The sequence below is a fragment of the Tasmannia lanceolata genome, unplaced genomic scaffold (genome assembly GCF_043159265.1).
Source record: "Tasmannia lanceolata isolate RefF3 unplaced genomic scaffold, GAP_Taslan_0.1 ptg000008l, whole genome shotgun sequence".
NCBI lineage: Eukaryota > Viridiplantae > Streptophyta > Magnoliopsida > Canellales > Winteraceae > Tasmannia > Tasmannia lanceolata.
In genome coordinates, this window is record NW_027518685.1 from 19,092,974 (window position 1) to 19,148,919 (window position 55,946).

A 55,946-nucleotide genomic window follows, 5' to 3' on the forward strand; every position below is an offset into this window, starting at 1 on the left:
GAATATTGTGAAAGTTTGAATTTTTTGACCTGATATTTAAGACACATTGAAATATCTTTTTTGATGTGCTGTTAGAATTTTGTGGATGCTAGAATATATTTTTGGATGCGTTGTTAGAATTTTGTGGATGTTAGAATTTTGGACTTGTTTCAGCAAAGATAGATCGATAAAAACAGCGAAGAGTGTTTTGTTGTTTCAGCAAATGGAACTTAAATGAATGACCCCTGATGGATAAAAGGGCTCAGAGTAGAACCAACAACAATGGGCCCTACTTATGGCTTACCAAAATTGAACTGAATATATATACAAGTGGCAAAATAGGGCCAAGGGTGATTCTTAGGGGGAAATATCCTAACTATGATTGTTAGGACATCATTTTTCTTGTTTTAATATTTCAGCAACCTTCTTTCTCTATGTTCTAATAACAAATGCCATTCAAATAAAAAATGTGCTCCTAACACATATTCAAAAAGAAAAGGATAGCCCATCAAAAAAACAAGAGAGAGAGAAAAGGATAAGAGGTCCCAAACAATTCAATGTCTACCATTTACTAACAAGAGTATCACTACCATCCCTTATTTATAATACAATGTTTTGGTAGGCTTTATTTCCAATGCATGAAAATAAAAATAAAAAAATTCTAAAATTTTAGACATATATATATGGAGAACGAAAGGAAAGTGCAGTTAAGCAGATGTTGGTGTTACAGTTTTTTTGACCTCTAGGGTCTTCTCATACTCCTCAATGGATTTGAATAGCTCTGAGAAATTGCCCTTCCCGAACCCTCCACACCCACCCTTCTGGTATGCCTTCCCTTCCTCGTCCTTTACCAGACACCCAATTCTCTGTATTATCTCTATAAATATGGTTGGCCTGCCAAAAACAATTCCAACACCTTGGTTATATTTGGTTTCTATTTATTGAAAATGAAATGCATGAATAGAAATTTTCAAGAAAAAAAAATGAATGTGTACAATGTATAAAAATTAACATTTGGTGTATTTGCAGTCATGACAGTGCTACTATGTATTTCATAGGGGTCCAACTTGGGTCGGGGTCAACTCAAATCTGACAAATTATAAAGCAGCTCTAGAGGAAGAGCGTAGAGAGAGGCGGCTGAAATGGGAAGCATTGATGGCTCTGGAGAACTTAGATGCGGTCCCTCCTGGTCCGATGCGATGAGGGTTCTAAGACCTCTAGAAACTCTCTAAACATAGAAGTTAGCCAGCTGGTTCGGTCGAGTCTGGCTCGGGAGGAAGAATCAAAAGGTAAGGAAGTGGAGTAGATTCTGAGGAAGTCAAAGCTGGAAAAATGCAGGAAGAGGTTGAATCCGATGAGTTCGACGAGCTGCTGTCAGTAACTGATGTCTTTGGGATCGGTTACGACGATAATCAGTTTTTTCCTGAAAATGTTTCTGGGAATGGAGGAAAGGGATACATGGGAAAAGATAGAAAAAGAGAAAGGAAAAGGAAAAAAGGTTGAGGAAGGGGGGGCCAAGGGTCGAGAACCCTGAAGAAATTGTTGTCCGGCCCCCCTCTTTTGTAAATAGTTAGTTGTTAGGTTGTTTGTGTTTTTGTTAGGGCTTTATCATTTTGTTTTCTTCAGAATAGGTGGTTTTTAGCATGACTGGATATGAATAGTAGCGTAGTGGCTAAGGCCGTGGTGTTAAGACTTTACTACTATTGGTGATTATTGGTTGGATCTCAAATCATGTGGGGTTGAAGTTGTGGCAGTGCTATTTTTGTATGAAGGTTGGACTCAATAGGTGGTGGTATCTTCTGGGTGTCTTTGTAAGGAGGACATGAGGTTTCTGGTTGGTCAGAGGGTGGTTGCTAAATTTACGGGGTGTTTCATTTCTTAAGACTCTGGATTTCATTACTCCGGAGGAAGTATGTGAGCAAACGAGACGATGAAGATTTTCACCATGCTTCAATATCTTAGGCCTTCTTCAGGCACTAATCTTACCTTGGAAGCTGTAGAGCATTCGCTTTGAAGTTTATTCCCTGTAGCTTGATAGACTTTTTGGTCATTTGCTTTGGGTGATATCCTTCCTCATAGCCTATACTTATCCTCAGGATGTTGTGAGTGAAAAAATTATTGGTGGATTCGGAAGTTGGCTGGGTTTGTAGACCCGTGTGTTCAAAGTTGTGTTAGATCTGGCTGGATGAATTAGTTCTCATTATCATGATGTGATTAAGAATAGTTTCTATTTTGCTCCACCTCTAGGATCATGAGTATGCTCTTGACCAATTATGCTATGTAAATGCAAGTTGGGATCTCTGGTCCCCAATGTAATTCTCATAGCATGCATAAATATATTTTGTCAATTTAAAAAAAAAAAAAAAGATCTCACAGGTTGAACTCGATTTTAGCTCGATTTGGGTAAGCACATCCTCGGATTGGGAAATCGACCCGGCGCAATCCAATTCCACTATTTTTATCATGAGTTCCAAAATCTTAAGATTATCGATATCTTTGTATGTTTTTTTCAGTGTATTTTTTTTTTCCCCGAAGCCAATCGGACAAAACACTATCCGATTTGATAAAAAAGGGCTAAATGAGTTGGATCAGGGTTGAGAAATTTAGACGTAGGTTGGGTTACCATTGGTCCTACTGAAATGATGCTCAGTTGGGTCAGGTAGGGTCCGACCAAATCCGGCCTGAGTTGCACCCTTAGTATCTTTTTCTCTGTGAGAAGTTATATTAGCTTTCACATTGGTTTTCCTTTGCTGTCTTCATTCGACCCAAAATCATTTTGGATCCAAAATGCGTCCATACATCCTGCTGAAATTTCTAATGTGTGTAGATCCTCTATGGATCTACTGTGTGTAGATCCTCTATGGATCTACTATGGATAGTCAATAGTCATACATTAGAAACCCATAGATCCTCTATGGGTCTAATGAGTGTAGACCCTCTATGGATAGTCAATTGGGCCAGTGCGTCTAGGTCCATTGACACTCTTAAGGGGTAGAAGTGGAAGTTACCAAACAAATATGACGACTGATATTCGCACTACCACTTTTTGATAATTGTGCACACTCACCTTGTCTCATCTCTTTCTATTGGTATTTGAGAGGTTTTCTAAGAATTGTAAGAATCGTTAAAAGCTTTTTAAATAATCAACATAAAAAGATAGGGGTGGCACCAATTGAGGAGAAGTTGAGAGAGCACTGCTTAAGATGGTTTGGGCATATCCAACGTAAGCCTTTGGATGGTCCAGTGACTCGTGCCAAGTGGATGGTGTAAAAAGAGTAAAAAGAGGTAGGGGAGACCGAAAACAACTTGGGTAGAAACGGTGAGGAAAGACTTAATGGCTATGAACATAATAGAGAACGTGACCTTGGAGAGAATGGAAGAAAATGATTCATGTAGACGAACCCAACTAGTATCAGGATTAGACTCAGTCAATTTGACCAGCCAGGTAGATTCTTTCACCTTCTTCATGAAAATTTTATAAAGGATTCATTAGCCGAACCCAACTAGTTTGGGACAAAGGCTTAGTTGAGTTGAGTTGAGCTTTCTAAATAATAAACGACAAGATGAATTAGTGCAATTATCAAAACATGGTAGCCAAAAAATGACTGTTTGGTGAAAATCTGGTACCGTACGGCCCACACCATAGGATGATCCTAGCCCTCCAATCTAGACCAACTGCATAGTATGAATAACTATATAGATCAGAGGGTTGGGATCAACCTATAGAAACAATTTTTTTTAGGCACAACCTATTTTCGTTGCGACCCATCAAAAGAACAGTTTAGATCATCTTAAGGGGTGGGCCATACAGTACATTTAGAATCAACATTTTAGAAATTTTACAAACCAAAAATAATCAGATACCCCTTACCTATCTCCCACAGGTTTGGTAAAAATCTGAAGCAGAACTCCCTGTTCATCTCTATCCACCAAAATCCCCAAATCCTCACATTCCTTCATCTGCTCCTCCGTCAACACATCTCCCACCCTCTTCTTCAAATTCCGGTAATACGTCGGTGGCGGTGAAGGCATAAACTCAAACCCCCCAACCCCACTCCTCCTCCTCATCTCCCTCAAAGTCCAAAAAATATCTTCACTCGTAAGTGCCAAATGCTGAACCCCAGCCCCCTCATTATGCTCCAAATAAGTCTGAATCTGACTCTTCCTCTTAGTCCCAAACACAGGCTCATTCATAGGCAACAAAACCATCTCATCATTACTCGCCAAAACCATCGAGTTCAACCCCGACTCAGTTGTCCCCACATCCTCAGCAGTAAACTCAGCAAACTCATGAAACCCAGTAAAACCCTTCACATACGCCACCGCCTCGGCCAGATCCGCCACGTTCCCGACGGCATGATCCAGCCGTCGGATCCCGTAATCCAACGGCTGGTATGATTCCATAGCTTCAAACCCTGGTAAAAATTGGAAATTAGGGTTAGGGTTTTTGAAGCTGATGTAGCGTAAGACGACGTCGCCGTAGAGATGGACCTCGGCGAGGGTGGCTTCGCCGGAGAGATCGACGGGTGGGGTCGAGGGTTTCGCGCCGTGGGCCACGCTGACGTGGAATGCAGACGTGGCGTCATGGACTTGGATGGCGATGGCGCGGACGGCGAGGCCGTGGGAGGCGGAGAAGCGGTGGGCGGTGGTGGCGGAGAAGGAAGGGAGAGTGGCAGTGTCGTAATTAGGAGGTGATTGGAGGGTACAGATGGAAGGGGAATAAGGGGCGGTGAAGAGGAAACGGAGGTTGGAGGATTGGATTAAGTAAGAGGCGTGGGTTTGGTTACCGGTGGAGAGGTCGGAACGCGCGGATAAAGGCATGCCTAGGGCCCACGAGAAGCGTGAAGCAGCGTTTATAGCGTCGGTGCACCAGAACTCGATGTGGTGGAACCGGTGAACCGGGAACCGGTCCGATTTGGGGTTGGTTCGGACGAAACGGGAGTAACCTACGAGTTTGAACCCCGGCGCATGGCTGCTATCCTGCGCTGGTTCCTGATCTCTCTTCTCTACTTCAATCTCGTCTCTCTGATTTCCCATGAGTCTGATTTTGTGGTATGTGAAATGTGAGGAGTGCGTTTGAAGGGAAGATGAGAATATATAGGATAACGTAAACCACGAGTTTTTTCGAGGATTTGGCCCATTTGACCATTAGGGTATGTCTATCTTTTTGGGGGTTTCTGGATAGGGTTCCACGTATGATGCTTGTTGGAGATAAATCCCTAGAAAATCCAGGCATGTATAGGGCCCACTCTTTTGAAATTGGAGTCATATTTATTTTGCGGGTACCACCACCCCTTGATATTTGATCCAACAGCAGCTCACATTGGATGATGGGTACGTGTTCCTACGCATCAGTATGATTTCTCGCTACAGCATCAGCGGGTCGTACTTTTGCACTTCGGATTGGACTAGTAGGTCATACATGCACATTGCATAATTAAAATTCTAAGAGGCATGGAAAATGTGTAAAGTTGTCTAGGGAGAATAGGGGAAAGGCGGTTGTAGTATTTGGTTGTGAGTAGAATACATGTGGGAAATGTAGGGGTGCCATTATCGAAATAGAGAGTGGAATTGAGAGAGAAAAAGTGTTAGAATATGTGAGACGTTGGATTGGGTTGAGGTTCATCATTGGATCGGCTTGGTGGTTGATTAGGCAAGTGGATTAAGAGAGGTAACCTAGCCAGATTAAGTAATTAGATTAAATTAGAAATTAGGCTAGATTAGAATGTTCCATCATCATCTCTTTCTATAATTATCATGATTTCCCTTCTATGTTTATCATGCATGTGCTCTATATAAGCACACCTTGAGATCCATTGTAATTCATCCAAGAATTAGCGAATTCCCTAAATTTATCAAAAAGGAAGAGAGATAAGGAGAGAAAGAGAAAAAACAAGACCATTCTACTTTTCTTCCACCCAAAAATCTATTTTTTGAAAAAATTGCTTGGGAGATGACAGGAGAGAATAATTGAAAACGTAGGGTGCCACATAGGAAAAAAGCTCATGATTATGCCCCCTTGATGTCTAGAAGTCAAATAGAGTTTCCATTAAAATTTGGCAACCAAACAGCGTTCGGCGTTCCATATTCCACAAATTTCCCAACCGTCTTCCACAGTTTTGGCAACTAAACAGGGCCAGATGAGCGCCAGCGTGAGGGAACTGCCAGGACGTACGGTCAATGGATAAACAATGAAGAGAAGAGGGTGACTCGACTTGAGGGATGATTGACAAAATAATGGAAATAAGAATAGTTGGCAAAAATACACATGGCTTATAATTACTAAAATATCCCTAAATTAATAATTAATTTTATAAAAAAATTGGACGATATTTGTTTAAATAGTTTAATAAAATCGGATTTAGGACTAACCCACGGTCTTTTGCTATTTTGTTATTTGTCAGGATACGACAGGAAATAATTTTGGATCCTATGATATGGTACCAAAATTTTGCTAGGCACCCGATCCATGGGACTGCCTAGGTCCATTGGCACCCCTACTTTTGGTAGGCTTAAATTTTTGAAAAGGATATATTCCTACCCTTTTGTTCCTAGGGCCACCATCTTGTAGTGTAAAAAGAGTAGTCATTGATATACTAGAGGTAGGGGTGCAATTTGGGTTGGGTTCAACTCGAACCTCACAGGTTAAACACAATTTCAGGTCGGTTTAGGTTGGAATTTTCTTCGGATTGGGCTAGGGTCGGGAAAATCCAACCCGATTTAATTGTGGATTGGGTTAGGGTTGAGACCTTGAACAACCCAACCTCCATCCTCTAATTTAAATGTGATTTTCACAATTTACACGTGTTTTTCTTTTGTATTCTTTTTTATTTTTGCTCTAGTCTAACACGAACCTAACCCAACTCAACCCGACTCCATTTGGCAAAAAGTGTTACTGGGTCAGGTTAGTTTTGAGAGATTGAGAGGTAGGTTGGGTTAAGTTTGACCATCCTCGACTTCAGGTTGGGTAGGGCTGAAGGAATTCTATCTTGGGTTGGACTCGGGCTGAGAACCCATCCCGGCCCGAGTTGCACCCCTAACAAGAGGGGGTGGCCTAGGGAAGAAAAGGGGGCGAATATGACTCTTTCCTAAATTTTCAATTGTGATATGTAGATCTTAAGCTTGTGAGAGAGACGGATGTCGGATGGAAGCTCTTCATAATACAGCTCCGATTGAGAAAATTTATCTTTAGGTGGTCTTTCGACCACTGGGAACATTTGTCGCACTAGGTTGTGTTCAAGCCAGCTTTCCTACCTGAAAAAGACTATTATAATTTGAATTCTATTCTATGACTCAATTGTAAATCTTTCTTGTATCATGTATTGTAAACGAAATAAGGTTGGGGGCATAGTATGCACCTTAAGTAGGTGAAAAGATTTACCCAATCAGAAACCGCTGGTACTTCCTGAGACTTCTGATTGTATACATTCTACGGTTAAAACAATTGATTGGGGTGCTGAATTACAACTGTACCAATTGGTTATAGCTGAGAATTAGGCCCTAATCCCTTGGCAGAATCAGCAAACCTCCCTGTGAATTAATATCTGGAATCTTGGCATTTCAGGTTTAGTGGCTAAGATGGTGCTACAAGTTCTTTTACAGGATCATTAAACGTTGATTATCTGTCGTAAGTACTTGATTGCTTTTCAATTTTTATGACAAAGCCACTTATAAATCATTTTTACTTTAGCGCAGTAACTGTACTCATCCTGTTTATAATAATTGGAGGGGGTACATCCGTCATTGAGTCTTTCTATTTATCTATGTATAGAAGGCTTCAATGTTTCAGTCATGATAATCTGTTGTTGATGAATAATCGACATCTTAGTTTGGAATACACATTTCTGTCATGCTATTGTTGTGGTATTTTTCTTCGTATTCTTCTCTTTTTTTTCCCAACTGTATGGCATCTGTTTGCAAATAGCATTTTTGTCATTCCATGTGTTGGGAAAGTTGCCTTATTTCCCACCCACTGTGGTTGCTTGGGTGGGAAGGCAAAGGTAAAAATAGAGATTTCTATTTTTAGCTATTGGGAAAAACTAAACTATAACAAGAGAAGTGTTGTTTTCTTGGGTTGCGGCGAAGCAAGACGTCTTTGGTGTGTCGGTTGCCAAAGGAGAGAGAAGAAAAAGAGAGAGAAATGGAGAAGAGGTTTTTTATCTCGGGGTTTTTTCTTAGGTTCTTTTTCGGGTTTATCTCTCGTGTTATCTCTTGTGTACGTTCTTGGGTTTGAGAAGCAAGGAAAGAGTTGCGGGTCTGTCTGTTTGAGATTAATCCATTGTAATCCTTGTATATTGTTTTCTCATAGTGAAATATCGTGTTTCTCGCCCGTGGAGTAGGCTTGGCTGAACCACGTAAAATCTTGGTGTTCATCTTGTCTTGTTTATTACTTATCTTTTCGTTTAATTTGTGCACAATCAAATTGGATTGCCCGGCGGATTTTCTCAACAAGTGGTATCAAAGCTTAGGTGGAGCGATCGTCAAGGCCGGGTGGAGTGATCGTGGGTGTTGTGGTTGGATCGCGGTTAGAGCGATTTTTTGGAATAGAAAGATTGTCCAGGAAAGATTCTCGTGCGAGGTGGAGCGCTACACCGTGAAGTCTGAAGTAATCTGAGATGACGGTAAAATGAAGTTCTACTCAGTTCAACATCGACAGATTTAACGGAAATGACAGTTTCATCCTATGGCAGATGAGGGTGAAGGACATACATGTTCAACAGGGCCTGGCTAAGGCATTGAAGGAAAATGATGGCAAGCGTAAGAGGATGAAGGTACCTACGTTGGGGAGGATGGATCGAGATCCCTCTCCAAGGTTGACTAGGTGAGTCAACGGGTTGGCAGCTACACATGTGCATTGGCCGTATTGATCGAATCAGGAGGAGTCAGAACCAAGGTGATTCGAGGGTGTGTAGCTGAGAAATAAGCCAAGGTGGAAATTGTTGGGAAAGTTGCCTTATTTCCCACCCACGGTAGTTGCTTGGGTGGGAAGGCAAAGGCAAAAATAGATATTTCTATTTTTAGCTTTTGGGAAAAACTAAACTATAAAAAGAGAAGTGTTGTTCTCTTGGGTTGCGGCGAAGCAAGACGTCTTTGGTGTGTCGGCTGCCAAAGGAGAGAGAAAGGGAGAAGTGGTTTTTCATCTCGGGATTTTCTCTTAGGTTCTTTTTCGGGTTTTTCTCTCGCGTTATCTCTTGTGTACGGTCTTGGGTTTGAGAAGTAAGAAAAGGGTTGCGGGTTTGCGGGTTTGTAGGTTTGAGATTAATCCATTGTAATCCTTGTATATTGTTTTCTCATAGTGGAGGATCGCGTTTCTCGCCCGTGGAGTAGGCTTGGCCGAACCACGTAAAATCCGAGCGCTTCTTCCCTCCTATGGAGGACAGTTTTGTCATATATGCTCCACCGATCCCTCTTCATGTACCCGTTCTTCCATACCCTGTTGCACCTCCTAGCCCTCCTCCCACCGATCCTCTTCATCCACCTGTCCCTACCACTAGGTCTACCATCGTCAAGCAAACCCGAAGGCATCTGATGTAGTGCCATTTGATGCAGTGCCAAGGCAGGTTACCCGCCGGATTCAAAGGTGTTTGGTTGGTGGCTTGTTCGCACATGGTTGGTGGTTTGTGCATCCTATCGGTTGTTGCTTTGTTTGTTGGTCGGTTGTTTGGTTGATTGTTGGTTTGTGATCATCATTGGTTGGGTTGGTCATGGTTGTGATCCTCGTTGTTGTGGTGGGCTAGTTTTTATCTCACCCTGTTGGTTGGTTGTAGTTGGTTGTTAGCCACTTGTATGTGAAATGTGAGGAGTGTGTTTGAGGGGAAGATGAGAATATACAGGATAACGTAAACCACGAGTTTTTTCGAGGATTTGGCCCATTTGGCCATTTGGGTATGTCTATCTTTTTGGGGGTTTCTGGATAGGGTTCCACGTATGATGCTTGTTGAAGCTGTTGGAGATAAATTCCTAGAAAACCAGGCATGTATGGAAGCTGTTGGAGATAAATTCCTACCCATCAATATGATTTCTCACTATAGCATAAGCGGGTCGTACTTTTGCACTTGAGGCGTCAAGGAATCCGACTGGGTTAGCAACGATCCATTCCAAAAAAAAATTTATGTCGGATTCAGAGTGTTTTTTGGATCTACTTCCCGTGTCTCAGTCACGATCCAGTAAATCGATCCAGGGAGAATAGGGGAAGAGCGGTTGTAGTATTTGGTAGTGCGTAGAATACATGTGGAAAATGTAGGGGTGCCATTATCAAGATAGAGAGTGGAAGAGAGAGAGAGAAAAGTGTTAGAATATGCGAGACGTTGGATTGGGTTGAGGTTCATCATGGGATCAGCTTGGTAGTTGATTAGGCAAGTGGGTTAAGAGAGGTAACCTAGCTAGATTGAGTAATTAGATTAAATTAGAAATTAGGCTAGATTAGAATGTTCCATTATCATCTCTTTCTATAATTATCATGATTTCCCTTCTATGTTTATCATGCATGTGCTCTATATAAGCACACCTTGAGATCCATTGTAATTCATCCAAGAATTAGTGAATTCCCTAAATTTATCAAAAAGGAAGAGAGATAAGGAGAGAAAGAGAAAAGACAAGACCACTCTACTTTTCTTCCACCCAAAAATCTACTTTTTGAAAAAATTGCTTGGGAGATGAAATGAGAGAATAATTGAAAACGTAGGGTGCCACATAAGGAAAAAAGCTCATGATTATGCCCCCTTCATGTCTAGAAGTCAAATGGAGTTTCCATTAAAATTTGGTAACCAAACAGGGCCAGATGAGCGCCAGGGTGAGGGAACTGCCAGGACGTACAGTCAATGGATAAACAATGAAGAGAAGAGGGTGACTCGACTTGAGGGATGAATGACAAAATAATGGAAATAAGAATAGTTGGCAAAAATACACATGGCTTATAATTACTAAAATATCCCTAAATTAATACTTAATTTTATAAAAAAATTGGAGGATATTTGTTTAAATAGTTTAATAAAATCAGATTTAGGACTAACCCACTGTCTTTTGCTATTTTGTTATTTGTCAGGATACGACAGGAAATAATTTTGGATCCTATGATAGGGTACCAAAATTTTGCTAGGCACCCAATCCATGGGACTGCCTAGGTCCATTGGCACCCCTACTTTTGGTAGGCTTAAATTTTGGGAAATGATATATTCCTACCCTTTTGTTCCTAGGGCCACCCTCTTGTAGTGTAAAAAGAGTAGTCATTGATATTCTAGAGGTAGGGGTGCAATTTGGGTTGGGTTCAACTCGAACCTGACAGGTTAAACACAATTTCAGGTCGGTTTAGGTTGGAATTTTCTTCGGATTGGGCTAGGGTCGGGAAAATCCAACCCGATTTAATTGTGAATTGGGTTAGGGTTGAGACCTTGAACAACCCAACCTAACCCAAACCCAACCTCCATCCTCTAATTTAAATGTGATTTTCACAATTTACACGGGTTTTCCTTTTGTTCTTTTATATTTTTGCTCTAGTCTAACACGAACCTAACCCAATTCAACCCGACTCCATTTGGCAAAAAGTGTTACTGGGGCAGGTTAGTTTTGAGAGATTTAGATGTGGGTTGGGTTAGGTTTGACCATCCTCGACTTCAGGTTGGGTAGGGCTCAAGGAATGCTATCTTGGGTTGGACTCGGGCTGAGAACCCATCCCGGCTCGAGTTGTACCCCTAACAAGAGGGGGTGGCCTAGGGTAGAAAACGGGGCGAATATGTCTCTTTCCTAAATTTTCAATTGTGATATGCAGATCTTAAGCATGTGAGAGAGACGGATGTAGGATGGAATTCCATGACTCAATTGTAAATCTTTCTTGTATCATGTATTGTAAACGAAATAAGGTTTGGGGGCAAAGTATGCACCTTGAGTAGGTGAAAAGATTTAGCCAATCAGAAACCGCTGGGCAATTGATTGGGGTGCTAAATTACAACTGTACCAATTGGTTATAGCTGAGAATTAGGCCCCCAATCCCTAGGCAGAATCATAATATCTGGAATCTTGGCATTTCATGTTTAGCGGCTAAGAGGGTGCTCCAAGTTCTTTTACAGGATCGTTAAACTTTAACTATCTGTCGTAAGTACTTGATTGGTTTTCAATTTTTATAATCATTTTTACTTATAATTCATTTTTACTTTAGAGCAGTAATTGAACTCGTCCTGTTTATAATAATTGGAGAGGGTAAATCCGTCTTTGAGTCTTTCTATTTATCTATGTATTGAAGGCTTTCATGTTTCAGTCATGATAATCTGTTGCTGATGAATAATCGACATCTTAGTTTGGAATACACATTTCTGTCATTCTATTGTTTTGGTATTTTTCTTCATATTCTTCTCTTTTCCCCCAACTGGATGGTATCTGTATTCTACTCACCTAAATTATAATCATCGCATTACAGGATTTTCTCCCCACTTCCTAAAAGACTGTCTCACTGGCTTTAATAAGAGACTCCAAGTACAGAAAACCAGCGGACAAAATCGACTAACTCTGCCATATGCAGCCACGAAATACAAAAAATTAGTGAACGCCACAGCTAGGTAGAAAACCCACGGATAAACATACAATCAATCCTTGTAAAATAAAGGGATTCAAAGGTGTTTGGTTGGTGGCTTGTTCGCACATAGTTGGTGGTTTGTGCGTCCTATCGGTTGTTGCTTTGTTTGTTGGTCGGTTGTTTGGTTGATTTTTGGTTTGTGATCATCATTGGTTGGGTTGGTCATGGTTGTGATCCTCGTTGTTGTGGTTGGTTGTTGTGGTGGGCTGGTTTTTATCTCACCCTGTTGGTTGGTTGTTGGTTGATTGGAGTTGGTTGTTAGCCACTTGTAGCTCCATAAAAAAAGATCTTCTAATTCCCAACTTGTTATTCAAATCAATGAAGTTGAATGCCCTTTGAATTGCTAGAGAATGCTTTAACCAACTCCACAATCTGCTAAAAAATTAAATCGGTGGACAGTTACACGCATTCAAAGGGAGACAAAGTTTACTGTAGATTTCCTTTCAAAACAAAGCGTGTTAGGATGAGTTTTAAACTAGTTACTTTGTGAATTTTTACCTACCTTCACTAAAATAATTGAGGATGGAGCCGGTGTTAGAATGTTCCTATTTGTGGCCTTTGACGAGGCTGTAAATGTCAAGAACGACGTTCAGATTAAGAGGAAAAGACCCGTCAAAACGAAAAATGGAAATGGCAACTGGTAAGTCTATTGTATTTGCCTTGCATCTAATTTTCTTCGATTTTAATGGCTAGAGATGAGTTTGTTCATCCTTAAGGAGATTAGATGTTCGCAAGTGGGCCTCGATATGCAACAATGACATATCTCCATCTTATTATCACTATCTCTTAAATGAATTGGTAATGGTGTTTTCAAGCTACAAAGGCGCAAAATATACTAGTAAAACACATTAATCTACTGATAGGAAATAAGGGGTTAATCAGAAAAAGGAATTACTTGTCAAAAGAAATTCTCAGTAATTCCCCACTGGAAAATCATAGAAAATAAATCATGCTAAAGTATACTAATTAAAATATACTAACAATTCATCTATCAGGGATGTTTCAATCATATGCATGCATTTGAATTTCACAAGACACGCATTGCATTGAAGAAAGAACAATGTCGTCAAGTAAAGCATACCTGATTACACGAGCTGTTGAGTGTAAGAACTTTGGCATGGCAAACATTCTCAAGACATGTCTTCAAACAATGACCCGAGTCGAGACTATCCTCAACAAAATCATATTGAAGATTGAGGGCGAGGCATGGTACAAACCAGATAAGTTCTCAAGATAAAACCTAGTGCCTGCCACATCCTCGTATATATCTAACAGTATAAGATTTGGGGCATCAATTTCTATTATGTCTAAATAACGACACGGCAGCTTCAAGCGTTTCAGTTGCAGATTCGAAGAAGAAATCCTAAGATGATAGAGGTTTAGTTTCAACACTTTTAACCATCGAGCTTAAATTGAGCACGATAAAAAGCAGAAGCAACTCCAAAGAAATCCAGGTCGAGTAATTCAACTTGCGAGATGAATCCAAAGCGAAAGAGCCAAGTAGAGATTGCGGATGTAGTTTCTAGAAGAAAACAAAGAGACAAGATTTGATTGGTTTTAAATTAATTATATTTTCCTGCCTTACAAAATCAAAGCCGGCCATTGACGAATTTTGATCTATCTATTGTTGTTTCTGGCATTCTTTAATTCTATCAATTTTGGTTCTTAATCGTTATCAACTCATTTAGGTACTCCTACTTCTTACTCTATTGCTTTATTAAATGGGAATTTTTTACATATTCCCAGCCTTTTACTTCATTGGAACCACCCCATCTAGCACATGAGGGTGTTCCAATGATATCTCCACATATTTTTATTTTTTGTTGTTGTTGCGGTAAGGCCTCCCAACTGATGCACATATTATTTTTTTGTAGTTGCGAGGAGGCCTTCGAACAAGGTGGGGCCCACCAATAATATCACATAAAATAGGAGATGCTATATAGTCATTTGTTTGACCTCAATGTATTCCCAAAAATCATCTCTATTGGATGATCCTAGCCCTCCAATTTGTTGCCGGACTATGCCATATTTAATTCTCTACCTATCTAAAGGGTTAGGATCTATGGAGATGAGTTTTTGGGCAAGGGCTATTTTCATTGGGGCCCAACAAATGAACGGTTTGGATCTTCAAAGATCCAAAGAAGGAAAATGATATATTCGCCCCCTTTTCTTTCATGGGCCACCCTTTTTTAGTGTTAAACGAGTAGTGATAAACACAATAGAAGGGATGGCACGAGGAAGAAAAGGAGTCGAATATATCACTTCCCCTAAATCATTCTGCTGGCCACACAAGTGTTCAGCATTTTAGTAAAGCGAGGGCTATTTGGCAAATATGAAATTCTAAAGGACTATATAGCAATAATCTTGCAAAGTAGGTAGCAATTGGCAAAAATCCCTTATTAAATTCATTATTGTTTTTTTAATATAATTCAGGTACCTTATCAAATCAATGATATCGGCAGCCATCAAGCACGTATACAGTGATCATACAATCACAATCACATTGGATGACCAATTCATAATTTTTCTACAATTGGCCTTGTTCGTCTAAGATTATAACAACCAATTGTGAGTGCCAAAATGATTACTGGACTCAAGAATTTTGTTTAAATTTGAGTCCAATAATCAGTTCAGTAATCACAATTGGTTGACATAATCTTAAACGAACAGGGTTTTAATCAATTTTGAGTCCAATAGTCAGTTTAGAATTCAAAATCACTTCTCAAAATCCAAAACAAATAGGACATAATTTCAAGAGGAAATGATTTTTTAACACCAATTAGTAGGGCTGCAACTCGAGCCGGGTTTTACCCGACCCGCATCGACCCGACCCGAAAATAGCCTGGGTTGGGTTCAGGTTTCATGGGTTTCGGATTGAGCATTCAAAAGCCCGTATGAATCTCGGGTCGAGCCGGGTTTGAAGAGGCCCGACCCGAGTTACATAAGTTATAGTATGTACATTTTTTTCTATTGTTAGTTAAAAGTTAAAAGTGAAAACCCACGCACCCACTATTATTGTATGTGAGTGTAATTTCTGCTTCTATGAGTTGAGTTGATTCAAGTGTTTGATTGTAATTACAACATTGTTTGATTCAAGTGTAATGTGAGTGTAATTTCTGCTTCTATGAGTTGAGTTTCCCTGCCAAACAAGAATTTTCCTTAAAAAATTGCATCAACGTGAAAAAACCTGACCCGACCCGAGATTTATCATGGGTAGGGCCGGGTTTGGGAATCGTGGGTTTTCCGAAAAAAACCCGACCCGAGATATTTCTCGGGTAGGGTTGGGTTCTCCAAAACCCGACCCGCCCGACCCGAGTTGCAGCCCTACCAATTAGGAGTTCATATTTTGGCTAATTTATTTGTATATACCACTATAGTTTCATAAATTTACATTCATTTTAGAGAATACATAAGACCATATTTATCAGATCAAACCCATCGAACTTCAATGATATTTATAAGTTTTAGTTACAGAATCAGAAAGTATAACCAAAGACCATGTTGGATTAAAAGTGTATACCCATTTCCGATCAGTTGCATGACAACATATTTTTATGAATTTTTTTAGGGAAATCAAGTAATATTAGCACAACCATGTCTTAATAATTGCACTAACTCTTCTCGTATTATATTATTTGAAGAGTTGTCAAAGGTTATCACAATTTCCAAAAAGCTCTGACATGCCAATTAAAAGGAAAAGACAAGGTGAGTATGTGCAATTATAAAACATGGTTGCGCTGATATCATTTCCCATTTTTTATTATTTTCCCTTTTTATTTTTTATTTTTGGGAGCCATCACAAGTGATAATATAAGCTTTTATGATAAATTTTCTTTTCACTAACTTTTACAATACTTTAACGCTACCAATAATTTAGGAAAATGATTTCAGCACAACTATGGTCTGATACACGCACTCATGTATCTTGTCTTTTAGCATTTAATTGTCACTTAACTGCTTTTTGGGGACAGTAAAAACCATTTTACAGCTCTTTAAATTTAAAAGATAAGAAACATGAGCGTACTGGCTAGAGGACGGGTTACTCTACGCCAAGGGCGGGCTCCTATTCTTTCCCAATTAATGATCTAGAATTGATGTACCTACAAGAGAAGAAAAAAGTATTTCATACACTTGGTTCTTTTTCCCGAATTTTACTTTTTCCAATTCGTGTGTTGGAAGCAATATGTTGTGAACCAGGTGAAGTAGCTAAGGCCTCTGATTATGATCGCAAGACATGTTTGTGTTGAAATCATTTCCCCTAATTTAGGCCATATATGTGGGTTTTGGATTTTTAGAATCGATTGAGTCCAAAACCGATTATTAGAATCAAATTTAAACATAAATCTGATTCCAATAATCGGTTTTGGACTTACAATCAGTTTGGATAAGATAAATATTTCCATAAAAAAATTAGTTTTCCAACTTTTGGACAGGCCATTTTTTTTTCTAGAATAAAATTTTTCCCTGTTTTAATGGACAAAGACAAATTGGGTGTCAGGACCACGACCAAACTAGACCTCATTTAGAATATAACTACCAATTTCAAGAGCCATAACTCAAATTTACACATTTAGTCCCCGAAATAAAATTGAAGGTGTGATGGACAACCCAATCTTATCTTGCCTTCTCTCTAAGTATACTTACAATAACTGCTAAATAAAGATTAAGACAGGAGGAAAGTGTTTCTGCGCTAGTGCGCAGGGAGATCCCTGCACACAAGTGGCTTAAAAAGCCACTGATTGGCTCGTATGGTGGGTCAGAAACACTTTTCTCTTAAGACAATGATAACTTGTTGGTTATTGAGCATTATCAAACGACTATGAGGTTGATTAGTGACTTACTATGCCGATGATGATTAGTTTGACCCATAATCAGCATAAAGCTGAAGCCTATCCTCTAGCATCATAACCGTAGAGGAAAAAAATGTGCTATCTTTGTCGCCATCTTGGAACATCTCACTGTTGCACCCACCAATTGAAAAGGGCCTAATTTGGAAAAAAGTTTCCCGCGTATGGATGATTCTAAATTTGATAAGTGGGTTTCAAATAGGGAGGGAGGAATTCTAGACTGAAGGGAGCCCTTGCAAAATAGAGGTGAAAGGGCTCTCCTATTGGCTACACATCACCATCATGTGCATGGGCTCTTTCACCTCTATTTTGCATGGCCTCTTTTACCATGATGTATAGCTAATAGAAGAGCCCTTTCACCTCTATTTTGCAAGGGCTCCCTTCAGTTTAGACTTCCTCTCAAATAGGTGGTTAACATTAAAAGTAATAAATAATCACCAGACAATAGGTTTTCATGCCCCTGCGTGAAAGTCTTCTTTACCTATCCGAGTAAAAAATTGAATGAAAAAGGTTTACCCTCCATGCCTCTCCTACGACAAGGTATTCCCTTATTAGGGGGTGGGTGAGTTGGTAACTTGGTATGGCTAGATAGACGTTTGAATGTTTTGAGTTTAAAGAAAGGAAAAGGCCCATGTGCTCATGTTGACTCTTTAGCATCCAAATAATAAAATTGATTTGAGGGTTGTTTTTATGGAACAGCTTTTGGTTGCATTGCATGGTCAATGCAATAAAGAAAGACGTGAGTGTTTGTTTCACGTGTCACGCATAATACATTACCTCCTCTGTCTCTAAATAGAAAGACGTGTAACAAAGGCCTTGGTAGAAAGGGGTATGTATATACTTGGCTCAAGGGAGAATGGTGTGACGTCTTTTTGCTAGAAAAGGGTGTATAATGGGAAAATTGGAGTTCCTTAACAGAGGATCGTCCCTTTTAATAAAAGTGTGTATTCTTTTCTGTGAGGAATCAATGGGAATTTCAGGGTAGCTTTTACAAATTGAGCTTCTTTTTTAGGGCATGGACCTTAACAGCACTCCCATGTTTTTAGGGTGTAGTAAAAGAGAGAAAAAGAGCATATAACCGCATTCCCACGTTGGGCACAACATGAGGGTTAGGGTTTGGATAAAAGAAAAGTAGAGGAGACGATAACCGCATTCCCATGTTTTGATAATTGAACTCTCTTTTTAGTTTTGGGGTCCACTGTCTACCGACCAAGGGAATTGATATATTCACCCATTTTTCTACCCTGGGCCACCCCTTTCTAGTGTTAATAGAGTGGTCATAAATACAATAAATGGGGTGGCCCAGGCAAGAAATGGGGGCAATATTTCACTTCTCTGCTCATTAAGGGTGGGGGCCACCTGATTGACGGTCGAGATGAAGGAATAGTTGTGCTATGTCAAATGTACAAACAGGAGTGATGAGGGGCACACAGTCTGGTGTTTTTCCCGTGACAATGTTGGGAACAAAACAACTGAATGCAATAAATGACAATGACGTTAAGATATGAACCCATACCAAAATAATAGAGCATCCTAAGTCAAATAATAATAATAATAATAGGGCATCCAAGACATAATCGCCGTCCTAAGTCACCATCGGACGGTGATGGTTCATTTGTGGGCCCATCATAATAAAAGCATTCGTTCTCAGTCTCTCTCGTCGGATCAAACGTAGGATAACGGATAACCTCACTCCTTGGTGTTAGTCAAAATATATCAAATCAAGGGACTGTGGTTATAGTCTCCATGTAACAAAATGCTAAAGAAAAGAGAGAAGGGGGTATTTAATTGTTACAGAGTTCATATGGTGTTAACAAAAATGTACTGTAGAGATCACTCCATTGGATGATCCAAACCGTCCATTTGTTGGCCCCAACGCAAATAGGCTCTGCCCTAAAGTCATTTCCATAGGATGATCCTAGCCATCCGATCTATAAAGGAGCAATATCTAGATTTGAGGGTTGGAAACATCCTGTGGAAATGATCTTTTGGCAACAACCTATTTAAGTTGTGGCCCATCAAATGGACGGTTTGGATCATCCTATGTACATTTTGGAAAAATAATGGACTAGGGCTTACACTAAAAAATCTTGTTCGTAAAAGACACATATTAGGCCCCACATCTGCCCATTTGGTAACCCCATTCGGATCCAAATGGAAAACAAAGTCAGATCTAATGCATTACGAACGCTTCGAGAGGATTATCTAGTAAAAAATAAAATGGAACTGTTTATTTTGGTTCCTTATAATGATCTACAAGATCAACGGCCTCCATTTCACTTAAATGCGGGGTCTAAAAGTGGTCTATCTTTATTCAGATCGTGTAATCCTACGTGGAGTGCAATAACTCCGTGAGACGAAAATGACGGCAAAAGAAACGGAAGGCGTTGAAACATGCTCGGTCGTTAACTGCCCACATCTTTAGAAACCTACCCCTTTTTCGCCCGTTTCCAATGCTCTCTCTCACACGCAAAAAACGACAAAAAATAAATTTAAAATAAAAATATAAATAAAATGATAACAGAGTATATAGAAACAAAAACCGAGCTTCTTCCTCTCTCTTCTTTCCTATCTTCCCTTCCTACCCTCTCTATTCGTTATTCTCTTCCCAAAAATAGAGAAAAACCATGGCAGAATCAAACCCTAACTTTTCCATTCTACAAGCTACATATCTCAAACCCTAAATCCTCTACCTCTCGTGTGATTTTTTTATTTTTTTTTTACAGTGAAATGGCGAATACGTTGAAAAAGCTGAAGAAATCCATATCCCTTCGGCTTTCTTCATCTCATTCCATGGCATTAAACTCTCCTAACTCCTCTGATTTCACTTCAGATTTTTCCGAGCTGGATCTCCGGCCGAGAACGCCGACTGCTTCTTCGTCGGAGACTATGTTTTCCAGGAGCAGTAGCAGATCATCCAAGGTTAGGTTTTCTTCATCCTGATTTCCGTTTAGATCCCACCGGATCCGAGCTAGGGTTTGATAAATCTCTTTTGAGGTGTTTTTTTTATTAGATTCTTATCAGAAATGCCGAATAGGGTTTTAATTTTTTTTTTTTTTTTCTATTTTCTTTTGAGATTTGTTCTGATCGATCTTATCAGATCTGTTTTCTCATGTTTTTTTTGTTGCGTAATCGTTAAACGCCTCCAATGTTATGTTGAAGTGATGTTTTTTTTTTTTTCCGTATTGACCAAAATGCTCATGTGAATGATGAGCCGTTCGCATTTTGTTCGTCATTCACAAAGGGCGTTTTGGTCATTCAAATTTTTACTTGGTTCATTTACATGTAGGGATTTTTCAGTCATTTCTCATATGATTGGATTCATTGGCCAGCAACCAATGTTGGCATTGCCTATCTTGGTACCGAAACAGTGATCTCGCAAACATTTGATTCGATCTTAGTTACAAAAAATCATGAAAGAATCCCGTACTTTTGGCATCCTGTTTTAATTTCTCTGAAAAAAAAAACACGACTTATTCTTTAATTAGCGTAGCACGCTTCTTAGATTGTTCCAACCATACTTATAAAACTCTACCCAGTCACCTCTGATAGTCAACTTCCTTTTACTTTGGCCCAATTCTCGTCCGAATCCATTTTGCCCTACAAAGTCCATCAAAATTCCTTTCACTCTCATAAGTATGACCTCGCCCCCTTGAGTTGTCGTCATACCCTGTACTAGATCGCTCAAGTCAACTAGGATTTGCTTTGGCCGTGTTCTGACCTGTTCTGACCTGGCATTTTGAATCACTGTTTCCAACCCTTCTCACTCTTTTTCTCTTGAATTCCCTCCAATAAGGGGTACTCGCATAGTTTTAAAACTCCCCCAAGTCGATTCCCTTTTTCCTTGGGCCCGTTCCGTATTTTGCCCGCTCAACCGAGTACTCGACCGCATTGTGCCGAGTCAGCTAGGATTTTCTTCTCTGCTTCATTCCCCGCAACTTGCATCTTTCTCCCTATGAACTCACCAACTGTTGCCCTTTCTCCCTTTATGTCGTGTACCTTGGCTTCGAGCTTGCTCAGACCAACTACTTTCCATGATTGTAAATTACGAGCCACAATCCTTTTCTCCAAAGCAGTAAATATGTAATAAAAAATATTATTGGAAGAGATTCTAATTTGGACAAAAAATCACCAAAATAGTCTTTTATGTCGCTCAAGCAGATTGGAGAAGAGAACACCAACCTTCAAAGTTTCTATTTTTTTTTCATAAATAGAAGCAGTCGTCTCCCTTTTGTAGTTACTGTCCATAATCTTGAAATTAATGACTAACCTTTTATTTTATTTTTTCTAAATTTCGCTCTCCAAAGAGAAATAAAGACCATATTATTAAAACACTTAAATGATAGGGCACATACCTTTGTAACTAAAGCCATTTCTGTTATAAAGTGTAAAAATAGTCCCTATCTTTTTTAATTTAAGTGAGGTTGATAGTCTCCACCACTTGAAACATCTTGCCAAGCAAAATCCTATGAACGGAATTAAAATTGAAATATTTCGATGACTAAAACAAAATAAAAGAAAGCTCTTTTAGCTCTTCTTTTTCGTGAGGTAAGGCATTCCTCTGCATCAATTCTCCCTGGGTTAAAAAGATCTCGATTTCAATTAGAAGGTGTGATGATATCATCCATAAGTAACAGTGTCCAGCCGCTTTAGTTCATCTTCATTTGTTCGAGAACTCTCACTTGGTGGTTTATCTAACCACTTGATGAGGAAGCGTTGGTACTGATTCTCACGCCTAGAACAGGTCTGTTTCATGTACAATATATCTTCTAATATGAAAGTTTATACTCTAAAGCTCCGTTGTCAACTATTGTGCACTGTCTTTCTCATCTTTAAGGGAGCATTAGTCTTCCCTCATTCCCTTTCTTTCATTGTCTTTTACTTTCTCTTACTAGAAAAGTAATCAGAAAACTCTGAATTCACATCATCGCCTTAGAAAGATGCTCACCTTACTTACTCATGTCCTCTATCTCACCATCATCATCCAACTAATAGAAGTCATAAGTTAACTACATTGAAAATTGACTGATCTAAAGATGATTCGGCAAGTCAATCACGCATGCATTAGAACTGATCTTCTTAACAACAGCAACAACCCAATCTTTCTCGTTTTTTGCTTGTGATACGTTCCATGTGGAAATCTCTCTTTCTGAATTGAAATATGTCATGATCTTCCTCTTTAGGCTCCTTCAAGTAATGTTGAGCATTGGCATCTTCCTTGCATAGTTCATTGTGCTTGGTAATAGTGGCTCATATCTCTTCATTGGCTTCCCTAATATGGTCAGCATAGGCTTCTCTGTCATCACTAACTCAAGTATCACGAGGTAGTGAAACCAAATCAGCTACATGTTGCGGTTTTTGCCCATATGTAGCTTTGAAAAGTTTTTTTTTGATAGAACTGTTGACAGTCTTAAGCAAATTTTGCCTTTGCTAAAAGTGAATCGATATCTTCATGTGATCACTTACAATGCAACAAAGTTGACTTCCCAAGCTTCTATTAACGACCATCCGTTTGGGGATGCACAGTGCGTGAATATTTTGACCGTGTTTCCTGCTTCTTACAACGTGTGCCAAAAATGACTGACAAATTTCACATCTGATATGAAACAATAATAATTGGCATCCCATGTAAAGTGTAAACACTCAATCTTCTTGAAAAACAATTTCCCAACATGTGATGCTCCAATAATTCAGGAATCGATCGACTACCATAAAGGTAAAGTCATACTCCTAGGCTGTCTGCGGCAACCCGAACGCCAAATCGTTACTAAGATGAACCAATGGAATGTAGGGACAGGTGAGGGCTTATATAGTCTAGTCTTTTGTAGTTGTCCCTTAGCATATTAAGAAACTCTTCATCGTCGGACCAGTATTTCTACATCCCCTCTCATGGTGGGGGCGTGGGGCCAACAGTATTCCCGGGCTATATTCTCCAAAGTCTTATCACGACTCCATTACCCACCAATCCAACCTGTGTGTAGATCTCTTATGTTCCAAAGATTCCTTCTTATATGCCTTCCAATAAAATATGGTACCTCTAATTGCCTCTGAAATTTAGGTCTCATGCCTTACCTAACCGTTCTTCAAGGCCTCCACACTTGGTATAGATATGATACCTGTCTCATGAATTAGATTTTTCCTAAATTCATGATTATCTTCTCTATTGGTTGCCTTCCTGATGACCGATGGGACCTACATCATTGTGATCGCCTTTCAGTATCTTCATTCAAGCTTTCGCTCTGTCCCTACTCCACAAATTCTGGAACTCACATGAAAAATCTGTTACAGTTCCTTGCAACTCTCGTATTTCTTCGTCGTAGGCTTGATTTCCATGATGAACACGTCCTCTTTTGTGTGCTGCTATAGATCGACCTGGTTCTGATGCTAATTTGATGCAATAAAGAAACACAGATCTAGACAGGTCTGATAAAAAATAATATTACAAGACGTTTTGTGAAGAAAGAAGGAAACAAATTGGGCCAAAAATCACCAAACGCAATTTGGGGAAGGAAACCTGAGGTGTTTCACTTACTTCACGACTAAGTGCATCGTTCGAAATTAGCCCATTCACTTTATGGTGAATGACTGAGATTAGTCTAACTGAAAAACAAGTTTTTAAATCTCAATCCTTCACCAAATAGTGAAGGGGCTGATTTCGGGCGATGCACTCAGTCGCAACGGAGATGAAACAATCTCAGGAAACCCGCAGAAATTTTCAATTTCTAATCTGTTTTTAACAATTACAAGCCATCCTCTTAACCCTAAAATTGATCTCAGCTTGTTCTTCTTTTTTCTAATTTCGGCCATTAAAATAAAATAATGATTACATTATTAAAAGCACTTAAGTATTAAGCTCCACACCTTTATAACTTAAGTTATAAAGTATAATAATGGTCCACACTTTTATAAATTAAGTGACTTAAATTATAAGATGGGTTGATGGTCTCCACCACTTAATCAACAACTATCCAAACAAATTCTACAAACAGAATTACAACCTAAAACATTTCATAATTGAAATAAGATAAAGAAATCTCTTCCATGTCTTCTTCTTAATGTGAAGACCTGCTTGTGCATCATTGTCCCTCCATGATTTTCTTCCTAGTTGTTCCTGTAATTTTACAAGTCAATCCAATTGGGACACCATCAACATGTTTGACGAAATACCATAGTTACTGGAAACTTCCTAGTTGGATGGGAAGCTCGCTTCCCTGAAAACTTGTTTTGGAAGCTAAGCTCTTCTTGCTTCCCAAATTTAGAGGAAGCATGCTTTCATGCTGGGAGAGCATTCTTCCCAGGTGCTTCATACGTGTTTCCTCTTAATACGATTCCTATTCAGGTGATTATTTCTTCCTAAAAGAATATTTTCTCCTCTTGATAATGTTGAGCGAGCATTTTTTTTTAAAAAAGAGTAAAATTAAAACTTGAAAACGTATCTTAAGTTTCAAGTGAAAATTATGTGGATCTTTTTTCAAAAACATAAAATTAATATACCTGCGTAAAACATGTGAAACTCTAAATTCCAAAAATTTGTAATTATAATTAGTTACGAAGTCTCAATCCTTATCCGTGTTAACCCTTTCTCCCTAATCTAGTACAATACTTTTCTTTCTATGTACTTCTTGTTTGCCTCACACGAGGCTTCTTACATGATTCATGTTGACTTTCAATGATGCTTCCCACACATTTTATCTTTGCTTTAGAGTTTTTCGCTTCCCACATTTCTCTTATCTAAACCCCGCGCTTCCTATTTTCGCTTTCAGCATAGCTTCTCGTACCCGTTTCCCACTCTGGCAACCATGTGAAATACCTTACAGATGGATGCTCACTAAGGGATGATGTTGTTGCAAACCATGCTTCTTCCCTTTTTGTTGGCCGCAGGGGGTTGGCGAAATGCTCTCTATGATACCGTTAAAAAAGCCACTAATTATGGTTCATAAATCTTGGAGAAATTGCATGTGAAAGTATGATTCCGACATGGTTGGACGCCAGGAATACTCGATATCTTATTTTTCTTAATTTATATCTTATTTTATTATTTTCATGGTCATGAATTTTTTGAAGTTTTGCCTCGCTGAAGGGGTATTCTTGTTATTATATTAATTGAATATTTGTGCATAGCTTGTGGCTTTTGTATTGGGTCTAATCAAATGCCAATAATATTCTATTGGCTGTAAGTGTGGCTCCATTGCTCGCCCATTTGCATTAAATTTTGATTTTGGTTTTGATTTCAGTTGCCACGGAAATTGGAAATGTTTTGGCTTTGTTTGGATATTTCAATGGAAATCATGTAAAATAACATAAACATTTATGCAAGTTTTGGTCTTGGTTATGTGATTGTTGCTACGTGTGTGTTTGTGCTTATTCTAGCATTTTCAAAAGTTTATTTTTTAAGTTTATCGTCGGCATATGTTTCTATATGTTTTCTTGATTTTACAGGATTTCCATTGAAATTTTCCAAATGAAACCGAAACATTTTTTTTCCATGGCCACCAAAACTGAAATTTAAAACCTTGCATATAAGTAACGGTAGCACTCAACAACATTAAATACACATAATTGGCCTGATTTTTAGGCTTTAAATCCATATCAAGTCTTCTCAATTGTACCGTTTGGATCAAAGGTAGGACCCACTACACCAATAGTGGGCGCACCACATTGTATTACAATGAGATCGCAACCTATTAAAGCATTCCTATGCAATTCGCAAATATTCCTCCTTATTTATACATTTATTTATGGAATGTCCCTACTTACTAAATTGCTAAATTGAGATTAATTTGAACATTTTCTATTGAGATTAATTTTAATTTTTTTTTCTGTGTTGCAGAAAACATGTGCCATCTGCTTAGGCACCATGAAAGCAGGACAAGGTCATGCCCTGTTTACTGCCGAGTGCTCTCACTCATTCCACTTCAGTTGCATTGCTTCCAGCTTCAAGCACGGCAACAAGCTCTGCCCAATATGCCGCTCTCAATGGAAGGAAATCCCCTTCCAAGCCCCCTTCATTCATGATCCACAAGCCAACGGCCGAGCTCGCATCAGCCCCATGGACGATGTACACACCGCTCTCCACCACCTGCATCTACGGACCCCCTTGGAACCTCAACGTTTCGACGATGATGAGCCCCTCCTCACCCCGCCATCTGCTGATAGCATTGATACCTTTCGTCAACTGGCCAAAATTGACACATTCACAGAATTCCCTGCAGTCCTCGCCTCTGCATCTAAACCCGGATTTGCTGTCCTCGTGAATCTCCGGTCCCCACCTGCCCACCATCATGTTCGTACCCCTATTGACCTTGTGACTGTACTCGACGTCAGTGGAAGCATGGCGGGTACAAAGCTCGCACTCCTCAAGCGTGCAATCAGCTTCGTAGCTCACCACCTTGGACCCGCTGACCGCCTCGCAATGGTCACCTTCTCGTCGTCAGCACGGCGAGTGTTTGGGCTACGGCGAATGACCGAGGAGGGTCGTGAACGTGCGCTCCTAGCTGTCAATTCTCTTGAATGTATTGGCGGGACCAACATCCTCGAAGGCCTACGCAAAGGGGTTAGGGTCCTCGAGGAGCGACGCTTGCGAAACCCGGTTTCAAGCGTCATCCTCCTCTCTGATGGCAAGGACACGTATAGTTTCGAAAATTTCAGTCGTGGCCGAAATCAACCGACTCAGAATTTGAATTCAAAGGGGATGTTGGACTATCTGAACTTCTTACTGCCTTCCAGCCGTCACAATGCGGAGGGTGAACGTGCGCCTCAAATACCAGTCCACACATTCGGGTTCGGAGCAGACCATGATGCTGTCGCAATGCATGCAATATCGGAGGTGTCTGGCGGCACATTCTCCTTCATCCAGGCCGAGGGCTTCATACAAGATGCCTTTGCACGTTGCATAGGCGGCCTCCTTAGTGTTGTGGTTCAAGACCTCCAACTGTCATTTAGCTCGTCTTCCAAAGGAGTTTCCATTGGCAAGATACCTGCAGGGAACTACACGAGTGAAGTCTCCAACCGAGGCCAACGAGCGGTCATCAATGTTGGTGATCTATACGCGGACGAGGTGAAGGATTTCCTTGCCCATGTATCAGTACCTGTATTCTCGTCCAGTAGCCATGGGGAGGCAGTGATGCCACTTTTGAGTGTTGGGTGTACGTATAAGGATCCGTTGTCGCAAGAGACAGTTGTCCTTGATGCTCAGACTGTTAAAGTTGGCCGACCCAAGAGACTAACAGTGGCAGATGAGAGGGTGAGTTTAGAGGTGGATAGGCAGCGAAACCGGCTTTGGGTGGCGGAGGGTATCTTGGAGGCACAGGGATTAGCAGAGAAGGGTGATTTGGACAGGGCACAATTGGTTCTGGCGAGTAGGCGGACGGGGCTGTTGGCCTCGGCGTCGGCACAGGCCGGGGACTTGTTGTGTAGTTGGCTTGAGGGGGAATTGAGGGAGATAAGGGAGAGGATGGCGAGCCAAGAAATGTATGAAGAGTCTGGGAGGGCTTATATGTTATCGGGGTTGAGCTCACATTCGTGGCAGAGGGCTACGACAAGGGGGCATTCGGGAACTACTGGGGGAGAGTTGCACTCGAGTGGACCTGTTGGGTATGAGACACCGTCGATGGCCAACATGGTGACTATGTCTCAGACTATTCACTTTTCGGCCCCAGAGCCCGGCCAACGGCTTCACAGATCCTGCAGTTTGGCACGGCGATCTGGTTCGTAAGTGCACTTTTGTTTTGACCATGATGCACCTTGCTTTATGATGTTGCACTTCTGATTGGTTGATGATAGCTTCCTGGAATTATGACAGCCTTTAATAGCTCTTTTGAAAAGTGTAAATATAAAGGAGTGTCATTTTATTAGGAAATGGGTGTGTGGATATCAATTTCCTTCTTCTATGTAGTGGTAGCAGTAGCAGTAAAAGTAGTGGGTATTCAGGTGAGGGGGGCGTTTAAAGCTTGTTTCTTCCGTTGTCTTGTCTATTTGCTTGTTCTGGGTCATGTAACTCATTCTTTGAGAGGATGTTGGATAATGAATTTGCCTCAGAAGTATTTGTAACTCATTCTCTAACTGTTGGATGACATAAATAAATTGAGAAGAACTTTTTGATATATTGACAACAAAAATGCTGAAGGACACATTCATGTAACACTCATTTGGAAGTCTCATCAAAGCCTCGGACTACCTGAAGATATTTTGTATTTTTTTTTTTTTGGAAGATGACAGTTTTATTGAATCTATGAAAATTACAATGGGGACCAGAAGTCCCTACAAACATTACATAGAGTCAACAGATAAAGAGCAAGATTATATCCCTGAGCAAAAAGGTCCGATAATTCTTCAAAATCATGCCACGAATAGCCACCTCCACCCACAGCCTTACCAAAGACTCCTAAACCCTCATATACCCCTCCTCAGCCGATGAATCCAAGAAGATTAAACAGGGACGTCTTAGAGAACATGTTCTCTCCATGTTAACTTCTAGTCTCACCATCCATTAAGCAGTAACTTGCAAACATTCTCACATAGATAAATTACATTGAAGATCCATGTCTGCAACATCATCGCCCTAGTACGGACTATCTCTTGTTACCCTCAATAGCTAATACGAACATTTTCCAAGCTCATCAAGGAAGCTTTGGAGAAGGGAAATTGGCAAGCACTCACCTTCGGCTCCCAAAGGCCTACCCATGAAGATATTTTGTATTTTCAATATGGTACAAAGTAAAAATTCGACAATATTGGCCACTGGTGTACTGTTTAAAAGTGGGGCTTGTAATTTGAGAAAGTCGTGTGGGGGCATATATGTAAAATCCAGATAACTGATCTTATAGAACATAGTGACATAACCCACGTGGTCTTTGTCAAACGAAATCACATGTGTAAGATAAAGTTCTGCAAAATTCAATGGTTTGGCTTTTCTTGATAGAATTCAATGGACGGGCAAATGAGTGTCTTTTAGGAAGGAGGATGAAAGTGTTTTGTGTTTTTAGCATTTTCCTTGTAATATGGATATGGGTGACAACAGTTTGCATCTTATCAGGTGGTGTTCCATGTAAAATGCATTCATAGTTTACAAATATCTCTGCATAATTGAAAATTTCTTGAAAAATATTCCAAATATTTTACTACCCTTAAACTTTAGAAAACCTGAAAAATATTCCAAATATTTTGTAAGACTGAGCAAAGGGCCCGACAAAAACTAAGGACCACACCAGGCCAAGGGTGGAGCCCTACACACAGTGTGTCCAACTAACCGAGCAATGGTTGAACAGTGAGTTGTAGAAACCAAGATGGAGACTAGTATTTTTCTTCTAATTGAACCAATAATCATCACTGATTAATGCCTGGATATGGTTAATTCATTAGATCAAAACATCATCAGTTACAATTAATGCTTTAATTGATTATATTAAATCATCTGACATCATTTAACGATGTCTGTCCTGATCGAATTTGTTGGGTCTTCAATCACCAATTATGGGGTCGGTTAGACCTAAGTACCTAAGTAGATTAGTTCTATGAACCTTATCAACTAAGTCTGTCTAAGATCTTTGCATCCGGTCGACATCTCGCATGTAGTCTGTCCTGCATTATACTTTTTTTTAGTTTTCCTCATAATTATTTATCATATTAGTGAGATAGTTAGAGCATTAACTCTTTTGTCTGTGGGACTTAATAATTTTTCAAGGCATTCGAAAAACAGAGACCCAAGAATGCTGACTCTGATAAGAAGTGAAACTCATATCAATAGTACTTACTTGAGTATGGCTTACTTGAATCCCGGGAATAGTATCGCCAAAATCCTTTGCAAGATGAGGAGGCCCCAACTAGTCTCATGAAGCGGCATTTGCAACACACCTCTAAAATATGATTCCAAGTTAAAGAATTAGATTTCGTACAAACCAGGATAAGGATCATAGGTTTTAGAATGAAAGATAAAAAACTAAGGAGGGAACATGAACAAAGGAAAACAAAAGTAGTACTAACAGAGAGAAAAACAGATAAGAGGTGAAAGAAGAACAATTACTGTTAGAAACAGTACATGATTACAGAGAAAGATATACAAAGTCCCAGCAAATGTTACTATCACCCATGCAGATCAAGAGTAGTTGTTTGTATTTAAACAAAAGTTTGCAAGAAGCTCAGTTGTACACCAACTGCGATGGGGAGCATAATTTATCTCAAGGTAGCATTTCACTAGAACTGTGCCTCAACTATAATTTGATCATTTCTTCGTTTGCAGGTCGATTAGTATAGCGTACATATACTTTGGAATTGGTAAAGTTTTCTAGCATAAAACATTCTTGCTTTTTTTCTGCTTGATTTATAGCTTCTTGAATCCGCCTCGAAAATGCTGAGGTTGAGAAGAGATAATGTTGTGTGAGGAATAAACATGGGAGAGGCCAATGCAAATTCCATTACTTGTTGCTACTATACCTCTACATTGCTTTCTCATCTATGACTTTGCTGGTGATATCGAATCATGACGAGGGAATTTAAGATTATAATTGTAACTGAGAAGATATAGGAAGAAGACCCTTTCATTTCACATTCGAGTTTTGTTCCACCACATCCTTATTGTTCTCTTTGTAAGGATCAATTCTCGTAGACCGAAGGCATGTGAAGCAATACCAATGAAGGAAAATACCTTGAACCGTGGATCTGTGGTCTGCAAAACAAAATTGTAGGGAGAAATATGAGTATGTTGAAGATGGTATCTATGTATCTGTAGTCTAAAGACATTAAGGCCCATTTTGTTTTGGGTTTTGGGAACCAATTGTGGGTCCAAAACTGATTATTGGATGCACATGAGTCTGCTCGATGAAATAAGTACTAGGTGGTTTGGATGAGTCCATTTCCGATTTCCACATAAATCTATTTGAGAGTAAGATATTTAGGCCCTGTTTGTTTTGGATTTTGAGAACAGATTTTTAGTCCAAAACTGATTGTTAGATGGACTTATCACAATGCTTCAGTGGAGACTTCAGTGGAAAGGATTTTGTCCTCTCATAGCTATTATACTATATCAGAGGAATGGCATGGGGAGGACCCTCTAGTTGTATTTCTTCTGTTCTTTTTTTTTTTTTTTTTTTTTTTACTTCTAACAATAGCATTGCCCATTTGGTACTCATGCTTAGGATTACACTGCCAAGATGTTGAACTGTAGTGAGTGTAGAAAATAGGAATTGAAGCAATAAAAGCTTTGAATACCACTTGTTCAAACAAGTAATAAAGCAAGAAGCAATACTGACAAAACACAAAGGACAAAAGACTAGGGGAGAGAGAAAAATCTTAGTCTCAATACTATTCCCAAAGAAGAACCGAACACACACTTCTCTTCTTTTTTGTTACACGATTTCTCTCCTCTTAGTCTTTGTCCTTTGTGTTATGTGAGTATTGCTTCTTGCTTTATTACTTGTTTGAACAAGTGGTATTCAAATCTTTTATTGCTTTAATTCCTATTTTCTACAAGTGGTATCAAAGCCTTATTGCTTTGATCCTGATTTTCTACAGTGAGGGGGTGCAGATCGTGGGAATTCTTTTCTCTTTGGAATTTGTATGCCAGGAAGGATTGGACACCACATTGGCAGAATGAGGGAATGTTCACCTCAACAGTGAACAGTTACAACCCAATCCTCTTTATGAGAAATTGTATGATGAGATAAGAAATCAATCAATCAATCAATAAAAAAGATTAAGGGATACTCAACGGTCCTAACCTAGCTTGTGCAATTCAAAAATAAATTTTAATCGTGGTTTTGTTAATGGTTTAAGTATTGAAGCCCAACTATTGCAATTCAAGTTTACATTTTGTATCACGTTTAATCCTAGGAGTCGTAATGGTGATGACCAACTGTCGATGACATGACATCAATCACCTATTGAATGGGTGTCTTAAGTGAATCTTGGGGTGTCTTCATGCCTTTTTACTTGTTTTTGCAATTTTGATATTGGCCACCCTTGTTCGTTCTTCTATTTTTCTCTTTGTAAGCAAACCGGTTGCTTTGGACTTAAGGTGCAACCCTTGATCATAGTATAGGCAGTGTATCTTCATGACTTATTTCGTGATAGCCACCTCCGTAAGTAGGGAAATTAAAGTTTTTAAGAAAAATTCTTAATTGGCTTACCCAGCCTTAGTCCATATTTCTATTACAATACAACCATATGAAACATGTCCCATTCAAAGTGCAACAAAATAACATCATGAGTGGATCATCAAATTGTCACACCACATATAGATTGGTGATGAACATGTTCAGCATTTTAGGCATCGTTGTGGCCAAGAAACCTATAGCTATATACGACCATCCTGAGTTAGGTTAATTAATTAGGGAAGTGATTTATACGCCCTTTTGATCACAGGGACACCCAGCACCAGTGTACGTGGCAATCAAACCAACTGGATTCTTCTGACGTCAAGTACATTAGCCACCGTTTAGTCATTGATACAGTTGCGCTGGTGTCCCTAGTAATGAAAAGGCGTGTAAATATCACTTCCCATTAATTAGGTCAATATATTATATATAAATGGATTATTAAAAAAATTAGCTCAATATTATGCATGGTTTTAAATATTGTGATATATCGATAAATATGATTAAATAGGGTAGGGATGAAACGGGCTGGGGTGGGTCGAGTCTAGGCCAACCCTAGGCCAACCAAAGCCAGGATTCCCTCAACCCCAACCAGATCCAACCTGAACCTTGAGTTGTGGAGGGTAAACCCTAATCCAAACTGCATCGAAATCTCTCAACCTTAACCTAATTCGTCTAACTAATTTTTCGCCAAGTCGGTCGGTTTGGCTTGGAGCAAGAATAAAAAATAACAAAAAAACATAATCCTAAAATTTTGAAAATTAATATGAAATTAGGAGATGGCTCAAGTCTAGTTTTCCAACTTCCAAGGCCCCGAACCCGACCCGACCCGAGTTTTTAAGCTTAAAAAAAAAATAAAAAATCATAAATGTTGGGTTTCACTCGGGTCAGGTTGCCAAGCCCTCAACCCGAATCCGCCCAAACTCAAACCGGACCCGAACTCAACCGGACCTGACCTTTTTTCCGGGTTCAACCCAACCCAAGTTGCACCCGTACTATTTTTGTATCTATTTGCAAATCTTTCTTTGTTTCAAATGGTTGGATCTCGGAATACAAATCTTATTTTTTTAAAAGATTTTTAAATTATTTTAGAGCGATGATAAATTCACACCCACTGTAGGATAATTCGCACCCAATGAAAGGAGGCTTTTTGACGTCAATTCACGTTAAAGTGGTGCGAATTATCCTACAGTAGGTGCGAATTTAATACGTAGCCTGTTTTTTCCACCCCCTTTTCTCTAGTCTGAATGATAAAAGAGCTTTTGTGGTATTATTTTTTAGATCTGAATAATTGTTTAGTCAAAGACGAATATCTTGTGGATTGATAGGAGAGCAATTAGGGTTCTGATTTTTTCTTCCCTTGTGATTTGTTTTGTTCGGTTTCCTCTCTTTATTATTAAGGTTAGAACTATTTCATGTTCCATATTCAATTCACGTATAATAGATTACAGATTGGTGTGTTTTTCGTGCTTGAATTTGGTTTCTAGGGTTAAGGTCTTTCTGGGTTTTAGGGTTTTGGGTTGCATGAGGAATTATTACTTTGTATTAGGTGTTATTTGACAACAAATTCTGATTTTCTGCTCTAATTGATTGAAATTTTGGTGTCAAACCTTCTAAAGTTCCTTAGTAGTAATTAGGGTGAAGGTTCTTGTAGTATGTTTGTGCATAGAAAAACAAAAACTAGGGTTTGCTAGAAAAAAGATGTGAATTTGATAGTCTTATAGGGCTTGCAGAGCTGTCGTGGCTGGGCAAGTCCTATTTGCTGATTTTTTTTTTGTGAATTGCTGTGTTTAGTAGGCGAAATTTCCAGTTTTGAAGACTAATATGCAAAAAACTCAGTTTCATCTTTTTCCCATATATTTCTTGTCTCTCTCTCTCTCTGTCTCTGATACTATCTTTTTTCTCTGATATTTGTATTTATTAGGTGGGAAGATTTCCCTCAGTTCCTAACTTTCTAGAAAAGGCTTTGGACGATGAGGTAACATTTTTACATTATTTGATCTATTCCTTTTTCTCTGATTGCTGCAAATATACTTATTGTTATTGTTGTTCTTCTTCTTCTTCTTCTTATTTTTCTTCTCCTTATTCGTATTCTTATTATTGTTTCTTAATTTTTTATAGTATTTTATTATTTCTGTTTGTTGACCTGATCCCTCTAATGTTACTCAAATTTTCAACTATTACTTGTCCCAGTTTATTTGTTTGTATGGGTTCTCTAAGCTAAGGGTCCACTTGGGTCGGGTTGGGTTGAGCTTTTGCTAAAAAATGAATTGAAATCAACCCAAACCTGACCGGATTTTATGGTAAAAGCTCAACCTAAATTCTCAAAAATCAACCCGTGCTGCATCCCTACTTTTAGCAATTTAGTGTAGTGATAAGGTTGTTATGATTTTTTTTTATTTTTTTTTTGAAATGGATGAGGTAGTTATGGTTACTTTTTTAAAACTCATCGAGTCATTCATCGACTCGCCCGAATCATCTCCCTTTTATCTTGGTTGAGTTCTTGTACAAGTCCGAGTTTTTCCCTACGAAGTCAATCAAAAACTCCTTTGACTTGCCCGAGTTAATGAAAAGTTGACCACACTAATCATTTACTCACTCGAATCAACTCCTTTTTTACTTGGGACGATTACACTTTCTATGTACTTACTCATTTCCAATGGGGCTTCTTACATGTTTCATGTTGACTTTAAATGACACTTCCCACATATTTTCTCTTGACTTTCTTAAGAGATTTCCGCTTCCCCCATTTTCTCTTCTGTAAACCCACCACTTCCCGCATCGCTTCTCGCACTCGCTCCCCACTTTGGCATCTATGGTTTCAACATAGAAATGTCATGATCTGGCCCTCATTACGTGCTAAGGCATTATAATTGATGAGTGACAGCTATAAATGTGGACAACTGAAGCAATTTAATGAATTTCCTTTCCTCTACAATACATGACATTAAAATTTGATAGTAGCAAGAGAAGGATGAGTCAAGAAATCTCTAGGATAAGAGCAAACTCCTTAGTTTTCCTATGGGTCACAATCAATTGATTCAACACCTCTCCCACTTCTTTACTACCTCAATTAGATTGATCAATATCAAAAGATGCTTTAGGGGTATCTCTTGGAGTCAATTGGTATTAAAGAAATCTTACTAGAGTTTCCATGTGAGCAAAGAGAAATAAAATCGCCATTTGATTGACAAGTCATTCTTTTGGAGTGACATGAGAGTCAAATACTGAAGAAATTGGGTACATATCTTGAAGCTCTGATTTTTTACCTGCAACGGCCACAACGTGCTTCAACGATCCGGAGAGAGAGAGAGAGAGAGAGAGAGAGAGAGAGAGAGAGAGAGAGAGAGAGAGGAAATGGACGACCGTTCAAAGAGTACAAAAATAAAAAAATCCATATCAAAGAGAAGTTATATAGATGTAGTTTCAGGAACTAGGGAGCAGAGAGATACTTGGAGGTTTGCAATGGAAGGGATCTCTAGGGTTTTCAAATGACGGAGAAGTGCTTGAGTTTAGATTCATCGACCTTCCTCTTCGGTAGCCATTGATTGAGGTCAGAGAGAGAGAGAGAGAGAGAGAGAGATGCCGAAGGCGATGTCGGGCGATCGAGAGGTAGGGAAATTGAGAGAGGGAGACAGGGTGCTGGCGGTGGAGATGGGAGGTGAAGAGAGGGAGAGAGGGTGCTGGCTCTTGGGAGATTGAGAGGGAGAACTAGGGAGAAGGGGCGATCGAGAGAGGGAGATACGGCATTGACGGTGGAGATGGAAGATGTCTGAGAGGAGACAAAGGGAGAGAGGGCGTTGGCGCCTGAGAGATCAAAAGAGAGGGAGACATAGGGAGAGGTGGCGTTAGCGATGGAAAGAACGGAAGGAGTTTGTGGTGGTGGAGAGCGTTTTCGCTGGACACATCGAGAGAGGAAGAGGGAGGGAGATGGACGGCAGTTACACGTCGATAGAAAGGGCGGTGAAAAGAGTTCGCGATCCTGTTTGCTGAAGAGAAAAAGGGGATACGTAGAGAGACCACACGCCTTTCATAGGAAATTTACGAAAAAATAAAGAAGGGATCATTATTAATGTAATAGTTTTCCTGACGTTTCATCTTAAAATTCTATCATTTGCATATGTTTCCATACATTTCTGGGATTTTATAAGATTTCCACTGAAATTTCCAGCCGAAACCGAACGATTTCCATTTTCGTGGTGACCGAAATCGAAATCGAAATTGATTACTAAATTTAAAACCTTGTTAGAAGTGAGAGACACTCCAATACATGTCAGTCGAGAGTAAAAATTAGTAAGAGAGGGGAACTCTTTATTACCTAGTCCACAAAGTGAGTAATACTTAGGGTTGATCATAGAGAAATTTGGCCAACGTAAACTCCTCTTGTTGTCTCTGATGCAAATTCCAAGTCACTAGACAAGGGATGATTCACAGCCAACTCCCGAATGCCTCTCAAAGACTCAAAGTACTGTAGTACTCACTGAGGGATTTATTTCCTTACAACATGAAAATATTCTTTGAAAGATGAGTAAGCATGCTTAAGATGACTAAGTATCCTTAACTGTGTCTCAATTTTCCTTTGGTGTGTCTAGGAACATAAAGTTAGCACTAAATTGTGAAGCTATGCTATTCCACAACCAGGTAATGATCTGATAGCTCCCTTAACCAATCCTCATATCCAAGGTTTGAAGCCTCGGTTTTGGTATGCATGTCAATCGCAATGGAAAGTGGAAACATTAACATGTCAATTTTGGTTGGACATGTTAGTGGAAACATTGTAAATGCAAATTTTGAAAATTTAAGATGAAACCTCAAGTTATGCTAGAATAATCACACATATACACTGTAAATCATCACATAAGCATGGCAGTCATCCATAATGGTCTAACAACATCGAGCACAACATAAATGTATTGAACATAAAATTTAGGATTTCACTCCATTAATTAATTCCATACAAAGTACAATATGATGACAAAGTATACAATGACCACCTCTCCCCCTAAGGACCCCCTAAGTCCCTAACACTATGTCAAGTAGTGCTCTTGCCAAAACCTTGAAACCGCTTATAACTCTTAGATATAATAATTGATGAGATACCGGGCAACCTGCACGAGCAATCCCAAACATGTGTACATGGATTGATTGTCAGGTGCTGATTGTGCTACCTGATATGAAGATGAGCCCTCGCCATGTGCATGAGCATACGAGCCATATGAAGTGCATGTTCGTGCCATATGGGTACCCATAGCCATAACCATACCCAAATGAAGCAATCAAACCCTACCCACTTACAAAAGATACAGGTCCATAACCATGCAAAATCATGGCAATGTGTGGAAAGATATGCAAATTATGAAAATTCAAGATGTAACTTCAAATTATGCTAGAATAAGCATAAATATACATCGTGAAACCCTCACATAAGCAAGGCAATCATCCACAATGGTCTCACAACATCGAACACCCAGTGACATGCGTCCTCACTCATGCTTGGAACAATAAGGTTCATTCTAAAGTCAAAAATGGGTACAACAACATAAATATATTGAACATAAAGTTTAGGAAACCACTCCATGAATTAATTCCATGAAAAGTACAATATACTGTCAAAGTACCACATTAAGAAAGTATATTTATATAACAAGTACTCCTGGCAAAACACGAATTAATGTGGTACCACGAATATAAGTAGTACTCCTGGCAAAACATTGTAACCACTTGTAATTGTTGGTACTCTTGAACATAATATTGATGAGATGCTGCACGAGCAATCCCCAAACGTGGGTACATGGCCTGCCCCATATAAAGATGAGCCTTACCCAACTCAACTCAACTCAACTAAACCTTTGTCCCAAACTAGTTGGGGTCGGCCAATGAATCCTTTAGAAAATTTTCATGAAGAAGGTAAAAGAATCTACCTGGCTCAAATTGACTAAGTCTAATCCTGACACTAGTTGGCTTCGTCTACATGGATCATTTTCTTCCATTCTCTCCTATCCAACGTCATGTTCCTAGCTATCAAGTCTTTCCTCACTGTTTCTACCCAAGTTGTTTTCGGTCTGCCCTTACCTCTTTTTACTCCATCAACTTGGCACGAGTCACTTCTTCTCACTTAAGCATCCAAAGGCCTACGTTGGATATGCTCAAACCATCTTGAGCGGTGCCCTCTCATCTTCTCATCAATTGGTGCCACCACCACCTTTTTACGGATGTCGTCCTTTTTAATTCTATCTAACCTTGTGTGGCCACACATCCATCTAAGCATTCGCATCTCCGCTACACTCGTACATGCTGCTTCTTGGTGGCCCAACGTTCTGAGCCGTACAACATAGCTGGCCTTACAGCTATCTTATAAAAGTTTCCCTTCAACTTGCTAGGTATTTTGATATATAAAAATTTCCCTTCATCTTTTGATATATAATTATATTTTTTTTTTCAACTAAATTTTTGTTCTTGTCAAAAACTCTTATGAGTCACGAGTCGAGTCGGGTCATGCGTCATAAAATTAAGAAATCAAGTCACGGGTTGACAACTATAAGTGATCAATGACTTACCTTGTGTCATAGTGAACACCTGCTTAACCTCATGGATCAGTAAAAAGCAAGAACAATTAGAAGATCTAGTGCTGAAGCTGAGTATGATTCTATTTCATCTACTACTATCGAGCTCACTTGGGTTCAAGAACTCTTCACATTGATTCTAGTTATCACACTCTCCACTGTGATAATCAAAGTGCAAATAAACTTTATGAGAGCCCCGTTTTTCAGGCCAAGACCAAAATCTACAGATACTATCATTTCATTCTAGATAAAGCAAAAAGTGGTGAGATTCTACATTTCATTCTAGATAAAGCAGAGAGTGGTGAGATTCTTTCTTAGTATATATTGAGTTGTGATCAAGTTGCTGACATATTTATGAAGAGTCTCACGGTCTCACCATTGGTCGTCATGTGCATCTTGTTGATAAGCTGATCATGCTTAGGAGAACACATCAACTTTAGGGGAGTGTTAAAATTAGCTTTATGTACACAATGTAACGCTTTCCCTTTATTAAGTTAATTTCCGTCCTTTTTTCACCAGGATATAAGATAATGTAAAGCTACAATTATAATGCAATAACCCAGACGGGGTTGGCGCTGGCTATTGTCGTGGGTTTGCTCCCCATAGACACGAGTCCGCTTGGAGTTACCTGTTGCACGTGATTTACTGGTGATTGCGTGCATCTATAGGGATTAGTCCCGCCCTAAAATGGGGTGGGGATACCCTATGTCATAAAAAACAATAAGAATACAATGAAACGTCTACGACTTGTCTCCTCTATCTATTATCCTCTCATCTTTTACATTCTTATGTTACATGTGACACACACACAGTGTGTACACATGTATATATTACACCGTCACTGTTTCTTATTAAATTCTAATTGATTGTGTATTATCCCTCACCCCAACCTCTGAACTTTTCAAGTAAGGTGAGAGTTAGAATTTCCGTTTACATACAGCCTCTGCACTTGGCCAGCTTTGAACCTCCAAAAACATTTCTGCTGCTAGCGAAAACTTACTTTACAATTTGAGCTCCATTGAAGTCAATATGGCAATGAGGAAAACAACATAATTAATGAAGAAGTTAATGAAATATGTCAATAAGGAAAACAATACAATTAATGAAGAAGTTAATGAAATATTATGTGAACCTTCCTACTAATTCATTTTAACTATTTTTTCTTGAATATTTTCGATTTCAGGATTGAGTGCGTTGACAGAATATAATGGTGATTCAATTTTTGGAAGTGATATATTTACCCCTTTTTTTACGTACACTAGAGGGGCTGTCCCAAGTTAAAAAAAAGGGTGAATATATTATTTCTCTAATTCTTTTTATAATTTCAAGTGTTTAATGTCCCACAGAGTAACTCTTTGACTTTTTCAAAAAAAGGAAAAAAGAGTAACTCTTTTGTGCTTTGGTTACTACAGTTAGCTCCAAGTAGTTATTCATGAAAGCGATTCAAGTTAACCTTTCATGTGGTTGAAAACACAATTTTGGTGTTGCCATTATTCATCATACTTTTTATAGCTACAATTTCACTGAAAAGGAAACTGGGGTTGAATATTCTGTTAAAGGCTTATTTACTGTAGGCTAATAAACTTACGAGGGTTGTTTCCAACCATTTGAGACATGCTTTTTAATGCTTTCTAGGCATGGTGTCGCAGCTATTGCTTCTAACATCTTCCTGTATACAATATTCAGTGTTTTTTTTTGTGGACTTAACATATTTGGATCTATGACATGTTCTTATCCAATGATAAAACAAAAATCATGCACTTAACCCATTTTGTTCATGCTTGATGGGTGTCAGTGGTCGTGTGACATGGAATGAGGCTAACTTGGATGAAATTGAGGCAAATAAACCTGTGAGGCAGAAAATCACTGAGCCTAAGACGCCTTACCACCCCATGATTGATGATGATGGTATGCTAATGTAGCCTTTTAGTACTGTGTATTTATTTTTTATTTTTTATTTTTTGACAACATAGGGTATCCCCAGCCCATTTAGGCCAGGACTAATCCCCACAGATGCATGCAATTGGTGTACTTGTTGCCTAGAGCTACCATGAAAATTGTATTGAAACTTGAAAGATTAATGTTGATGTGAACTAGATATTGTTGATTCTTCTTGCAGGTTCTATGTCACCAATACATGATTTTGATCAATGCATGGGTACTGCTGCACATGCTGAAGCTATACTAAGTGCTTTGAATGATGTATCTTCTTCAAGTAGAAAGTATTCCAAGCAGAGTGGGGGCTGGGCAGCTTTTGAAGATGAGGTAGATTCTATGGAACAAGGTGGTGAAGGTTGGTAGCTTCTCCTATTACTCATAGTTAAGCTTTATCTTGTTTTTTATGTTTCTTTCCCTTATTGTTTTTTGTCTTTTTGTGTTTAACATTTAAAATGATTCTAAGACTCATTTAATAAGACAACTTAATTCCAGGACTCTTTTAATAAGACAACTTGTCCTATGTGTTGATATTCATGATTTCTCTTTTTCTTTTTCTTATTTTAATTGTAGGTCTTACTGTCTAAAGGTATATTTTGATATGAAAATGTGATTTGTTCTGTCGTTGATAAGTACACCATATATTGGTGTACTTATATTGGTGTACACCGTGTATTGGTGCTTTCTTTCTTCTATGTCTTCTCTAATGGGGTGCTATTTTTTCCCCGTTTCTTTTTTGTATTTTTCCCTTTCTTTTCCTTTTCTTTTTCTTCTTTTTTGCATTTTATTTATTAATTGATTATTGCATTAGTTATGCTTAAATTCATATTACCATTAAAAAATGCTTAATTTAATATTTTGCATGCTTTCACTAATTTTAATTGTATATGTGGTTGTGTCCCCATTTAAATATGTTAGGGGGTTGCTGTGCCTGACACTATGTTCATGTCGACACGTGACACTCATGCTCATGTCCACAAATAATTGGTAATTTCACCAAGGGACCACATTTTACTTTGCTTCATCATCAAAAGCAATGGAATTCTCAAGTTAATAACTCCATAAAAGATTGGAATGATCACAATATATGGTGTACCGGTTTACGGGTGATTGCGCGCATCCATAGAGATTAGTCCCGCCCTAAAATGGGGTGGGGATACCCTATGTCATAAAAAAATAAAATAAAAAATAGCACCCCATTAGAGAAGACGTAGAAGAAAGAAAGCACCCCTATGTTTTTTTCCTATGATTTAGCCGACACTTTGAATTTATTGCTGACACACGTGTCCTACCTTGTCCGACACTCCTTTGGACACTTCTAAAATTTACCAATTTATTAAATGAATGTCATATTTATATTGTTACAAATTATAATAATAAACAATAATTTTATGTGTATGTATGTGTCACCATTTCTAAATTTTTAGATGCTTCGATTTCAGACAACTTGTATCCGTGTCAAAACTCGACACACGAACCCGTATCCACAAATCATGAACATATTTACTTTCTATTTTAGCCGTGTCCTCGTTTCTAAATTTTAGGGGTTTGCCGTGTCCGACACTCCGTGTCCGTGTCGCCACGCGACACTCGTGTCTGTGTCCACAAATCATAGCTTTTTTATTACCTTCCAAGAAAGCACCCCCCTATGCATTTTGATTTCCTTCCCCCTTGAGGGGTCTTTGTCATATTTATCTTTTTTGCTATTTGCTTTTCGTCTTGTACCAATCATCTTGATCTTTTTCTGCTTGTATCCCCTTTCCCTTGTGATGCAATTCTTTATCATTCAAAACGAAGATGGAAGAAGAACGGAGATGGAGGAAGAGGAAAAGAAGAAAAATTAAGATGGAGGAAGAAGAGGATGTGGTGAAGGACGAGAAACGGTAGAAGAAGAAGAAGAGCAGTGGGGGAAGCAGAAAGAAGAAGACGACTAAGGAGAAAGAACATGAAGAACATGGGGTAAAAAAGCCGGAGGAAGAGGAAAGAAAGTGAAAAAGACGGAGAAGCAGAAGAAGAATAAGAACAAAGATGGAGAAAGAAAAAGAGAAATATTCAGCAATACTGACATGATGTGTTTCCATGAATACAAATATTCTTCAATGCACGATGCGAATGCCGTCATCTGGATTGGAAGAGCTGACTTAGATCAAATTGGCAGCACAATGAAGTTAATGATGAGGTAATGATAAAATTTGAAAAAGCAAGTAATAAAGAAACTTCTCTTAAGCTACTTGTGAGCTCTATCTTGGTCATATATCTCTCCCAAGGCATAACTAGGTTAACTTGGCTGAGTTAATGATTGATTTGAACAGAGTTTTCATTATCTTGGGTGAGTCTTATATTTTATTGATTGGTAGGGCCAAAACCAAGTTGATTTCAGCAATTGACCTTATGTGTTTTGTAAACATTGGTTCATACATCCCTCAAAAGTGGTTAGGGATTAGGTTTGACTCCCGGACTATGATTCCACAAGCATATGTATCTTGGTCTCTAAATATGCCATGCTATATCAAGCTATATGTAAAAACCATAGTTAACTGAGTCTCTTTACAAGGTCAGAATCTTGCTTCAGAAGCTAAGTGCTTCTTGCTTCCAAAAATTAGCGGAAGTGCTCTTCCAACATGCTTCCTCTTAATTAAGAGTACACTTCCTAATTTAGGCGATTATTTTATTCTAATAAGCGTTTTTTCCTTTGGGTACTACCAAGGAGTAAATTTAAAACTTGAAAATCTCCTTTTGCACACTATAAAAGTCTTTACAACTTCAAAAATTCATTTAAGTTTCAAATAAAATGTGAAATTTTCTTTAAAAGCTTATCCCAACTCCTAACGCTTAATTATGGAGTACAATTTAACATTAAATTTAAATCTCTAAAAAATGTCAAATTTGTAAAACTATATATCCTTGAAACATGTTACCCTAATCAGCCATGAAGTCGTCCTTAACTTATAACCTTAACCTATATTTATCCTCCCTCCTTGGCCTACCACAACTTTTTATCTTTTGTATATTGATCATTCTCTTTAACTGACTTTTCCTACACTCTTCATGTTCACTTCCCATGGTGCTTCCCACACACTTCCTTTTTGCTATCCCTATCAACTCCGGTGCTTCTTGCCTTCCACATTTTCTCTTTCCGAATTGCTGGCATCCTACTTCTGCTTGCCTCATTGCTTACTGCCTCGGCAACTATAGTAGAAACTTGTATTTTATCACTAACTCACCCAAGGCAAAATTGGGTTGATTTGATTGAGTCAATTATAGTCCTGACCAATGTTACTGGAGTTGTTGGCCCGCTTACAGACTCGTGATCTGGGTCACATGACCTGAACATGATTCATTTGCGACCGGGACCGCCTAAAAATGGCAATCCGGGTCGCGCAATTTGTTTGCGACTCGAATCACTAAAGTGACAATCCGTAGGAGAGAAAGAGAGATGCACATCAAAATACGCTTGAGAGAGGGCAGATCCGAAATGGAAGAGTTGTTGGTCAAGCTCACCAAACTTGTCGATTGATTATGATTTTATACTCTTTCCTCATAAAGTTCAATTTTTCACCAATTTCCAATCCTCTTATATATCATATTTTGCGTTGGGAATCCATATTAGTGATAAGAGGTTTCAAATAATTCAGATTATAAATTTATTCAATCTTCGGGTGAATCTCCACACTTTCTAATTAAGATCAAACATACACAAGATCCATCACCTCTTAAGAAGTCAAAGCAACTAGGGCTCATTTTCCAATGCAACTGGAATAATATATATGAGAATATGCTTCGAAAACTCATGTGGCCCACATTTTTGGGGTGATCCAAAGCATTCATTTGAAAGGCCCTTCTATGGATAGGGTGTGTACCAAAAATCAGCCCTAGAATCATCCTAACCCAATCAAAGGTGGAAGGGAAAATGGACAGACACTGTTTCTGCCCATTTTTTCCCTCCACAAATGGCAAGGTTAGGATCATCCTATAGGGCTGATTTTTGGTACACACCCTATCCATGGAAGGGCCTTCCAAATGAATGCTTTGGATCCCCCCAAAAATGTGGGACCACATGTGTTTGTGAGCTCCTGCTTAGATAAGGTTATCTGAGCAGCTGCTCACAAACCATTTCCTTTATATATATATATATATATATATATATATATATATATATATATATATATATATATAGAGGAAAGTGTTTCTACTCGGCCGAGTAGAAAAGCTTATCTACTCCTCCCTTTAAAAAGTACAGTGGGCCCACACATTGTGGATGATCCAAAGCATTCATTTGATAGGTCTTATCATAGATAGGGTGTGCCCAAAAAATCAGCACCAAAGGGTCATCCTAGCCCTTCGTTTTGTTGGGCTAGGATGACCCTTTGGTGCTGATTTTTTGGGCACACCCTATCTATGATAAGACCTATCAAATGAATGCTTTGGATCATCCACAATGTGTGGGCCCACTGTACTTTTTAAAGGGAGGAGTAGATAAGCTTTTCTACTCGGCCGAGTAGAAACACTTTCCTCATATATATATATATATATATATATATATATATCTGTGTGTGTGTGTGTGTGTTTGTGAGGAAATGGTTTGTGTGCAGTGCATGGCTCACAAACCATAGGGGGGGGGGGGGGGGGGGGGCACATTTTTGGGGGGATCCTAAGCATTCATTTGGAAGGTCCTTCCATGGATATAAGGTGTGTACCAAAAATCAGCTCTATAGGATCATCCTAACCCAATCAAAGGTGGAGGGGAAAATGGACAGACACTGTTTCTGCCCATTTTTTCCCTCCACAAATGGCAAGGTTAGGACGATCCTATAGGGCTGATTTTTGGTACACACCATATCCATGGAAGGGCCTTCCAAATGAATGCTTTGGATCCCCCAAAAAATGTGGGGCCACATGTGTTTGTGAGCTCCTGCTTAGATAAGTTTATCTGAGCAGCTGCTCACAAACCATTTCCTTTATATATGTGAGGAAATGGTTTGTGTGCAGCTACACAGATAAGTTATCTATGCATGGCTCACAAACCATTGGGGGGGCACATTTTTGGTGGGATCCAAAGCATTCATTTGGAAGGCCGTTCCATGCAAAGGGTGTGTACAAAAAATCAGCCCTATAGGATATCCTAACCTTGCCATTTGTGGAGGGGAAAAATGGGCAGGGTTAGGATGATCCTATAGGGCTGATTTTTTCCCTCCACAAATGGCAAGGTTAGGATGATCCTATAGGGCTGATTTTTCGTACACACCCTATCCATGGAAGGACCTTCCAAATGAATGCTTTGGATCCCCCCAAATATGTGACCCCCCCCCCCCCAAACAATGGTTTGTGAGCCATGCACATATAAGCTTATCTGTGCAGCTGCGATTTGCTAGCGTCTGTCGCAGAAACCATTTCGTGGATGGTCTGTTGCATCTGACCGCAGCCACCTCATGAATGAAGACAAAATCGGCTGAAAAGTGAGCCTCCGTGGCTGCTGTCAGATGCAACAATACCAGAGCGACCAGAATTAGCACTCCAAAACAACTTGCGACTCCAAGTATCTAATAAACTAAGCCTACCCCATCGTACCACGCACCGGCTAACCATCATACATTTGTATCTTGTACCTGCTCCTGTACCACATACCTGAACGAACTGCATTCCAAGTAACATTGGTCCCAAAATGTTATGATTGACTTGGATGAATCAAAAGAGTTTTTGATCAACTCAGATGAACCACTCAAATACCTATAAAATTCTCATACTTTTGAAATGTTTTACACCTATTTTAGCATCCATAGAATGTCTGGTGCAAATCGAGAGGGTCAGATCACATCAATGTCTGACACTATTATTTATTTTTATTTTATTTTTTGTGCTTCTCTTTTTTTATTAATTATAGAGCTTTGTTTTTTTTAATGGTAATTAGAGAGCTTTGTTTTTATTAATTAGAGAGCTTCGTTAGTGAGGGAAGGGAAATTACAATGAAGAAAACACCCACAAAGTACATGCCACGAGTTGTTATTTATCAGCGATATCCTTTTCCATTCCAATGTCTCTATCCGTAGTAGTGCTCAAGAAGTCAGGATAACAACCTAACTATTCCATGATTGGGTTGAGTCGTAAACAATCACAATTTTTTCTGCTTGATAACTAGTTGGTGGCCATCAAACCCATGTGGCACACTATCTTACTATCTAAGTGGCCCCTTCCACCAGCACATGTGCGCACCCACACACCCCACGCCAAGTAGAAAGCTTTAAAGTCCCTTGAAGAATCCAAGTCTCAGATCAACTTGTGCACTGATTCATAGCTGAATAATTATTGAATAAACCATTGGTCATGTGAGCAATGGTGAGATGCCATATGTACTCAGACGGAAATTCTTGTGCTCAATCTTGCTGAAAATCAGCTGGGCAGCAACTGCTTGTCTGGCTTCTACCCTTGGGGAAATTGGTAAAGAACACAAGGAGACATTGGTAAAGAAGTTGACCATTATGCTGTTTCTGTATTTAGTCATCTAAATTCGCATTTGTGCATGTGTTTCCTTCTAGCACTGTTTAAGCGGAGTACTGAAGAATTATGTTCTCTTTTTTTATGTGCCTATATTATGCCCTGTTGTTTGAGATTGTCACAACTGATTGTGGGCTCCAGACCAATTATGTGACTCAAAACTAAACATAATTTTGAGTCCTCTAATCAGTTTGGGGCCCACAATCGGTTGCCACAATCTCAAACGAACAGTGCATACCTGTTATAATGCACCTGATGATGGTTATTGTAATCTATCGAACAAAGGTTATCCTGATTGATCATCTCTCATTTTTCCTATTTTTGTTCGTACTCGCTCACAGATTTTGACTTGGATGAGGACAGATTGAGTTTCAAAGAGCAGCGGAGGGTTCACTATGATGAATACCGAATGGTGAAAGAACTCCAGCGAAAGGGTTCCCTCGGTGATGCAGCTTATATAGATAATGGCAGTTGTAAAGAGATGGCAGAGAAATGTGATTCGTCTTCATCTTTGACAGGTGGAATGAGGGCACTGGACATGGAGGTGGGTGAATCTTTGCCTTCGCAACAACAGCAGGAACCATCTCCAAACCACAAAGAGCGAGCTTAGAAACAATGCTGACTTGAGTAGTCCTTCACCTTTGAGGTGTGTTATTATTTTTGGTACATGTTACTTTTGTGTGCTTAATACCATGTTATTATATATATTTTGAAATGGGATTTGCTAGGCAATTTTGTGGAAAGCCATTTCGTGGCTCACTTTTTCAGGCGAGGACAGCCACTTCATAGCAGATTTTGTCCTGTTCATTTACTTCATCTAAGGTGGTTGTTCTCTCCTGCAAAAGTGGGCTGTGAAATGGCTTTCTGCAAAATTGTGTAGGAAATCCGACATATTGATTCCATTCGAAGAAAAAATCCTGACATATTGACACTTTTGGTTCCCACATGCTGGGCCCATTGATCTTTCCGGCAACCATACGATGGTCTATTTCTGTTTACCCCACATTGATCGGATGATCCTATTCAATTGATTGATCAAGTACCGATCAAGTTTCCACCAACAAAAGTTAAACCATTGATTTTAGTACACCTTAAAACCATTGAATTTTGTCTTGCCTTTATGCTATGGATAGGATGTTCGTTCAGTGCAGCTGTGCAGGGCCAGGACCATGTCTGGGTGCAACTGGGTTGGGTTGGATTTAGGCCAACCCAAAATTTCAACCCTAACCCGACCCAATCAGAGCCTTGGGTCAAGGAGAGTTGACCCTAACCCAACCAAACCCAAGGAAATGCCAACCCAAGCTGAGTCGAAACGGGGGTTGAACCCGTCAGGTTCAGGTTGAGCCCCCAAGTTGCACCTAGGACCATGTGAGTGCCCTCATGATAGTTGACACAATGAACAATATTTTATTATACATGTGTGTTTGGAGGCAAAATTGTAGATGGTTCAAAGGTCAGGGTCGTGCCACACTGCCATGAAAGATCCACTTTGCAATGAATCGATCAACTACGATGTGCATTTGTTAATGATGCTTAAGCCGACCCATTGAATGCTTTGGCACATGTAAGAGAGACCATTCACTTCGGTTTCAAAGCATGACAATTTAGAGTGAACAATTGAGCAGACCATTCTTAGACAGGAACAAGCAGCAAAAATGGTGTGGTTTATATGGGATTTGCTAGCGTCCATTGGAGAAGGCATTTCGCGGATGGGCTGCTCCATGTGAGAGCAGCCACACAGGTTCACTTTTCAGCAGATTTTGTCTTTATTCATGAGGTGGGTGCTCTCACATGCAACAGCCATCCGCAAAATGCCTTCTGCGATGGATGCTAGCAAACCCTGGATTATATACTAAGGCCCTGTTCGTTTTAAGATTATGGCAACCGATTGTGAGTGCTAAACCGATTATTGGACTCAAATATAAAAATAATTTTTAGTCCCATAATCAGTTTGGCTCTCACAATCAGTTGTCATAATCTTAAACGAACAGAGCCTAAGTTTCAATGAATAATCAGTAGGGGTGCAACTTGGGTCGGGTTCTACCTGAAAAAAGGTCAGGCCGAGTTCAGGTTTGGGTTGACTTTTCTCAAGGAGGAAGGATGTCAAACCACTCCAAGTCCAACCTCCTAACCCCACTCCTAGCCAAAGAGTCCGCCTCCCCATTAGCTGACTTCCGAACATGATTGAAAACAATAGATGAGCCTTCCATTAAATCATCAATTTCATAAAAAATTGAAGAGAATCTCCAAGGAGGCAACTCCAACCCCTTCAACCATCTTATCACATTCCAAGTGTCTCCCTCCACAATAGTGATATCCATGCTATCTCTATCAAGCCTTTTTATGCTATGATAAACAGCCATCACTTCGGCCTCCGAGGCATCACAAACTCCAAGAGGGCCGGAATAAGCCCAAATAACTTCCCCACAAGCATCTCGACACAATCCACTAGCTCTGGCAACTTCCCCACAAGCATCTCGACACAATCCACTAGCTCTGGCGGGTTCCCGAAACTCGACCCATCATATTAATCGGTACGATTCTTCGTTTTATTAAAAAAAAATAAAAATCAAATCATTGACGGGAGATATGAATGAGAATTTTTTACAATCATCTCGAGTGACGTTTTAATTCTGTATTTTAAGTTTATTCTTTTGCCCTCGTACGTTTTTGATGATGTAGAGAAGAAGTTGTCTATTAGCGGGGTGTTGTTTAGCTATCAATATCAGTGAAGATCCTCTGAATTATTATTTTGCACATGCTCTTCTGTCCATTGATTTGGAAGTTTGACCCATCATGAATTCATTCTGTGCTTTCAAATTGGAAGCTGCTTTTGCCACCGTACTTTTTTGGAATCTTTTCAACCACCAGAAAACTTGCCAAGATGACTCAGTGACCCGTCGAGTCAACTCAGAATGTCTATATGCTCCGAGTCATGCGAATCATGCATGATTGTGCACTTTTTTTCTGCATGAGATACAGAGAATCAGAGATAGAAGAAAATTGTGCACTAATTAATGTTTGGTCTCAGTTTTGGATGAAATAGATGTATGACCAGTTTTTAGAAAATTAATGAAGATATTAATTTACAATTTTAACCTAAGAAAGATTTCCATCTCTACGAGTTCTTCAACATGTATTTTATTTTATTATATTTTTATGGGAATTTGCTAGCGTCCATCACAGAAGGCATTTCAACAGCCACACCAGCTCACTTTTCAACAGCTTTTGTCTTCATTTATGATGTGGCTGCTGCCAGATGCAGTAAGCCATCTGCGAAATGCCTTCTGCGATGGATGCTAGCAAATCCCATTATTATAATATATGAGTTTGTACGGTACAAAATTTTAATATAGGGATTTGCTAGGGACCATTGCAGTAGGCCTTTGTCGGGTTGGCAGTTGCATGAGAGAGCAGCCACCTCAGATGAATTAAATGAATAAGACAAAATCTGTTGAAAAGTGAGCCTATGTGGCTGCTCTCTCATGCAACAGCATATAGCCAAATGCCTTATACAATGGCCCATAGCAAATCCCTTAAATGTAGACCCCTAGCAAATCGCTTCAAGTGTGCAAAGGAAAATGAGACTTCCACCTCCTTTACAAGCATTTCTATCCCCATTTGTAGTCTTTTGCTAAAGAGGGCTTCTTCTTTTTTTACGAAAAAACATAGAAATAAAGTCACTTTAACTAAAGATGAACAAATGGGGATGAAAATACTAGAAAAGGGTATGGAAATATTATTTTCTTCTACATTTTAATTTTCTTGAATTTTGCTATTCCTTTTTTATCTATTATTTTATTTTTTGCTATTTTCATGAACTTTCTTTTTTAAAGTTCGAGTGGCAAATGAATTGATGACTCGTCCAAGCTGTCATTTCAGCCTACTCGAGTCAAAAATTGAGGCTCAATCGATTCTTACCTTGGATTTGCTAGGGACAATCACAGGAGGCATTTTGTGGCTGGGCTATCGCACGCGAAAGGAGCCACCTCAGATGAATAAATGAATAGGACAAAATCTGAGCCTCTATGGCTGCTCTCACATGCAACAGCCCAACCGCGAAATGTCTTACTGCGATGGTCCCTTGCAAATCCTTTCTTACCCAATCCCAAGTTAGTGCATTCTAACTTTATCTCTTCTACTCGACTTCCCTCCAACCTTTCCTCGTTCCTCCTCCCCTCTTTGTCGCATCCCATGCGACCAAAATGAAGCACAAGCCCGAATTTGTCATTTTCATTCACACCTCTATGGCAGCATTCGAATTTAGAGTAGAAGATGTTATAACCTTTAAATTATTTTATAGTATGGCTCTGGTTCTGTGAAGATATTATGTTGTGAGGAGGTCATGGGATTCCTAAGGAGATGGTTGAAAGCATAGAGTGATAGCCAACAACTTTTGGGGTTTTGTTGGGCTTTCTCTTTTATATAGAGACAAGATGGATGATTTCTCCAACCTCTCCCCATGTGATATAGGATTTTAGTTTTCTTGTTGGCCATGCGTGCCTGTTTGTATTGAGAAATGCATAGCAAAAAAGGGCAATGTGGGTCCCTTTTTCATGTTGGGATCCCAATATTAATCGAAGATTTTTGGGGCCTTGAGAGCACTTGATACGTCTCGTTTGTTGTGCACCCATTTGCCCATCCAACCAAATTCACTACTTTAAAAAGAGATTCTTTGAGGGAAGCTCAAGTAATTGAAAACAAAGAGTTTGAAGGGAGATCCAAGAGCCCCTCTTGTTGAATTCCTCTTGCCCAAAGCAATAAAAATTTCTTCAAGTCAAACTTATTACACCTTCATAAAAGAGATCCAGTTCCTTGTGAGAGAGAGGGTACAACAAAAGCGTGATTAGCACTCCAAAAGTGTGGGATTAGTGTCATAAAAAGATTATTGGTGGTATTCTAATTGTCCCCCATATCATCTTATCCCTTGCATTTCTTTTCTTTTCCTCTCTCACATCTGAGAATTTTTTTTGTATAATTTACGGATAATGCCGGCCGTATTAGACATAAACAGAGATTAATTAATGTAACGTATAAAATAAGGCGCGGAATGTCGCGGAGCACGTGTAAGCTCCACAACGATCCAAAAGAAAGATTGGAATAGCAGACAAGCGTGTCCCACTGTGAGCTCAGATTCTTGGATGAATTGGAATGGTTAGAAAGGAAATTGTATTATTCTACTAGAACAGATGGCCCTCTGATAATGAGAAAGATTTTTAAGATCCAATAGCGGAAGCAAGGGAATCCGATCACTTCGTAATCACAGATCAATAAGATAGTAGTGTTCGAATCGAATCGAACTGATTTAACTTTTAGTAAACCATAATCGAAAAGAAGCTTAATTAATTTTCTTAAGCATGAAGCCACACTCAATGATGTTACCTGAGTCTGCAAAAATAATACCCCCACTATATAACAAGATATGAAATCCATAATCGAAATCTTATTTCTTGTACCCAAATATAAAACAAAAAATTCTCTCAGACATATCTTATCACCTTTCACTGTCAGTGTCATTAAATGAAGCCTTGTCTTTTTTATCTCAAGCTCTATGTAGAATCTTATAAAAGCATGCTCATGACAAAATACCCTAGCTAAAACCCTGCAGCATTGCTCTTTCTTTCCACTATATTTCCCGTCTCTCTTTTCTTACCTATAGGTGGAACTCGCTCGGGTTCGGAAGCTCGCTCGAGCTCGGCTAGGAAAAAGCTCGGCTCGAATCCTTAACGAGCCGAGCCGAGCTGGCTGGCCAGGCTCGTTAAGCTTAATGAGCCGAGCCCAAGCTAGGCCAGGCTCGGCTCGGCTCGTTAAGAATTTAATATATTTAAATATATATATTATATATTAATATATACACTAAATGGATTGTCCAGAGAGTGAAAGGGGGAGGCAAAATATGTCACTTCTTTTTTGGAACCCCATTTGTTACTTAGACCACCCCCGTAGTGTAAAAAGAGTAGTCAAATTATACTATATAGGGCTGTCCAGGGAAGATGAGGGGTGTGAACTTAATATAACCCGAGCTCGGTAAGGCTCGCGAACCTGACCGAGCCGAGCCGAGCTCGAGCCTGAGCCCGAGCCGAGCTTTTGAGCTTCACGAGCCGAGCCGAGCCTGGCCAAGCTCGGCTCGGCTCGTTTACACCCCTAGTGGAAATATAGTCATATGAAAGAAAAGCCAAAACAAAAGGGGTGCAAATATCATTCATGAATTCCCATCACTTATTTTCCCCCATGGTAAGGTTGCAACCTGGGCCTTTTTTTCCCGACCCGCATCGACCCGACCCTAAAATAACATGAGTCAAGTTTATAACTCACGGGTCTTGGGGTGGGTCTAGTTTCAGGTTGAGAGACCTGACCCAATCTCGAGTCAGGTCGGGTTTAAAGACAAAAACCCCACACCCAGACAGACGCTTACAGGTGTGCTATGATTTTCTTGAATATCTATTAAATAACATGTCAAGTTATTTTCAAGTATATTGATACTGAGGTGAACATGTTTTTGATTGACAACTTAAATTTAGAGAATTTTAGTCGTTTTCTACAATCTTTGAAATTATTCAGTGCTGAAAGTTAAAAGCCCAACCTAACCCGCCCTACCCGAGTTGTGACCCAACTCCATCGTATGAGAGAAGTAGACTCTAATTGTAGCTTCCAAACATAGTTATGGCAACTGGTCGAGGTTTTTGTTTTCATCTTTTAATACGTATTCCACCATTAAAAAAGAAAAAAAGAAAAAAAAGGTTATGACGAGTGGGTCACAGCAAGAACCCTTGCTAGGCAATATATGACTTCCCTAGCCACTTATCAGAGGACATGTGCACCTGAGTTACGAGCCGCAACTCGGCCGAGTAACAATTTTCATAATGACGAGGTGGAGCCACTACCAGATTATTGAGACTGGCTAATCATAACCAAACCCTTTTAATTAGTGACTTCTGGTACCCTTGGATTGGTTTGTCTTGCAACAGAAAACACCATGACCCTAACAGAGGGCAGATATAAATTAGGTGGGGTGGCCCATACCAAAATCTCGAATAGTAATATATGCTCCCTTTGCTTAGTCTCCTTAAGCACTTCTTTTATTAATTAATTGAAGCATTTGGTATAATGGAGGGCCATAATTTCTACTGCTGTGGGACCCTTTGCTTGAGATTTTTTCTTTTTTCTTTCTTTAAACAAAAAATGGAGAGCTTTCATTGCCTCACCAAACTCCACTTTTTCTTCCCTCTTTCCTACAACCGCAGGAGTACTTTTTCCAACGGTCGGTAAAGGGCCCAATTGAGTTGACTATCCAACGGCTGTTCAGCGCACCGTACGGTACACCAGATCAATCCTCGCCGCTCATTCTACCCTCGTGCTTTGACCGAGATTCGTCCATTAGCTCGGTTTCAACTCGCGAGTTTTTGATGGGTTCTTATTTCTCTCCTTTATTTTGTTTTTAAATTGGAAATTGAAATCTGTTATAAATTTTGGGTGATGATAAATTCGCACCACCTTTAGGATGATTCACACCCCTGTAACGTTAATTGACGTCAAAAGAGTGTTAAAGTTTGACGTTTTTTTTTTTTTGATGTCAATTCATGTTAAAGGGGTGCGTATCATTCTACAGGGGGTAAGAATTTTATCATCCCCAAAAAATTCTCTCATTTATGACGGAAAATGGAAGAATAAATTATACACCAAGATTCCTTCGCCCACCTCTTGGAGTGAGCTCTAAAAAGTCTAGGCAAAGGACTGCCCATAAAAGTTAAAGGTCGATGACCCACAGAATGAAAATCTAAAACAATTGAACAGCTAGGATCAGGCACCCAGTTCAAAGCTATGGTCTATCTAAGAGGTAACATCAATTAATGGTCCAGATCACTTTGCATATGAACCAATTATCTTAATTACAAAATTCTCCAAATAATTTAAAAATAATAGTTAATATATGGGTTTTTTAAATTTGAAGAATCCTGAATAGTTTAAAAAGGGGAATGATAAATTCGCTCCCTTTCCTTCTCCGGGCAGGCAGGTCCCTTGTAGTGTAAAAAGAGAATCATAAATGCCCTAGAGAGGGGTTTGGCCCGGGAAACTAAAGGGGGCGAATTTAACACTTCACTTTAAAACTATTAAAAGAGTCTATTCATTTTTTGAGTTCATTACTTAGGAGTTGCTAGGGTCCATCGTAAAAGGCATTTCACGGCTGGTCTGTTTATTTAACAGCAAAAGGGCTGTGATAAATCGACCACCCATATATCTTAAATCGACCCCCTATGAGTGTAAGAAACGTGGATTTAAGATATGAAGAGGGGGGGGGGAGGATTTATCACTCCCCTAACAAAAAAATTTAGAGAAAACAAAAGGAAAGGATAGGAAGATTTCTGAGTCTCTCATTTAAATGCGTGATTTTCTCGGGAAATTGGGAAAAACTAGCCAGACACTGTTCGCTGCCGACTGTTTAAGGTACCAACTACCCTAGTGACCTGAGGCA

At 39.4% G+C, this 55,946-nt stretch overlaps 3 protein-coding genes across 3 annotated transcripts; 2 read left to right on the forward strand and 1 right to left on the reverse strand.

Moving 5' to 3' along the window:
- Positions 1-515: 515 nt before the first annotated feature.
- On the reverse strand, positions 516-5,094 carry PDS1 (4-hydroxyphenylpyruvate dioxygenase). The gene is made up of 2 exons (XM_077388358.1): positions 3,851-5,094; positions 516-873 (listed from the first exon to the last, which is right to left on the reverse strand). Exons 1-2 carry the CDS (start codon positions 5,014-5,016, stop codon positions 687-689), a joined length of 1,353 nt encoding a protein of 450 aa, XP_077244473.1. The 5' UTR covers positions 5,017-5,094; the 3' UTR covers positions 516-686.
- Positions 5,095-19,910: 14,816 nt separating this feature from the next.
- LOC143884676 (E3 ubiquitin-protein ligase WAV3-like) lies at positions 19,911-28,511 on the forward strand. Its single transcript, XM_077388359.1, has 2 exons — positions 19,911-20,316; positions 26,225-28,511. Exons 1-2 carry the CDS (start codon positions 20,125-20,127, stop codon positions 28,106-28,108), a joined length of 2,076 nt encoding a protein of 691 aa, XP_077244474.1. The 5' UTR covers positions 19,911-20,124; the 3' UTR covers positions 28,109-28,511.
- A 5,219-nt stretch (positions 28,512-33,730) lies between these two features.
- On the forward strand, positions 33,731-48,408 carry LOC143884677 (protein phosphatase inhibitor 2-like). The gene is made up of 5 exons (XM_077388360.1): positions 33,731-33,884; positions 34,408-34,461; positions 40,842-40,954; positions 41,166-41,339; positions 47,815-48,408. Exons 2-5 carry the CDS (start codon positions 34,457-34,459, stop codon positions 48,081-48,083), a joined length of 561 nt encoding a protein of 186 aa, XP_077244475.1. The 5' UTR covers positions 33,731-33,884; positions 34,408-34,456; the 3' UTR covers positions 48,084-48,408.
- The last annotated feature ends 7,538 nt before the right edge of the window (positions 48,409-55,946 follow it).

Coding starts and splice junctions, on each gene's coding strand:
- PDS1 (XM_077388358.1), bottom strand. CDS start 5,016: ATGGGAAATCAGAGAGACGAGATTGAAGTAGAGAAGAGAGATCAGGAA. Junction 874..3,850: donor ACCAAACCTGTGGGAGATAG/GTAAGGGGTATC, acceptor TGTTTTTGGCAG/GCCAACCATATTTATAGAGA.
- LOC143884676 (XM_077388359.1), top strand. CDS start 20,125: ATGGCGAATACGTTGAAAAAGCTGAAGAAATCCATATCCCTTCGGCTT. Junction 20,317..26,224: donor GCAGTAGCAGATCATCCAAG/GTTAGGTTTTCT, acceptor TCTGTGTTGCAG/AAAACATGTGCCATCTGCTT.
- LOC143884677 (XM_077388360.1), top strand. Junction 40,955..41,165: donor CCCCATGATTGATGATGATG/GTATGCTAATGT, acceptor TTCTTCTTGCAG/GTTCTATGTCACCAATACAT. Junction 41,340..47,814: donor TATGGAACAAGGTGGTGAAG/GTTGGTAGCTTC, acceptor ACTCGCTCACAG/ATTTTGACTTGGATGAGGAC.